The sequence below is a fragment of the Bos taurus genome, chromosome 11 (assembly GCF_002263795.3).
Source record: "Bos taurus isolate L1 Dominette 01449 registration number 42190680 breed Hereford chromosome 11, ARS-UCD2.0, whole genome shotgun sequence".
Taxonomy (NCBI): domain Eukaryota; kingdom Metazoa; phylum Chordata; class Mammalia; order Artiodactyla; family Bovidae; genus Bos; species Bos taurus.
The window spans coordinates 1,940,662-2,011,000 of record NC_037338.1 but is presented as its reverse complement, the minus strand read 5'-3'; the positions used below and the strand labels follow the sequence as shown (position 1 = coordinate 2,011,000).

At 45.3% G+C, this 70,339-nt stretch overlaps 4 protein-coding genes across 10 annotated transcripts in view; 2 read left to right on the top strand and 2 right to left on the bottom strand.

Moving 5' to 3' along the window:
- Nucleotides 1-9,798: 9,798 nt before the first annotated feature.
- On the bottom strand, nucleotides 9,799-23,864 carry ZNF892 (zinc finger protein 892). Of its 2 annotated transcripts, XM_010809746.4 has the most exons (5): nucleotides 21,998-23,863; nucleotides 21,104-21,192; nucleotides 16,673-16,775; nucleotides 15,828-15,914; nucleotides 9,799-13,669 (listed from the first exon to the last, which is right to left on the bottom strand). In XM_010809746.4, exons 1-5 carry the CDS (start codon nucleotides 22,014-22,016, stop codon nucleotides 12,399-12,401), a joined length of 1,569 nt encoding a protein of 522 aa, XP_010808048.1. In that variant the 5' UTR covers nucleotides 22,017-23,863; the 3' UTR covers nucleotides 9,799-12,398. The 2 variants fall into 2 exon arrangements, with proteins under 2 accessions (XP_010808048.1, XP_024854757.1); XM_024998989.2 differs by lacking the exon at nucleotides 15,828-15,914 and having other exon boundaries at nucleotides 21,998-23,864.
- Nucleotides 23,865-25,413: 1,549 nt separating this feature from the next.
- ZNF2 (zinc finger protein 2) lies at nucleotides 25,414-35,655 on the bottom strand. Of its 5 annotated transcripts, none has more exons than XM_010809748.4 (5): nucleotides 35,526-35,655; nucleotides 30,759-30,827; nucleotides 29,205-29,331; nucleotides 27,778-27,894; nucleotides 25,414-27,282 (listed from the first exon to the last, which is right to left on the bottom strand). In XM_010809748.4, the coding sequence occupies exons 2-5, from the start codon at nucleotides 30,786-30,788 to the stop codon at nucleotides 26,276-26,278; spliced, it is 1,281 nt and encodes a 426-aa protein (XP_010808050.2). In that variant the 5' UTR covers nucleotides 30,789-30,827; nucleotides 35,526-35,655; the 3' UTR covers nucleotides 25,414-26,275.
- A 102-nt stretch (nucleotides 35,656-35,757) lies between these two features.
- ZNF514 (zinc finger protein 514) lies at nucleotides 35,758-48,966 on the top strand. Of its 2 annotated transcripts, NM_001110091.1 has the most exons (5): nucleotides 40,613-41,202; nucleotides 41,977-42,065; nucleotides 44,763-44,889; nucleotides 45,192-45,287; nucleotides 47,607-48,966. In NM_001110091.1, the coding sequence occupies exons 1-5, from the start codon at nucleotides 41,184-41,186 to the stop codon at nucleotides 48,638-48,640; spliced, it is 1,365 nt and encodes a 454-aa protein (NP_001103561.2). In that variant the 5' UTR covers nucleotides 40,613-41,183; the 3' UTR covers nucleotides 48,641-48,966. The 2 variants fall into 2 exon arrangements, with proteins under 2 accessions (XP_015328830.1, NP_001103561.2); XM_015473344.3 differs by having other exon boundaries at nucleotides 35,758-42,065.
- Nucleotides 48,967-65,378: 16,412 nt separating this feature from the next.
- The window catches only part of MRPS5 (mitochondrial ribosomal protein S5), a 23,368-nt gene continuing 18,407 nt past the window's right edge, over nucleotides 65,379-70,339 (top strand). The window contains 2 exon segments of the mRNA NM_001046123.2: nucleotides 65,379-65,449; nucleotides 69,058-69,138. Of these exon segments, the coding sequence (NP_001039588.1) occupies nucleotides 65,392-65,449; nucleotides 69,058-69,138 (139 nt within the window). The 5' untranslated portion in view covers nucleotides 65,379-65,391.

Sequence of the window (70,339 nt, the reverse complement as noted above, 5' to 3'; positions counted from 1 at the left end):
CCAGTGAGGCCACAGTGAGCTCTTTGGGGTGCGCTGCTATGCAGGCAAGAAAGCAGACGAGTCAGTGATCAAAGCAGGGGGGTCCCTACCTTGCTCCAGCTGGTCCTTCAACATAGAAGGACTTTTAAATCAAGACGACAGTGGGGCAGGGACGATGGAAGCCTGTGTTTTCTAAATGCAGAAGACAGTGGGCCAGCGCCTCCTCTGAACACAGAGGTGGGTGACGGGGCCTTTCTCAAATGCAGAGGAGAGTAGACCAGCACAACGGGGATGAGAGAGCACAGGAGCAGCTCCTTCAGAAGCAAAGGACTGTGGAGCAGTGACTCCAGATGCAGACGCTAGCAGAACTAGCCAGGGAAGTGGCCCTCAGAGCTGTGCCTACGTGTTCCAGAAAATGGTGGGCAGTGCCCTCGAAACACAAAGGACATCGCAGCTGTCTTTAAAACACACTGGACAGTGGAGCAGGAACTGTCGACCAAAAAATATAGTCACAGCCTGAAAGCAGAGAGTCATTTTATTTGGTGGGAATGTTTAGGACTCCGAGCCCAGGAGAGTAGTTCTGAGAAAGCTGCTCCCAGGAAGCAGGAGGGGAAGATAGGCTATAGACAAGTTTGCAATAAGGGTAGCATGTAGTCTGAACATCAAAGATCAGGTATCAAGTTAAGGAATTTAGCATTCTATGTATGGGAAGATACCAGCCTCTGAGCTCAGTTAATTCATTCCTTTCACATGCACCTCAGCTATCTGGGGCCAACTCTGTTTCCTTGTTTACCTTGCTTCTTCTTCTTTTTTTATTTATTTTTTTTTTTACCTTGCTTCGTGTATTCCCCCGGCTCCTCAGCAATCACCATGCGGGAAGGTATGGGGAGTGGGAGCGTGGGGGGTGGGGAGTGGCAGCATCCTTTGGATCCCAGTTTTGGGAGCCCTCATTCACATTTGGAGGCCAGAAATTGCTGATAGCTGTGACATTTTTTTGTTCATTGACATGGCACGAGAGATTTTCACTTCACACCTCCTTAAGCCACGAGAGTGGCAGTGATGTCCTAATACAAGAGCCAGTGGAGCAGAGGCTCCAGATGCACAGGGTGGGGCTCAGTGCCTTCACGCATGGAGCAGACAGGAGGACCACCTCTGGATGCAGAGGGTGATGGAGCAGTGACATCCCAAACAGTCGACAAAGGAGCAGTCCCTCCCTTAATAAACATTTAGAGTCTGGGTGATTGGCACATATTGCCTTGGTTGCTGAAGGTGAAATATTTCAACATCCTATTATGTATTTTACAAATGTTTTCCCAGTTTATCATTAGCCTTTTGATTTTTCTATGGTGTTGTTTTGATGTAGCAGTGTTAAATTTTAATGTAATGAAAAAAAAAAAAAAGGAGCAGTCCCTTGGAAAGATAGTGGAGCGGTGCCTTTTCACCACACATTACAGGGGAGCATCAGCTTCTAAATGGAGAGGAGAGGGCAGCGGGGCCTCAATCTGGGGCCCCCGACTCCCAGCCAGCTGTCAGTCTTGGGCAGATTGTATTGGCTGCTCTTTGCTCCCCACAGGTGGGACCCTACATCCCTCAGCCAGCTGAGATGGTGGGATCCTTCCCATGCTGACTTCCTCATCTACCATATTTCTCCTGCCTCTTCCACCTCCTCTCACTGCTCAGCTCTTCTGCTTCCCAGTCTGTGATTAGGAACTCACACCTGAATGTTCCGGGACTGGCTTTCTATCTTCAAGCCAGATGATTAGTGACCTTAATTACATCGGCAAAGTCCTATCACAGCAGTGCCTAGAATAGAATTCAATTGACTAACCAAGGGACAGGACTTCCCTGGTGGCTCAGTGGTGAGGAATCTGCCTGCCAGTGCAGGGCACACATATCTGACCCCTGGTCCAGGAAGATCTCAGATGAGTTTCATATGAGATCTGTGCTCATGGGAGCTCTGGGGTCACAACCACTGAGCCTGCGTGCTGCAGCTGCTGAAGCCCGTGCTCTGCAACAAGGGAAGCCATTACAGTGAGAAGCCTGTGCATGCAACCAGAGAGGCCACCGCAGTGAGAAACCTACGCACTGCAGCAGAGAGTCGGCCCTGCTAGCTGCAACTAGAGAAAGTCCACAGAAAGCAAAGAAGACCAGCACAACCAGAAATAAATAAATAAATGAGTCCTTAAAAAAATTAACCAAGGGACAGGAATCTTCAAGGGACATCTCTAGAATTCTGTGTAAGATAGATTTCTTCATTGTGAAACTTCTCATTTGTCTTGAATTGGCTAATATGCACTCTGACTCTTACAGAAGGAAGTCTTCTATGCAAGCCATTTCTGTTATGATTACATTCAACTGACTACATCAGAAAATCCAAAATGACAATGGGTAAGCCAAAACAAAAATGGATTCTTATGTAAAGTGAGACTGGACGTTGGTCATCCAGAGCTAGGCTAGAAGTTGCATGAAGTAGCAGTACCCAGGCCCCTCCTCCCTTTGGTTTACTCTGGCAGTTTCTAACCTCATGACTGCATCATGGAACAAAATGAGAGGTGGAGGTGTGGTCATCACATTGACATCTCAAGCTGGCAGACCGCTGGAAGGGGCTGATATCCCTCCTGGCTAAGGCAACTTCCTTTAAAGCACCCTCTACCCCACCACTCTTAAACACCCACCCCAAGTCACTCCCAGACCCTGAATTTACATTTCATTGACCAGAGCTTAATTAGAAGGCCACACAGGGAGGCTGGGAAGTGCTATTTGGGCTGGGTGCTCTGTGCCTGGAATAAAGGCAGGGTCCTGTGACTCTGGGAAGATGTGGGGTGTGGACGCTGCTTAGATCCAGCTTTCACTACCACCCTGGGTTCTCCAAGAGTGTGTGACCACAGATGCCTTGTTTTCAGAGCACAGTGCATAAAGTGCATTTTCCTTTAACCTGCAGAAAAATGTGTTATGTCTAGTTGCCCAATACATTTATGTTGCATTCTCCTAATTCCTGAGTAGTGAAAGTATTTTAAGGCCAAACGAGGCAGCACTGAAGAAAATATGGGCTTCCCAAGTGGCTCAAATGATAAAGAATCTGCCTGCCAATGCAGGAGACACAGGAGATGTGGGTTTGATCCCTGGGTTGTGAAGATCCCCTGGAAGAAGAAATGGCAACTCACTCCAGCATGCTTGCCTGAAAAATCCCATGGACAGAGGAGCCTGGTGGGCTTCAGTCCCTAAGGTCGCAAAGACCTGGACACGACTGAGTGACTGAGTAGCATGCACAAAGAAAACACACAGTCATCCTGCTGCTGCCGCCAAGTCGCTGCAGTCGTGTCCAACTCTGTGCAACCCCATAGACAGCAGCCCACCAGGCTCCCCCGTCCCTGGGATTCTCCAGGCAAGAACACTAGAGTGGGTCGCCATTTCCTTCTCCAATGCATGAAAGTGAAAAGTGAAAGTGACGTCGCTCAGTCGTGTCGGACTCTTAGCGACCCCATGGACTGCAGCCCACCAGGCTCCTCCGTCCATGGGATTTTCCAGGCAAGAGTACTGGAGTGGGGAAACAATCATCCCTAAATTGTATCAAAAAGAACCCTGTGTTCGTCAAGCTCAAGCCATGTCATTCATGTCTCCCTTTTCCCCTTTCACTCATGTTTGATGTTCTTAGTCACTTGTTGTGTCTGACTCTTTGCGACACTTTGGACTGTAGCCACCAGGCTCCTCTGTCCATATTTGACTGTGCTGGTATTCAGATGTGGTACAGCATGTGTGGCCAGTACAACAGCTCCAGGCAAAACATTCAAGGCACAGGGGAGTTGCAGGGCCTGCCTTGGGGCCCATCTTGCCAGCTGCACCCCCAGGCCTGGACCTCTGAGAAGGAGGGTCCCCAACTCCTCCTCTCCACTTGTGTCCAACTCAGATAGCTCAATGCCCACCCCGCACCACCCACCTCCACTTCCTCTCAAGGTCACTTCTGCGGTGGAGGTCTTGGAGCAAAGGAAGCCTATCTCGGGTTCCCTGTTCACCTTGCAGCTGGCCACCACCTGGCATCTGGGATGTGGGTCCTTTTTCTTCATTCCTGACTCACCACTTAAACAATTATGTAAGGATCTCTGACAAATAGCTAGGGGGTAAAGGAAGGTGACTGCAGCAGAGGAAGGGAAAAAAACCAGACTTCAAATTGAAATGTCCGTCATTATATTCCCAGCAGCCAGCTCGGCTCTCTCCAGGGGATCTGTCCCAGGCTCTCTGCCCTCAGGACCCTCCCCCTCTGTGTCCCCTTATGTCTTCCTCCTGCCTCAGACCCTGGTATTGAAAACCCCCGCTTGTAACCTGAGGGTACTAACGTCAAGGTTTCGTTTGGGCTGGAATTCCAGCTCCCTCTGTGTGCACAGCAGGTGACACTTGATGGACACTTCACATCAGAGAGGCTGACTCTGGCCCTGGCCTCCCACTTCAGCCTCGTTAGCCTAAGGACCTCAAACGCAGAAGGGAGGTTTGGTCTTGCTTGATTGCTGAGGTTGGCCCTTCAGCCTTACAAAGTGACTGACGGCTGATGTCTGCTGATGGCCCGGAGGGTGAGTCGTGGCCCAGACAGCATCATTCCCAAAGAGGAGGCAGGCCTGGGACGAGAGGCAAGGACACTCATTTTCAGGGCTGAAGGGGACAGAGCCTGGGTCTTCCTAGGCCAGAGGGAGGAGGGGTGAAAGCCCAAGAGACAGAGGACATCAGGGCATCGAAAGAGGGGCAGCCGGCTGAATGCGGAAGCCCCGTGACCCGTGGGATAAGTGACTGCACCCCGGGACTGCTGCAGGGGCACCAGGTCAGGAGTGCACCTCAGTGATGGGGATGCTGTGCCCTAGAGCAGACTGGCCCTTCAAAGGAGGTGGGAGAAAGTGGGGGTGTGGGTGCAACGAGAGGAAGAGCTAAGGGAATGCTCTGGAACCAAGGATCTAGGCTAAACTGGGAGCCAGGCAGACGTATGGAGTCAGAGTCAGTGAGACAATGCGGTGGTCAACCAGCGAAGGGCAGAAGTTCGGCATCAAGAGATGGCGGTACGGAATTCTTGGGCGGCCCTGTGGCTGGGACTCTGCACTTTCATTGCCGAGGCCACAGGGTCAGTCCCTGGTCAGGGAACTAAGATCCCCTGCAGGCAGCAGGGTGCAGTCAAAAAAACAACAAAAAAACAAAAACAGAAGAAACACAGCAGCATCAGGCTAAGCACAGCAAGAGTTAGATACACAGGGGCACCCAGGTGAGCGCAGGCATCAAGGCTCTGGCCGCTGAACGCAAGTCTCAGCAGGCAGGTAGCAGGCATCCAGGGCAGGAAAGCTGACCCAGGGCAGCAGGGAGAAGGAGGCCCTGACTCTGGAGCCTGTGGAGAGCCCTCCAGGGTCAGCTCAAGAACCCAGGTTCCACCACACCCAAGTCCTCATGAGAAGCCTCGGGCCCAATGGGGCTCCTCTTGGGTAGATGTCGGGCAACCAGAAGCACCTGGACAGTTTCAGGGAGCCACGGCCTTTGATTCAGGTCAGAGAGGGGCTTCCCTGGTGGTGCAATTGGTAAAGAATCTGCCTGCCAATGCAGGAGATGCAAGAGACTTGAGCTCGATCCCTGGGTTGGGAAGATCCCCTAGAGTAGGAAATGGCTACCCATTCCGGTATTCTTGCCTGGAGAATCACGTGGACAGAAGAGCCTGGTGGGCGACAGTCCATGCGCATCAGCATGATTGCCCAGAGAAGGGGGAACAGCGGGAATCCCTCTCCTGCTTCTCTGGCCAGTGAACATCCTTGTGATTCAGCAGCACCTGCATGCCCTCTGCTCATCCCAGGGCCAAAGGCGGAGGAGGACCACCCAGACCCTGGCCGGGCCCAGCGGGGACCCCGTCTGGTCACAGCACTTCCCTCCTTGTGAAACTTCAGGGCTGCTCACGCCCCTAATAACATTCTGTCCCCAGCGCTGGTCAGATGCTGCGGCAAAGACAACTTCTGTGTTCACCAGCCCCATTCAGCCTCCTCTCCCAGAGGCCTCTGGGAAGACTGCATTTCCCAGCCTCCCCTGTAGCTGGGCTGAGGCCGTGTGATTGGTGGGCCATGGTGGACGGGCTGTGAGCAGAAGCAGAGGGAGTCACTTCCTGGCCACAGCACAGGAGGGCTGGTCCCAAGACTCTCTCGCTGGGTGGGGCCCCGCGGCCACATGCTGTTGAGAAGGAGGTGTGACACGCAGGTGGCCCCTCCATCAGTTTGGATACCACAGCTGACAAACACAACACCCCCCGACTCCTGCCCCAGATCACATACCCCCAACCTCAGCCACCAGCCTGAAAAACGCATCCTTGTCGGATTAAGCACTGAGATCTGGAGTTAATCTGTGACTGAAGCATAACCTAGAGGCTCCTTACTGAATACAGCCCCCAGTGGACCAAGCAGTCTCCCCCCTCTTCCTAGGCTGGTCAGACCTCTCCCAGGGGACTACTATCTCCAGTGACATCTGCTGTGCTCTTGCATCCCCAGACGGCCTCACTGAAGTTGCCCTGCCCCCAACCTGCCAGGGCTTCGTGCCTCTGTTTCTCTGCCGATGAACAGACTGTGTCCCAGAACTAGTGCCCTCCTGAAGTTCTCTGTGGCTAAGCCTCAGACTCGGGCTTCCCTGGTGGCTCAGTACTAAAGTATCCACCTGCCAAGGAAGGAGATACGGGTTCAATCCCTGGGTCAGGAAGATCCCCTGGAGAAGGAAATGGTGACCCACTCCAGTACTCTTGCCTGGAGAATCCCATGGACAGAGGAGACTAGAGGGCTACCGTCCACGGGGTCACAGAATCGGACACGACCGAGTGACTAAAAACAACCACCAAGCGTCGGATTGCATCGCCCAGCGAGGCCAGGGCCCGAGTGTCCATGGCCAGACCTCTCCTCTGAGAGCGGTAGTTTCTGCTCCTCCCTCCACTTGACTCATGTTCCTGAGACATGAGTCTACACCACCGGGAGGACTCAGGGCAGGCTCATGGGGATGCTGGGCTGGGTTTCCATGGGAAGGCTTTGCTGGGGGCAGAACCACGCAGGGGCCCGTTTCCAGGCAAAGGATCTTGGGCCTCCCTTCTACGCACAGTCAGAAGGAGCCTCAGCTCAAGGCACGGGGGCCTCATTCTTCCCCACTGAAGCGCCGGGGTCAGAGCCATCTCCCCACTGCAGGTTGTGTTCTGTCCCCTCTCCCGGGGCCTATGGTCAATTTCTATGGCAACAGCTTTACAGACCTGACTCCGTGGGAGCCTGGGTGATGAGTCATGAGCCACTGTTGGCCTGGAGGCCACAGGAGCAGAAAGCTGCAGCCCGCCCCGGCTGAACAAATGTGTGTACTGAATGGGAAAAGGACCATTTACAACCTCTGGGGGGGTGTGTGTGTGTGTGTGTGTGTGTGTGTGTGTAAAAAGCTGAAACAAAGAGCTAGAATTTAGAGTCCTTAACAGAAACCCTGGACAAAGCTGTGCTTCTAAAATCTAAAACCGTAAGTCCCGAATGTGACTTGAAGTCGTCCCAGGAGAAAAGTGCATCTTTCAAACCCAATTAGTCCAACAGAGAACAGGACATCCCACATAATGAGGCAAGCTAGAATTAGAGAGCTAAAAATAATTTCAGGTGTGTTTTGCCAAGAATTCAAAAGCCCTTTCAGTCCACCAACCTTCGCTGAGTGCCCGTGGTGTACCTGCCACTGTGCTGAGAGCCGGAAGCTCAGGTATGTGGAGGAATATTTCTGCAACTCTGTTCCCTGACTATACAGGGCGTGGAGGGAAGGGAGCAGGGTAGAGGTGTGCTCTGTGATCACAAGAGAGAATCAATTTTCTCGCTGCTGTTTCTCCATAGACAAGGCTTCTAAAGAGACACACCACTTTATTCCTCTTTGAAGCAGACACTGAAAATCCTGTTGGCAAGCCCACAGGAAGCACAAACCTTGACAAGCATTGAAGTGGGGAGGCCACCCCAGCGTTTAGAAGGGATGAAAAGGCAAGTCCTGTCATAGGAACGCCAACTAAAACCTTTCTCTTGTTGCTTTGGAGAGGCCCAGGACTTGACCAAGTGCTTGGAGCCCAACTGCTGGGGCCACGCCCAGCTCCCCTCTTCCCAACATTGGGACATCACAAGGACTCCTTTTCATCTGTTTTGTAACCTGAAAGTTTGGTCTATGAATAGTCCCTCCCTCTGAAAGCAGAAATGACTTCATGTATATTCAGCACTTCCACAGTCCCTGTTGTGTGGCAAGCACTCAACAAAGGTTGGTAATTACCAGTATAATGAGTCTGGGGCTCATTAATAAATTGAAAATCTCGGGGGCATGGCTCTGTGAAGGTAAATCATTTTCCAGACTCCTCCGCAGGCTGGAAAAAGATGAAAGGCATTTTCCGCTGAGGCTGGTAAGTTAAATAGGGATGAGTAATATCATCTGCCCCAAAGTGGACGATGATGATAACAAAACCTGTTCTTAGGGGCTCCGGAGACTACAGGTGTCTCCAGTGAGCTGACCTGTCCCAGCTCCAGACTGGTTGGTACAACACTGCCACCTGGTGAAGACAAAGGGAACTACAGGGAAGTTCTTTAAAGGACAGTGGTTTTCGTTTAGTAGCGGAGTGCTGTCTGACTGGTTTGCGACCCCATGGACTGCAGCCCACCAGGTTCCTCTGTCTATGGGATTTTCCAGGCAAGAATACTGGAGTGAGTTTCCACTTCCTCCTCTGGGGGATCTTCTTGACCCAGGGACTGAACCAGGTCTCTTCATTGCAGTTGATCTCCTGAATTACAGGTGGATTCTTTACCACTGAGCCACCTAGGAAGCCCGCACACATCTGTAGCTCATTCTTTGTATTGTTGAACAGTAGTCCATTGTGTGAATAAGCCTTAATTTAGTTTTCTATTGTACTGATAGTGACATTTGGGCTGTTTCCAGTTTTGAGTGCTAAAAATAGCACTACTAGGAACAATCTTGTGTCAGTGTTTTTGTGAACAAGTGTTTTCATTTCTCTTGGGTAAATATTCAGGAGTCAGATTTCCCGGTCAATGGGTAGGTACATGTTTAACTTTCTAAGAATCTGCTAAGCCATTTTTCCAAAGTGGTGGCAGCATTTTCACCTTCCCATCAATAGTATATGAGTTTCATTTCTAGTTTGGAGAAGTCCAGCTCTACTTGAGCAGCAAAACAAGGAGAATGAGTGTTCATGCCAACTATTACATCAAGGTTTGATAAGGCAGCTGTTCTTTCTAAAACTCCCTGCACAGAGACTTTCCCGGTGGTCCAGTGGTTAAGGATCTGCCTTCCAAAGCAGGGAACATGGGTTTGATCCCTGGCCAGGAAACTAAGATCCCACATGCCATGGGGCAAATAAGCCTGCATGTGGGAACTACAGAGCCCACAGGCCACACCTGGAGAGAAGCCTTCACTTCACAAGAAAGATCCCTTGTGCTGCAACCAAGACCCAACACAGCCAAAAATAGATAAGTAAACATTTTAGAAATAAAATCCCTACACAAATGGAAATGCTGGATTAAAACATCATAGGTCTGCTTATAAAAATATAAGAGCTACCTTCAGACATCAAAACCAAAAGAAGAAGGACGTCTTACTAAAAGAAACCAAGGATCTTTGGAGAAAGGCTGGTTTCTGATTTGGTACAAGGAAAGAAAAAAAGTAAGCCTGGAACCCCTTCCATGTCAGACTAAGGACGGAGCAGCCAGCAAGAAGGATTCTCACTTTCCACATTTTACTATAACAAAATGATGGGAGATAATATTCCTAATACAGATAACTAACAAAGAACTTATATCAAGAATACATATAAAGAACTTCCACAAATGAATCAGAATTTTTAATGAACAAATGACTTAAATAGTTGTAACAGGGAGGAAACTTTGTGTTCTATTATTAAATCAGTCACTAAAGGGATACTGCCTATAAATTAAATTATATATACTGGTCCATCTCTGAGAGGGGCTTCCCAGGTGGCTCAGTGGTAAAGAATCCACATGCCAATGCAGGAGATGCAGGTTCGATCCCTGTGTTGGGGAGACACCTTGGAGAACAATATGGCAACCTACTCCAGTATTCTTGCCTGGGGAATCCCATGGACAGAGGAACCTGGCAGGGCTACAGTCCGTGGGGTCAAAAAGGAGTTGGACTCGACTGAGTGACTAAACAACAATCTCTGAGAACCCTGCCTCCCGGGTAATGAGTTTTCAGTGAAAATACCTTTGTTTAGCTCACAGTAAACATCCTGACCATACCCACCTGTGAATGGCTGCAGGCAGGAAGAAATTAATAATCTGTGCTGGAGTCTGGCCAGAATCAGGACTTTACATACTCACCTATTAGTATAAAAGAAGCCTGAATTCTAACTCAGGGAAGATGGTTCTTTGGGATATTAGTCTACCATCTTCTTGGTCTGCTGGCTTTCTGAACAAGTCATTACTCCTTGCCCCAACAACTCGTCTCTCGATTTATCTGCCTGTCATTTTGGCAAGCCATAGTAGCTTGGACTTGGTAAGATAGTCACTTAAAAAAAAGATATCCAAATATTCAATTAGCATTTGAAAAAGTGATCAGTATCATTAGTTATCAGAAAAATGAAAATTAAAACCACCATGAGAGACCACTGCACATGAACCAGATTGTTAAAAAATTTAAAGACTAAAATTACAGTGTAGACAAACTGGAACGCCCATGCTTTAATGACAGAGGTGTTTTAAATTGGTAAAAGTTGTCTGGAAACCATTTGACATTATCTTCTAAAGCTAAATATATGTCTGCTCCGTGACTCAGGAATTTTCCTCCTAGGTATATGCTCAACAGAAAAGCACAGGCCTAACAGGAATGTTCATAGCAGTTATGTTTATAATAGCCCCAAACTAGAAACAACTTGACTATGTGTCAACAGTAGAACGGACTGTCGTATATTCATACAACGGAACACCATACCGTCAGTGGAAAAGAACAAATTACTGATGCATACAAGATAGTTGGGCTTCCCAGGGGGCACCAGTGGTAAAGAACCCGCCTGCCAGTGCAGAAGACATAAGAGAAGCAGGTTCAATCCCTGGGTTGGCAAGATCCCCTAGAAGAGGGCACGGCAACCCACTCGAGTATTCTTGCCTGGAGAATCCCATGGACAGAGGAGCCTGGCAGGCTACAGTCCATGGGGTCACTAAGAGTCCGACATGACTGAAGGGACTTAGCACTAATGCACAATGTAATAACTGATTCGGGCAAGCGTCTTCAATGGAGTCCAAAAACATGAGGGGAACTTTTGTTGGGAAGTAATACATTCAGATGACTTATTAAGTTGAAAAGGAGAGATGATTAATTATAATGAGAGAATTTTGACAAACATGTGAACAAAGTAATCAAACTTGGCATTAGGAACAGCAGGACAAACTGGCATTTTGAGTTTCTTGATATGATTTGAGGATTACACAACAGGTAGCTTTCTTGTTAAAAATGCTTAATCTGGTTCTAATCATGAGAAAATAATCAGAAAATACAGATTGTGGGACATTCCACAAAATGACTGGCTTTGACTCCTCAAAATGTTAATGTCATGAAAGACAAAAAGAAGTTGAAAGATCATTCTAGACTGAAGCAGCCTACAGAGGTAGGGCAAAGAAAATGCAATGTGTTATCACTGATTGAAAACGGATGGTGGAGCTGTAAATGACATTTTGGGATAACTGTGGATGAAATAAAACTGACTATATATTAGATAGGGCTTCCCAGGTGGCTGGTGGTAAAGAATATGCCTCCCAATGCAGGAGATGCAGGCTTGATCCCTGGGTTGGGAAGATTCCCTGGAGAAGGAAATGGCAACCCACTCCAGTCTTCTTGCCTGGGAAATCCCACGGGCAGAGGAGCCTGGCGGGCTACAGTCCATGGGGTTGCAAAGAGTTAGACACAACTTAGCAACTGAGCACACACTTAATTCTTGTATTTAAGATCAAGGACAACATCTCTTCCACCACCACTCTCAACTCTGGACAGACAATGCAAATTGCCAACCTCTGATTTCTACCCCTTCAATTTGCCTAAAGGGACCATTTATCCCTTTAAAATATCATCCCCTTAGCATTATGAGACCATCTAGCCCAGTCAAGATGTCCTCTTTCCATCATGGCACACCCTGTTTCTTGTGCAAGGATTTGGTAGCTTACATACACATCAGGGTGTTGGAAACAATTTTCCTCTCTCCCTAGGGAAATTCACAGTGTCCTCTGACAGGATATTTAAAAAAAATGCAAAACCCTTTTCTCACATTCTGAGTAAGCTATGTCCCATATCACCAATGACTTCTCAAATAAATCTCTTTTGTAACATATTCTTAATTCCTTTGTAGCCCTCACAGCATTATAGTAATTGTTCAGTAAGGATGTTCTGAATGTATTGCATTTACATTGCTTTTATCCTGTATCAATTCTCTTTTGCTGGTTGAAGGCTGAATGCTCACTAAAGGCTTTTCCATATTCCCTGATTTTCCCTCCAGAATGAGTTTTCTGATGTTGAGAAAGGGATGAACTCTGGCTGAAAGCCTTTCCACATTCCTTACACTTATAGGGTTTTTCTCCAGTGTGAGTTTTCTGATGCTTTGTAAGAGATGAGCTCTGGCTGAAGGCTTTTCCACAGTCCTTACACTTGTAAGGTTTCTCTCCAGTGTGTGTTCTCTGATGACGGATAAGGGCTGAACGGTCACTGAAGGCTTTGGCACAATCGTTGCACTTGTAGGGTTTCTCCCCAGTGTGAGTTCTCTGGTGTTGAGTCAGGGCTGAGCAGTAGCCAAAGGCCTTCCCACATTCATTACACTCATAAGGCCTCTCCCCGGTATGAGTTCTCTGGTGCTGAATGAGGCCTGAGCGATCACTGAAAGCTTTTCCACACTCATTACACTTATAGGGTTTCTCTCCAGTGTGGATGACCTGATGCTGGGTAAGGAATGTGCTTTGGCTGAAGGCCTTCCCACATTCATTACACTCGTAAGGTTTCTCTCCAGTATGAATTCGTTGATGTTGAGTGAGGTATGAACTCTGATTGAAGGCCTTCCCGCATTCATTGCATTCATAAGGTTTCTCTCCAGTATGAATTATATGATGCCTAATAAGGGCTGAGCGGTGACTGAAGGCTTTCCCACATTCGTGACATCTGTAAGGTTTCTCTCCTGTGTGAATCCTCTGGTGCAGAGTCAGGTGTATGCTCTGACTGAAGGCTTTACCACATTCATTACATTCATAGGGTTTTTCTCCTGTGTGAATTCGCTGATGCAAGACAAAAGCTGAGTAATAACTAAAGGCCTTCTCACACTCGTTACACTTCCAAGGTTTCTTTCCTGCACAGATTTTCTCATGTTTCATTAGATCTGAATTTTGCTTCAAGTTCTTTTTAAATGAATCACGACTATGTCGTCTCTCTCCTTGCTGTTGGACAAGTAATGACCTCCGACTAAAATTTCTTCCAAATTCATCACACTGGTAGCTTCTCTCCCCAGAAGGTTTCGTCTGAGGACCAACCTCTTGTATTAAATGTTTCTCATGGTTTTCCTGCTGATTCTTTAAAGAATCTTCACATTCACTGGAACTTTCCTTTGGAAATCTCTCTACTAACACCCCAGGGGTTGATTCTTCTTCAGGAATGTCCTGCTCTGGGGTTACCTCCTTGCTCTGTGGTCCTGTACCCCAGTCTGAAATAAACAAAACTACAATGTTATCATTTCTTACACTGGGAGAAAAATAATTGCTGTGAAAGGAAAATAATGAAACAAACAAAAAATGCTTATGGGGAACAGAGGAGCTTGGAAGTTCTCACAAATAGCCTTGCAACCTTGAGAGAGTATGAGAAAAGAAAGATGACTGGGCAAAGGGGTGCAGAGGCATAAAGGGAGACGCTACTGTGTCTAGCAGGGGAGGAAATGAGAAAGAGTAATAGAACAAGACGAAACAGAGGTGACGGGGAAAACAGCAGATAACAAACATGGTCTGGTGGAGACTGGGCTGGGATCAGAGAGGGATGGTCTGCCAGGGGCTGCCCACTGTCACAGCCTTATCAGAGCATCATGTTCTGAGAAAGTCCATTGTCAGCTGACCTCACCACCAATCTTTTCTTGTTCTAGTATGTCCCAATCACTGCTAGCAGACTGAACTTCTAAAACCATACCACTTAACACAAAACTCTTTGTTGGTTCCACTGTCTCAGAGTGTGACACAAAATCCTAGAAGCTAGCATTCAAGGTAGTCCAGATCTACAAATTAAATTAGTAATTGAAAGGCAACTTAGCAGCTCTGATCATTCCACACTGAAAACACTGGAAAGAGTAAGCCAGAACCAAGTTTTTTCAAAAAATGAGCAGTGTGTGGGGAGTAGAAGTTCAAACCCCTCACAGACTCAGATTAGTCCAGACTGGGCCTCAAATTCTAGACTTCTTAGTAAGAGTTTGGGGGAGGGGATGGGGAAAGCTGCACTGCTAGCAATGTTTAAATATTCCAGGCTTAAATGGTCATCAGTATCCATTCCAACCAAGACTTTACATGACATAAATCAATACAATACAATGTTCTCAATGACATATAATCAGGGAAGTGCTGGGATTTTTAAGGACAAGTAGGTAGAAACAGGTTAAAGGCAAATGGACTTTCGGCTAAGGGGAGTGGAAGAACTGAAGCTCCAAACATTCATAGAGAACACATGGTTAGTGCAGGGTAGTCAGAGACTTGCCTGTCTGGTGTTAAGGGTTCAAGCTGAAGAGAGAAGGTACAATGACTAGGCAGGTAGATTAGCAAAGGTCTTGAGGGCAGGAAGAGGAATACGGAACTGGAAGAGTTAAGTAGCTCACAGTGGGGAATCTGGCAGTAATATGCTGCCTAAGTAGACAAGGATAAGAAAATATAATTAAAAATTAAAGAAAGTATAATTAGCTGGTGGTCTATTACAGCATCCAGTTTGACAGAAGTGACAGGCTCAAATCTTTCAAAGAGTTAGCAGGACTTAATCCTTAGTTATCATTTGCTTAGCATATAGCCAGGTACTGTTCTAAGCATTTCTCTTAGACTATTTCATTTGATCCTCATAACTACCCTATGAGTTAAGAGCTATTGTTATCTGCATTACATATTCCCCATTTTACTGTTGGGAAATTTGAGTCACAGAATGGATAATTCCAAGATGGCTCAGATGGCAAAGAATCTACCTGCCAATGCAGGAGACATGGGTTCAGCCCCTGGGTTGAAAGATCCCCTGCAGAAGGAAATGGCAACCCACTCCAGTATTCTTGTCCAGAAATCCCCCATGGACAGAGAAGCCTGGCAGGCTATAGTCCATGGGTGGCAAAAGAGCTTGATACAACCTATTGACTAAACAAATGGATAATTCACCTGTTAGCGGTTAGAGCTGATGAGTAGTTCAAATTGGCTTTGAACCCAGGAAAAGTGGTTCCAAAGTGTGCACTCTTAACCACTGTGCTATGCTGCCCCCGTTTAGATAGACAGTAAGGCAAGGGCACACTCAGAGACCAATTTACGGTCACTGGTCTGAGACAAAAAGTCAACTTATCCTGAAGAGATATTAACAAAATAGCATATATTAAAAAGCCTGGTTTAGAGCCTTGAACCCAAATTACTAATAAATATTTAAGAGCTGATTTCACTTCACCTTATTTGGAGAAGAGAAGTAATTTCAAAGGATGCAAAGTATTTGTTCACCAAAAAATAAACCTATGACTTTACAACAGATCATCATCCACAGAGATACAATGAGGCCCAGGAGAACGGCACTTTAAAGTCAAGCATTTCTAAGATGCTGTTCCCATCTGGGTTTCCTGTTCATGGTTTCTGACAGTCACTCACCTGGATTAGCTGCTTTTGAGACTTTTCTTTCCAGCACCTCCCCACTCTCCAACTGAGAGATTACATCAGGCTTGGAAATTGGAAGCCCTGTTTACAGGGAAAGAAAAAGGAGTCTCACTGTATATGTTCAGTGTTAGCGAGTTGCTTGTCAGAGAGAACAGGATAAGACAGGATTTCTCTGAAGAAGTTAGGAAGATCGATATGGGGTCTACTTGAGTTCAGAACCTCTCCCTATTAAAAGAATAAGCACCCATTTCCTTTTTTTCCTCCCTTTAGCCACAGATTTATTATTTGAATATCTGCAACTGTTATTCTATACACATTTCTTATAAAACTTTACATTCCATATTGCTAGGTCACTTCACTCTCCATTTTATGCACCATTTTCATGAAGACATACTTCCCAAATCACAATCTGCTTGATAGTGTTTGCTGTTGTTTAGTTGCCAAGTGTCCAACTCTTTGCAACCCCATAGACTGTAGCCCACTAGGCTCCTATGTCAATGGGATTTCCCAGGCAAGAATACTGGAGTGGGTTCCCATTCCTTCTCCACACCCATTTCTTAAGAGGTGTTTCTCCTAGAGCTTTGTCTCAGCATCCTCAGTCAGGAAATAGGGAAGAAGGATGGCTATTGCCTTGGCAAATACAATTTTTAAAAGGTGTTCATTTCTGATTCTAGAAGTGTTAAGCCTGTGTTTAGAAACAAAGAGTAGAAGGTACCTGCCTTACACCAGGATTAGGAATCATTTCATCTAAGAACCTCAGAGCTCCTAGGAACTGAGGAAGCCAAGGTACCACACTGGGTAATTTCACAGGGTGGGGGTGGGGTGGGAGTGCTGCTTACCGAGCAAGACCAGATTCCTAGGCTTCTTAGGCTCACCTCCCTGCGGAGGGTTCAGCTGTTCCCACTGGGTGAGAGCCTCGGCCATGTCCCTCATCATCGATCCCTGAAAACCAACCACATCAGTGCTCACCAAGGGACCTCCTACCAGAAGCCTCTGGGCAGGACTCAAGAAGATGGCATAGGAGAAGGAAGACAGGGAGAATAGGAAGGTTAGGCAAAATGACCTCTACCATTCCAACACTGATGTATTTACAACCACAGACTCGCTCCTGACCTCCATGCACCAGAATCGAATAAACCTGCAGCTGGGAAGGAACATCTTCAGGGTAAAATCAGAGGATACCAACTCCCCAAGTTTACGTATCGACAAGTTAAATGATAGAACTATAGAAATCCTTACTATTTAGACATGGGAGAGTAGAGGAAATGTAATTATAAATTAAGCACTTTCTTTATGGTAGGGTTTAAAAATACAAGAAATTCAATAAATAGGAATTACTTTTCCCTCTAGTTTTCCTTTGACAATATAATCAGTCCAATATATTTTTTTTAAAAATTAGGATGCTTGCTACACATATCACAGTATATAGATTTATTTATATAACAGCATTTTAAGCCCCAATTATTATGAGTTCCTAAAGTGTTTTCGCCATTTTCCCCCAATCAGTCTGACTACTCTGCCACCCACCCCCACCATCTACTCTCTATCCCATCTCACTCCATTGCTCCTGTATTCTCTGTGCTCCAGCTGGTGGCTGCCTGAAATGTGGACAACAACTACTTCTGCCCCTTTATACACATTGCTTCCTGTTCCTGAAAGTTCCCCCTTTGCCCCATCCTTTCAGGTGTTTTTTAAAAAAAAGTGTATTTATTTAAAAATTTTTTTGGCTATGCCATGTGGCATGGGGGATCTTAGTTTCCATACCAGGGATCGAACCTGTGCCCCTTGCATTGGAAGCAGGGAGTCTTAACCACTGGATCACCAGGGAAGTCCCCCTTTCAGCTATTTTGATCTTACTCACACTTTGGCTCTCAGCTCAGGGAAGCCTTCCCTGACTCTCTAGGTTGTAGCACCATGGGTTTTCCCTTTTCCTGGGTTAGGCACATGGTGAGAGGACTCTGTGATGAACGCCTGTCTGTCCCATTAGACGCTAATCTCCACAGGAGCGGAGACCAGGTTTAATTTGGCTCAATGAAGCAGCCCTAGTCTCTGGCACAGAGCAGGAACACTGTAAATATATGTCAACGAGTTGAAAGGAGGAACGTTCGAACAAGAATGAATAGAAACAAGTTTAAACGGGGTATTCTATGAAAGTGTGCATGGGGACAGAGGTGGGAGGGGAACGGAAGTTTACCAAATGCTGAAACCACTGCAGAAGTGTTTACTTTACCTTCCCTTGACCTAGACGACAGGCAAAAGGTTTAGATTGTTCACTCAAATGTAGGGAGAGTGAGCAGGGTGGGTAATGTTCCTTTGAATCTATAGCTGAATCTGTTCATGAATGATAAATGTCTCATAATTTTTTCAATTCTATTAAAACTTTTTTCTATACAACTTCAAGTTAAAGGAGACATATTGAAACAGATCAGTCCTTGGGATGCTAGCAAATGGACCACTTATGGCTTTCTTTGAAACACCACTTTTGCCACAGCCCCTTGAATATAAATGCATTAGACTGGCTAAAAAGTTTGTTCAGTGTGTATATATTAAAAAAAATTAAGATGTTTGCTACACATATAGATTTATTTATAAAACAGCATTTTAAGCCCCAATTATGACTACACATACACACATATGTATTTATATCCTCCAAAAACAACCGGTAAAGTAATTCACATAATGAAATAAAGTTAAAAGAACTACCTACTTGAATATTCTCTGCTCAAAATAAGTTAACTATTTTTCTATACCTGAACTATGAAATCACTTCCCATTTTAAGTTAGGGTCCCTTAAGGTCATATGCCTCAGGAGTGTTCAGCACAGGCAATATAATTTGTACACTGTCTTTTCTTTACAAGCAAGGTAGCAGGAACAGACTATCTAGCACTTCCTTTCAGGCTTTAGTTCTGAGAAAACCTCAGCAATCAAACTCATTCATGGAGGGAACTGCTGCTCAGTGTGCCTGTGTGGGGCCTGGAGGGTGAGTAAACCAATCACGAACTGCCCAGTAGACAGTAGATTTCCCCTCTTTCCTCTGAAAGCTGTTGTTGTTCAGTTTCTCAATTGTGTCCGACTTTTTGCAATCCCATGGGCTGCAGCACACCAGGCTTCCCTGTGCTTCACAGTCTCCTGGAGTTTGCTCAAACTCATGCCCATTGAGTTGGTGATGCCACCCAACCATCTCATCCTCTGTCACCTACTTCTCCTCCTCTGAAAGACATCTAGCCATTCAGGTCAGAATCAGTACTGGTGTTTCCTCCCAGAGGTTTGCATAAATTGTCAGCATCTGGATGCTGTGAGGCGGGTATGAGGATGACGGGCTATTCTCCCAGGGTCCTGGACCAGATCCTACAGGGCACCTTGACTCAGCTTCTCTCTTTAATCAGTCATGGCATGTTTTGTCTTGCTGGGACTCTAAAAACTTTCATGGGGCCTTATCTATCTTTGGAATAAGATCCTGTGTGGGACTTCCCTGGTGGTTAGGAAGAGTGGTTAACCCTTCCCAGTGGTTAAGAATCTGCCTGCCGACGCAGGGGACACGGATTCGATACCTGATTCAGGAAAAGTCCACACACCAAGGAGCAACTAAGCCCGTGGACCACCACTACCGAGCCCCTCTGCCATAACTACTGAAGCCCACACACCTAGAGCCCGTGCTCTGCAACAAGGGCAGCCGCCACAGTGAGAAGCCCGTGCACCACAACAAACAGTAGCCCCCTCTGTGGCAACCAGAGAAGGCCTGAGCGCAGCAAAAAGACCCAGCACAGCTAAGCATAAATTTCAAAAAATAAATAAAAAGTTAAAAAAAGATCCTGTGTAGACTTTCCTGTGGTCTGGCTACAACAGGCATATGCTTCTCTCAACACACTCCATCCAGCTCACTCCACAGTGACACACCTTCTGAAAATCTCTGACTCTCTCATCACTTGGAGACTTTTATCCAAAGCTGTTCTCTCTCTTGGAATATTCCTATATCCTATTTTCCAACTATGTACTTGCTCTTGTCTTTCAAAATGCAGCTTTTATGCCAGCACTTCCCCCCCTAAATACTGTAGAGGATGGAAAACCTCTTCAAGGCCTATGATGACTTGTCTGTACTAGTAATTTCTTTCTATTCTTTTTTTGATTTTGAAAAGTTTCTTTATTTAAAAATCTTACTATGTTACAGTCAAGAATTAAACCCTTATACACAACTAATGAAAGGAAATGATGTTCATTTGGTGGCCACCACTCTTACAAGGCAACTGTATAGTCTGTGGTCAGAAGTGAAATTTTTTGTAATTGATTAAATTTTTTTTTTAACTGGAGCATAATGCTTTGTTGTGGAGTTCCCTGGTGGCTCAGATGGTAAAGCGTCTGTCTACAATGCGGGAGACCTGGGTTCAATCCCTGGGTTGGGAAGATTCCCTGGAGAAGGAAATGGCAACCCACTCCAGTACTCTTGCCTAGAAAATCCCATGGACGGAGGAGCCTGGTGCAGGCTACTGTCCATGGGTTCGCAAAGAGTTGGACACGACTGAGTGACTTCACTTACTTACTTACTTAATGCTTCATTGTACTAGTAATTTCCGTATTTAAAAATTTTCTGCATTTAGAAAAATATATATTTCTTCTTGCTGTTTAATTATTTTAAAAAAAATATTTATTTGTTTTTTTGGTTGTGCTAGGTTTTCGTTGCTGCATGCAGGCTTTCTCTAATCGTGTTAAGCGAGGGGTACTCTCTAGCTGCAGTGCGAGGGCTTCTCATTGCAGTCATTTCTCTTGCTGCAGAGCACAGGCTCCAGGGTGTGCAGGCTTCGGTAGTTGTGGCACATGGGCTCATTAATTGCCGTGCAAGGGCTTAGTTGCCTCAAGGCACGTGGGATCTTCCCTGACCACAGATTCAACTAGTGTCCCTTGTATCGCAAGGTGGATTCTTAACCATTGGGCCACCAGGGAAGCCCCTGTTTAACTATCTTCCTTATCTAAACCTTGTTTCCTCAGTAAACTTCAGGAGGCAGAGGCAACTGGCTTTTATTCCTTTGCATCTCACTAGCAGGCCAATTACAGACAGAAGAGCTTGTGCACATCTAGCACTAAGCAGACAGAGAAGTTGTGCCAGGAGGGAAAGTTCTGCATAAGACAGGAGTAATTACTATCAGGTTCATCACTCATCAGTTTAACACGATGAAGCCAGTGGGCTAGGAATCAGGGCTGAGCAAATCCATAACAATGCAGGAAATCATATTCATGTCCCGAGAACAGAAAAAAATAAGAAATTTAAATCCACCTGGGATGCACAGGTCAGCAGCACAGTGGTCAGGCCATTTTCTTTTGGGTTTCCAGCCTGAGGAAGGTCTGAATCCTCAGAAAGTGACCCTATAAATAGAAACAGGAACCAGGGTGACTACTCTTGTTTGCAGTAAACTCCCAGAAACTGCCAGATACAACTACTTGTTACCTAGGAAGAATCAACACAGGGAACCAACGGACAATTCCACAATATCTCTGAAGCAAGACAGCCATGACCATGGCTGCCTCAGGAATCTCCTACCGATACCCTGCCTTTAAATTCCAACAGAACACTGCTGTAAGATCCTGGACACTTAAAGACATATTCATTTATATCTCTTATCTGCTGAGTGACAGTCAAAAGAAACGCGAAGCCCCGCTTATGTCAATCCCTGCCTCACTTAATGAGTCATTCCTGTGCTATTCCAGGTTCACAGGATGAAAGAATTTAACTAGATGAAAGAATTTAAATTCTTTTTGAATACTGGCTTTCTCAGAAAAGCAATGGGCCATGTGGGGAAAAAATCCAGGGCACTAAACAAATCCTGTGACTTCTCAAATCCTCACTGTCCCCATCTGCCAAATGGGTCCATTTGGATATTCTCTTTCCTCTACAACAGCCTTACAGGGCTCCTGTGAGAACAACTGTCATTATCAAAAAGCCAAATGTTCAGATCTGTCGATTTCGTGGGCAAAGAAGGCATACATCAACTTAGAGATGGCAGGGCACCCGAAAGACCAGCAGGGCAATGCAGGTCGGGGGCTCCCCTTAAACCCCAAAGTGAGATCAACTAGTAGGAGAATTGTGTGTTCTTCCTGAGCCTGCCCCAGCCAGAGGGCAGCCTTTCTCCTTTTTTCTCTCCAGCAGGCGGCATCCCTCTGAAATCCTCACCTCTGCCCTTCGGCTCCATGGTGACTCTCTCCACGCTAGCGCTGGTGACGACTGCAGGAAAAGGGAGCGGCGAACCCGCGAGGGGCCTGGGGTCCACCGCGCCAGTCCACCTAGAGGCCCGCGAACGCTCGCGCGACCCTCGCCGGGCAGCTCGGCGCCCTCCACCCGGGGGCCCTCCCCGGCCCTCCTTCCGGGCACTCAGACTCAAGAGAACACGCACTCAGCCCTCCTGGACCCCAGGCTCGACCTCATGAACAACACTGAGTAGGCTCGGCGGGCGACAAAGGCATCTAGGAGCCTGCGGGGCTGAGTCGCGCCGGCCCGAACTCGTTGCTGAACTACAATTCCCAGAATCCTCCGCAAGGCGCGACGGGCATCACCGGATGCTGCTTTCCTGAGGACCCCGCGGGCGGCTGGCCAGGCTACATTCTGCGCTGGGGGCTGTGCATCCGTGGAGCCTCGCGGCTGTGCTGGGTCTCTAGAGGTGCTCAGTCCCTCGGAGAGCTCCTTCCCGGACGCCACAGGGGCCGCCGCTTCCTCAGTGTCTACTCTGGGCTCTGACCCCAGAGGACGTGTTCTGCCGAACCAAAAGCCGCCTCGAGAGGGACATTCACTCTCCGCAACTGTAACTGGCAGAGGGCGCCACCCACCCACCAGGATTTCTCTCTGGCCACTGTGCTCCCTCGGAGGGTAGGCGCCCGCGTCCCAACGGCTGTTCACTCCGTCGCTTCCCCTCTACAGCGCCTCCACACCATTGCGGCTCGGGGTGGGGGTGGGGTGGAGACAGAGATTACCTCAAGTAACCAGGCAGCACCTTGGTATAAGGAAAAGTAGAATCTCAAAAATTAGATCTTGGTCTCACAAAACAGCAGAGTGGAGTTGGAATCCCTTGGTATAAAAACCCATTGGTCCCCAGTGAGTCCCCATTGTCTTAAGGGTGGATTGACCTTGAGTTCTCCTAAATTTATTAGATTTCCTAAATTTAAATTTGAGGGTCACTGTTGCCTTCTAGTCTGTCGTTGTGTTTAGCACATCCTTCCAGTAAAGCATTCCTGTCTTCGTTAAGAAGCTCCGGTGCCATCAAAGGCCAGTAACTTTGACGTGACAGTTGATATTAAGAGAGGTAAACAGGGAACCAGTGAATCACCATGGAAGAGGGAAAAACTGGAAAGGATCACCTCAGCTCAACATGGGCCACTTCAACTACTTTCTGCTTTTTTACCATAGAAGTCCCGTCTCAGTAGCAGAGACCACTTAGGAATTTAACATCCACAGCAGTTTTTCTCTTCGACTTCTTGAGGAATCAGAATTCTGGCTTTATCAACATGTTACCTAGTGACTGACACGCGGTAACCTTGCTCCCCAACTCCTCCTCACTTCTGGTTATTCATATGAGTTGTAGGGGTTAATGTATTCTTAGTAGCACAGGCCTGGGGATGAGTGAGGGAGTGAGTGCTGCAGAGCTCCGAAGCTGGCCAACCTGGCATCCCAGATAAATTTCTGGGATTAGTAGTCCCACTAGTTATCTGCCCCAGGCTTTGCTGCACGGGTTTGCTCTACCATACTCACTTCATCTCAGAGTTCTTCTCATCTCAGAGTTCATCCTTTTCTTTGACGAGTTGATTCCTGGAGTGCTTCTGGTAATCTGCATGGTAAGTTTTCAGTTCTCTCTTAAAAGTTAGGGCTTATTTAAGCACCAGATAAATTATTTCATTTCTTCAAAACCACTTTTAAAATCTTAGGCTAAAACCCTACAAACGCTACCAAGTCTTTTGCCTTATTATATGCTAAGAATGCCAATTTCTGATTCCAACATTTGATCTTATTAGTGGCCATCCGGTGAAGCTAAAACCTCAAAATGGGAAGCCTCCACTACTCCATGTCCTACTGGGAGGTATCAGTTAAGAGTTAAATGGCCCTTTCCTCAGAATTGTTGGCAGGAGATGGAAAGGTACTTCACCTTTTAAAAATGCTCTGCACATCTCTAAGTTTTAAAAGGTAACAAAAGGAGAACTGCTGAATTTATGTTCCCACTCTGTTTCAATTATCACTTTACCCAAATGTCGATTAGAATCTGAATTCATTCTTGTCTAATCTTGCTGACAATGGCAGAGCATCTTAGGGAAATACTGGACCTTCAGCTTACTTTTAACAAGCCAATAAAGATTCAGAACTCTCAGAGACAGTCATCAGCCAAAAGTTTGGCAGTAGTTCCTTTTATTTTCTACTTGACATTATTAAATAATAGCACATATTATCCACTCCAACAGATTCTGCACTCTGGTTTTAACTCAAGTTGCTTTGAAAGTCCGCATGTGAAAAGTCTTCCCTGCTGCTCAACTGCTTTAAGACAGGTAGACCAGTAGGGTTGAGTAGATTAGGAAAGGGTCTGTTTGGCAATCCAGTTTCTTGAACTAGATTTCAACTCCCAGGGAGAAATGGATCTTGGTCCATTAGGGTTCATGCAGGGTAGCTACATTCCAGACAGTCTTTCAGAATCAGGTCTTCTGGGCTTCATCTTAAGTAAACAGAAAGGGAATTCAGATGCCTGGAGTCAAAGTTGCCTGGTGCCTCACCTTCAAGAAAATAAAAATATAGGGCAGGGCCCAGGAAATAGAGCTTACCTGGTGGCTCAGTGGTAAAGACTCCCTCTGCAGTGCGAGAGACATGGGTTCTATATCTGGGTTGGGAAGATCCCCTGGAGAAGGAAATGGCAACCCAGTGCAGTATTCTTGCCTAGGAAATCCCATGGATAGAGGAGCCTGGTGGGCTACAGTACATGGGGTCAAAAAAGTCAGACATGACTTAGTGACTAAACAACAGGGAACAGAAGGATCTGGGGAGTCAGGGCTTCAAGTTGAGTAATGCAGGGTCATGTCAGGGCAGACTTTAAATATTCAGAGACACCTTCATTAAATAGGGAGCTATTTTAGGTCTTGAATAAGGCAATGGTGGGCAGGAAGGGGATCACTTGGAAAGGCTGACCTAACAGTGATATGGAAAAATGTAACTTGTGAGAGGAGCTGTTGATATTAACCAATGAGGTGCCTGTTGACTTTCTAGCCTTTTGATGCTGGGTTCTAATTTATGAGATATAAGTTATGGCCATTAAAAGTATCCCAGAATACCCCCCATGATGACATTGGAGGCAACATATTCTAAATGATGAGGGTGAGGAGGACTGACTCACATCCGATTTTATGTGAGAAATGAATCTTTGTTTATTTGGGGTTTGCCTGTTATTGGGCCATAGCTGGATATCCCCCTCCTCAATAAAGAGGAGGAAATAATTCAGATCAGGGAGTGACTACTACAGTAATAGAAGCCCAAGATGACAAAAGTACAGGTGAGACTGAAATTCAGAGAAAGGCTGTGACTCTAAGAGGTGTTTTAAATAGAACTTGGTAGTCAAAAAGTTATTAATTCAGATAAATATTTATTGAGCACCTATTATTTGCAAGGCACTGTGTGAGATACAAAGACATATAAGTCATGTCTCTGCTTACAATCTAGTTGAGGAGATAATACACATACATAAATTATAAAGCAAACCTTATAGCCTTATGGTAAAGAGATTTTGAAGGAAGACCTGTATTCAAGACCTGACTTTCCTTGTACTAGCCATTATGTTGGACAAGTTATTTAATCTCTGTAAACTTCAGTTTGCTCATCTGTAAATTGTGGGGAATAACAGTACCTACTTCAGAGGGTTGTTGAAAGGACCAAATAATTTCCTTCTTGCAAAACTCTCAGCTGAGTGCTTAATCCATAATAAGCGCTCAATAAGTGCTGGCTACTAGTAGTGGTATTAAGAGATCTAGATGCTGGGACACAACAGGACAAGGTCAGTGCACAAAGTCCTCCAAGAGAGAGGGACTAACGGCTATAAAAAAAGAACTTCTGGAAACAACAGTGCTGCCCTGACATAAAGGGTGCTTTTCCTGTCCAGCTGTGGCCTCCAGTTATATAAAGTGCAGTGATGCCTGGGGCTTCGGACAAGAGGTTTGTCTGAGGACTGCCTCCTAACCTTTGTCCCTAGTGTCTGACAAATGTCTTCAGAATGCTGACTCTTTAAAGTCACATCCTAATTTCTGGCATCCCACATCAGCTCTGTAACACAGTGGGTGGACAGTGTTTCTTCAAACACTGTGGGTGCAGAGAGGCAGAAAAAGGAGAGGGGTAGCCAGCATAGGTGTGATGACCAGGTGATGGATTTAAGAGGGGGAAGACCTATCTTGAGTTTTCGTGGAGATCCTTGGACTAAAGCTTTCACCCAACTCAGTCTATTCCCTGTTTGGCGTAACGCCGTTGATGCTGAATAACTGATGATTTAGAACTGAAGACTTTGCCACACACGCTGCATTCAAACGGCTTCTCTCCTGTGTGAACTCTCTGGTGTCGTGTGAGCCGGCACCTCTGGCTGAAGGCTTTCCCACATTCGCTGCATTCGTATGGCTTGTCTCCAGTGTGAATCTTCTGGTGCTGAGTCAGGGAGGAGCGGTCAAAGAAAGCCTTCCCACACTCGCTGCACTGGTAGCGAGGTTCTCCAGCATGGGCTTTCTGATGTCTGTTCAGTGACGAGACCCCATAGAAGGCTTTCCCACACTCATTACATTCATATGGCTTCCGGCCTGTGTGGATTAGCTGGTGTCGCGTAAGAATACTTTTCTGGCTAAAGGCTTTCCCGCACTGGTTACATTCATAAGGACTTTCTCCAGTATGGATTCTCTGGTGGCGGGTAAGGGACGAGCGGTCAAAGAAGGCTTTTCCACACTCGCTGCACTTGAAGGGTTTCTCTCCAGTATGAATTCGCTGATGTACAGTCAGAGACGAACGGTCGAAGAAAGCTTTCCCACAGGCGTTGCACTCATAGGGGCTCTCTCCTGTGTGTGACATCAGGTGTCTGCTGAGACTGCTCCTGTGGCTGAAGGCTTTCCCACATTCGGGACAGTCATAGGGCTTCTCACCAGTGTGAGTTCTCTGATGACGGATGAGGGAGGAGTGGTCAAAAAAGGTCTTCCCACAGTTACTGCATTCCTGGTCTCTCTCTTTAGTGAGAAATTTCTTGGGAGGCGTTGCCCTGTGCCGCAAGCTTTCCTCCAGAGAAGGGGGTTTCTTGCAGGCCTCAACTGTAGGGCTTTCCTTCTCTGTTCCCAACCTGCCATCCAGTACATAAACTTCAACTTTAGGAGATGGAGGACCTTTTCTTCCAAGATTTTCCTTCAATGATCCTTCTGATTTTTCTTCTTCTGAAGCACCTTGAATCTCAGGCTTAGTCTCCCAATCTGGAATGGATAGAAAATACAGATGCCTGTTTCTTTCCTGGGTTAGGAAATGTTAGCACAGAAAGGAGGGATACTGTGATAAATCTGAAAAGTAATGACAGTCACTTTGCTTCCTCCCACAAATAGTATTGCACTCTAGGGAGAAACCAAGACCTGGGACTGAAACAGGGAATAGAACTGGTAGTGAAAAATCTCAGAAAAGAGGAGAATTTCCATTGGGAAATAGCCAGATTAATTAGGAGTGTCAGCTAAGTGGGGGGGTTTGAATGGACAACATGACAGGTCTATAAAGGAAACATTTGGTGAACGAAGGTGAACAATACTTTAAGGTGTAGAGGGGGAAAAAAGAAAACTTGTGGGTGACAGAGAATAAACAATATAGGAGAAGACTTGAATTTGAAGAAAAATATGATACTCAGTACTCCCTCCCACATGCACCCAAATACCAACCACAAGGCAAAACAGAACTCTCCTGCCCAGTTCATACTCAATTACCTAGAGAGACATTCTCTGCACCTTCTTTCCCCTCAAATCCATGAAACTCCACTAGCCAAGGCTCGTCCCCTCTCTTCAACTGAAAAATCACATCAGGTCCGGGTACTGGAAGTCCTGCTTGTGGAGAAAGAAACAAGCCAGGTGGTCATATGTGATGAAAATACACAACAATTCCAAAGTGAATTCCAGCCTCTTAAGTATTTCAGAGAGAAAATGCAAAAGGCAGGACGTGCACACCAGGTATGCAGAAGTGCAGGAACCTCTGAATGGAGGTCAGGACTAAGGTTCTAAAAGGGAACAAGTGGCATCTAGTCAGAGTGGATAGACTCTATTTGAATTAATGTGTTTATTCTTCACCCATGAAGTCAATGGGATGCTCCTAGCTCTAGCACTGGTAGGATGGCAGGAAGAGTCCTTACCTCAGGGAAGATGAGAATGAAAAAAGATTACCTTGAATAAGAATGTGTAATGTAGGTGCCCATTTTTGCTTATTGTTTATGCTTTAGTACAATTATTTTTGGACACAACTGTACAACTAACATACACATATTAAGTATGATTTTACTTAAACAAGTGGATTGTGTTCATTGTAGGAAAACTAGAGACACAGACAATAAGAAAAATCACCTTTCGTATTTTGTATTCATTTCTTTCTTTCTATTCACTTTAATACAGAAAAATACCTATAGATACACTTTGTTAAAAACTGGATAATGACAATTATATCTCAATTTTTTTGGGGAAAAAAAAAACTATTGGAGAGCATTATTTGGAAAATAAGGCTACCCCATCTAAAATCATTTCTATTTGATTTATTTTGATATCTACAAGTTGATAATTTCTAAATCCATCATGACTTATTGTATGTAATATATGCCAGACCCTTTTATAAGTAAAAGATCATTTTAGGCAGAAGGGTCCCAATTAAAAACAAACGAACAAAAAAGTTAAAACTGGAGGCCTTCCCTGGTGGCTCAGATGGTTTAAAAAAATTGGATAATGAAATAATGCTGAATTGTAAATTTGATTTTCACATAATAATAAATTTAAACTGTTATTTTAATTAGCACAGCTCTGCCTCACCATTAAAAATTTTTTTAAATTTATTTGCGGCTGTGCTGGGTCTGCATTGCTGTGCGGGCTTTTCTCTAGTTGTGGCGAGCCCTCTGTGGTGCAGGGCTAGGCTGCTCAGTGAGGGGGCCTGTGGTTGTCCAGTCTGCTTACAGCTCAAGGACCCCTCCCAGGCTGGGGTTCAGGATTAAGAAAGCCACTGTTATTGTAACCGCTAAGTCACATCCCTTTGCTCTTTCATCTTGTCTCTCAGGGGTTCCAACTCAGGTGGGAGAAGAAGAGGTGTCAATATATTAGCCTCTTAACTCCACATTAACTCAATACAGGGTCTACTCCTGGTGGAAAGTTCTCCTTACCCAATGAGACGATGCTCTTGTAGTTCTCCAGCATCACCTCCTTGTAGAGGTCCCTCTGAGTAGGGACCAGACGCCTCCACTCTTCATCTGTGAAAACTACGGCCACATCCTCGAATGTCACTGGGTCCTGGAAACACAATCATGTTCTCCCTTATTCATAATCCTTCTCTTATATGGACCAGACAAAACTGTCATATATGACAACAGTTTGGAGGATGCTGCGGGAGTGGAAAGAAAATGGTTCTGACAAAGAACAGTTTTGAAGCATTTGGGGAAAGTGCAAAAAAGCCCTGAGGCATGACTTCTTGGTCATAACCCCATACTACCTTTCTAGCTGAGCCTTGGAGTATCAGGGGCTCTTTTATCAGACTTACAGAAAACTTGGAAGAATAGAACAAAGACCCTTCATCCAGCATCCCCAAATGTTAACATTTTCCACATTGGTTTTATCTTTGTCTCAGAATATACACATTTGCCTATCTTTTCTCCAAAGTAACTTGTAAACATGATGCCTTTTTACTCATTAATGTTTCAGTGTATATTTTGTAAAGACAAGGATATTCTCTTGTATAGTGACAGTATAATTGTAAAAATCAGGAGAGGAGTGACATTATTATCTAATCTATAAACTTAGTCCAATTGCACCAATTGTCTTTATGTGAGTATGTGTACATGCATGCTCAGTCATGTCCAACTCTTTGTGACCCCATGGAATGTAGCCTGCCATGTTCTTCTGTCCATGGAATTTTCCAGGGAAGAATACTGGAGTGAGTGGCCATTTCCTCCTCCAGGGAATCTTCCTGACCCAAGGATCGAACCCAAATCTCCAGCATCTAGCATTGGCAGGTGGATTCTTTACCACTGAGCAATCTGGGAAGCCCTTATGTATGTGATTGTGTGGACAAATCCTTAAAATAGTGGTGTTGATTAGATCATCTCTAGGCTTTCTCTCAATTCACTCTGATGTTCTTTGATTCTGTAAGTTCCATCTTTATCCCCAAGTCTAAAACCCAGATGAGTCTCCAGAGTGTCTGCAGAGGTTCTAAGCAGAGCTCAGAAGTAAAAACTCTCTGCCCTGGGGCATAAAGTGGGTAAGCTGTGTGTCCCTACCCTCACAAAAACTCTCTCTCCAGGACTCTTTCGACCTCACTGGGGTGCTTTATAGGATGTGTCACATTCTCTGCCTAACCCAACACTCCCTGGAATATGGGGGCCTACTTTCAGTCCATTTGTGGATGTACTAAAGGGAAATCAGAACTAGAAACTGCCTGCTTCTCCCCAGACCTTCTCATCAGACCCCTACCATCAGTTTTAAGGCAAAATCAGAGTGAAGGCAATGGAGGCTGTGTCCCTGGTGACAGGCTAGCAGGCACATATTCAAGCCAAGAAGACATCACTGAAAGATACCAACACAAGTCAAATGGGAAAGAGACACTCTTTATGGAGTCCTTTCTCCACCTGGTTGGGTTTGAGCAAAGAAGCCCCAAGATGGAAAGAAAAGTGGTTACATTCTGGAGCCTAACAGTATTTCAGAAACACAAGAGTCTACCTCACCTGGCATCTGGTTGGAGACACAGCAGCCATTCCCTCCAGGGTGCTCTCCTTGCAGAGAAGAGCCGAGTCCTAATGAGGTAGAGAGGTGGGATGAGAAACAGGCTGTGAGAAAGACCAGTCTCGTTTAGTAGTTTTGTGACCCATGAAGCAAGAAATCTCCACACACCAGTGAGTTATGTACCCACCCTCATCCTCAACACCCTACACAAAGGGAAAGCAAAGAAAAGCAAGGCCAAGAGCAAGCCCACCCCATCCCAGAATTGGACTGCAAGGCTATGCAGAAGACAGTGTGGTGCTTGTTTTTACCATGATCTTAGAGGTAAAGTTCTATTCCTGGTAGTTGAGACTATATTAAGGCTCATATTGTCTTTATAAATTCACATTAAATATTGTTCATCGTGGGGCTTCCCAGGTGATGCTAGTGGTAAAGAAGACCCTTGTCAGTGCAGGAGATGTAAGAGATGCGGGTTTGACCCCTGGGTAGGGAAGATCCCCTGAAAGAGGAGGAAATGGCACCCAACTCTAGTATTCTTTCCTGGAGAATCCCATGGACAGAGGAGCCTGGCAGGCTATAGTCCATGAGGTTGCAAAGAGTCAGACATGACTGAGCATCTGAGATCAGATCAGATTGTTCATCATGATTACCAGACAAAAAGTATAAGAAGTTTTATGAATGGCTATATGGGCAAGTCCTGTCAAGGAAACACCCACAGCCTCTTCAAAAGAAAAATACCCCACTCACAGCAACACCTGGTGCTAATGGAGCAACCCTGGGGCAGCCACAGCTTGTTCCACATGACCCTGAGTCTCAATCCTGGGGCCATGCTGATTAGGCCACAGGTGGGCAGTGCAGAGGCTGACCCGTGGACTGATTTGTGGTCTGGTTTCAAAAGATGACATCCATCCTCAGGATAGTGAACTAAGAAATGCCAGGACCACAAGTTAGATGGGTGAATGAATAACAAGGATCAATGAATACACTGCCTTGACTGCAGGACAGTACTCGGCAAGCCTCAGACACACCTTTCCCTCTTCCTTCTCAGGACTACACAATCCCCACGCCCCACTCATGAATCCCTCAAATGCTTGATTTGACTATGTCTTAATTAGACTCTTTATGTGAGAAACTGAGATATACTCAGTTAACTCAAGTAAAGTTTAATGACAAAGATTCGCATAAAGCCTAAGAGGCTTTCACAAAATAAAAGGAACCTAGTTCCACCAGTGGGCAATGAGCTGAAAGTATATCATGAGGGACAGAAGTAGCCATGAGAGTCAGAGGAGCCAAAGGTACCAGGAGGCAGAATCCATGAGTATGTGGGGGGCATGGGGTAGAGAACAGGCTGTAATAGACTAACACAGGCAGGTATGTTGGTGGTGAAGCATTGAAAGCAAAGCCCCAAGAATCCCTGGCCCCTGAAACCCTACTTCACCCCAGCATCAGCCCGGACCACAGTTTGCATATAGACTAGCTGTATTTATTCTTAGATTTCCATAAGGCTCTGACCCCACCAGAAGGGCTTCCCTGGTGGCTCAGCTGGTAAAGAATCTGCCTGCAATGTGGGAGACCTGGGTTCGATCCCTGGATTGGGAAGATCCCCTGGAGAAGGGAAAGCCTACCCACTCCAGTATTCTGGCCTGGAGAATTTGTAATTTCTATCAGGGGCCCTAAAACACATACTTTTGACCCAGCAATTTCCTCTTTGGAGTTTTTCCTAAGGAAAAACATACGCAAAGCTTTTTATTAACTATCATTAACGCTAACCTTTACTGAGTGCCATGTGAGGCAACCTCTTAAGCACTCTATATGTCATCTCATTTAATCTACAGAAGATCAAAAAAAATTTTTTTTACCTACTTATTTTTGGCTGCGCTGGGTCTTGGTTGCAGTACACGAGCCTTCTCTAGCTGTGGCAAGTGGGGGCTACTCTTATTGTGGAGTATGGGCTCTAGAGCTTGGGCTCAGTAGTTGTGCACAGGCTTAGCTGCCCCATGGCATGTGAAATCTTCCTGAAGCAGGAGTTGAGAACTGGTGTCCCCTGCATTGCAAGGTGGATTCTTAACTAGGGGACCACCAGGGAAGTCCCAGAAGAGCAAACATTTGAAACATCTTAAGTTTCTAAAATACAGGATTTGCTGCCATTGTGTATATGGTCCAGTCCACCCACACAATGGAATACCACTGATATTATCATATTAATATGGCAATGTTATCATATTACAATTTTATTTTATGATATATTAGTAATAGCTAGCATGTACTGAACTTTTGCTACTTACCAGGCACTATGCTAAGTACTCTTTACAAGAACACTTGAATTCTATGTTCGTACATTAGTAAGGTAGGTACTGTTCTACAGACTAGAAAATTTAGGCTTTGTAAGAGGGTGAGGCAGAATTTGAACCCAGGAACAGCTAGCACTTTTAAATCTCTATGCTATAATGATTTATTTTCATAAAAAGATAGCCATGTAAATAACAGACTGATAAACTAGAAAATCCCCAAACACATCCAAGTAGGCAGGAAACCTTGATATATGACTGCAGTGGCAACACAAATCTGAATTGGGGAAAAGATCACTACGGTAAACTACAAACAACTTGCATGTTCATTGATAGGATAAATTGCAATTTTATATGTGTGTGTTTCGAGTATTACACATTGATTAAGATACATGGCAAACAGAAGATGAAAAAAGTAGAAGTAATAACAGATTTTCTTTTCTTGGGCTCCAAAATCACTCTGGGTGGTGACTGCAGCCATGAAATTAAAATATGCTTGCTCCTTGCAAGAAAAGTGATGACAAACCGAGACAGCATATTTAAAAAGCAAAATATCACTTTGCCGACAAAGGTCTGTATAGTCAAAGCTATGCTTTTTCCAGTAGTCATGTATGGGTGTGACAGTTGGACCATAAAGAAGGCTGAGCACTGAAGAACTGATGCTTTCAAATTGTGATGCTGGAGAAGACTCTTGAGAGTCCTTTGGACTGCAAGGAGATCAAATCTGTCAATCCTAAAGGAAATCACTCCTGAATATTCATTGGAAGGACTGATGCTGAACCTCCAATACCTTAGCCACCTGGTTCGAAGAACTGTCTCACTGGAAAAAAACCCTGATGCTGAGAAAGATAGAGGGCAGGAGGAGAAGGGAGGTGACTGAGGGTGAGATGGTGGGATGACATCACTGACTCAGTGGACATGAGTTTGAGCGAACTTCGGGAGACAGTGAAGAACAGGAAAGCCTGGTGTGCTGCAGTCCATGGCGTCACAGAGTATCGGACACATCCCACACACACCTGAAACTATGCTTGAAAACTGCCAAGCCATTTATGAGCTCTGATTCCAACAGTCCTCTTCTCTTTATTTCTCTGAAACTTTTTGACTGTTTCGGCAAGTTTCTCACGCTGCCCAGCACTCAGACTGTGTACAGTGTTCTTGCTGTCTTGCAGAAAGTCCATCCACACCTGGTGCTCCATTTTCCACCTCTACAGAAATGCTTCATGAATCTAGTCCCAATCCCTCTTCCAAACTCATCCTACATTTCCAAATGACTAAGTATTTTGAGTTAGGCATTCTGTCAGCATCTTAAAACCCTCTGTCCCTATGCAGTTCCCCACATCAATTCCTTTCTCTGCCCTTACAGTTCTCCTTATTGTTTAGTCAGTAAGTTGTGTCTGATTCTTTGTGACCCCATGGATTATAGTCTGCCAGACTCCTCTGTCCATGGGATTCTGCAGGCAAGAATACTGGAGTGGGCTGCCATTTCTTCCTCCAGGGGATCTTCCCAACCCAGGGATTGAACCTGTCTTCTGTGTTGGCAGGCAGATTCTTTACTGCTGAGCCACAAGGAAGCCCTTACACTTACAGCAGATGTTTTATTATTTTCCCAGGTGCCTCAAATTCAAACTCTCTCCTGGCTCTCTTACCTCCCAAATCTAGTTCGTTACCAGGTCCTTCGGACTCTTCTTTTGCAATGTTATTTGTATCTTTCCCTACCACTGACACCATCACAATTCAGGCTCATGACAGCTTGATTCAGGACTATGATCACTACCAGCATTCCTGACTGGCTCCCTACACAGAGTCCCTTCCCCTCTCTAATTATGAATGTGACCTCTAGAATAAAAGCACCAAAATTAGCTTTATTCCTGTCAATCCCCAATCAGCCCCATACAATCCATCCTGCTGACCGTGTCTTGTCCTGACCCTCTATGCCCTGACCAGTGTGCTTTTTCCCATCCTTGTCTCCCACAATTCCTCGACCCTTCACTCTTATAAAAAGCATTTACTTCTCAAATCTGCCTATCACTTCGCTACTTCTTTCGTATGTTTTTTTTTTTCCCACATCACATCCTACCTCCCCCACGAAGGCCCCGTATCACTCGTACGGAGGTCTAGGGAGGGGAGCTAAACGAGAAAATCTGAGGCGCTTTTTGGAAAAGAGAGGTACTGGAGTGGGCGGAACCCTACATTTAGTGTCAATTACACCCACGTTTATTAAGCAATTGTTATGAGAAGAAGGTACCGGAGGGGCGAAGGAAGCCTCCAAACTTCCAACCGCAGAGCCGGGATCTGACATATAGTGGGGGCACGCCGAAAGGCCACTGCTAACAGTGCCCACACGAAACACGCACACACTGGGATGCGGGTACAACTTTCCCAGTCCGCACTTGTCCGAGCAGGGACGTCGCTGCACGCACAACAAACACACACACATTCTGCAGGCTGGCTCCGCCCGCTTCACCTCTTCTACCCCTACTGCACCTTTCCCAAGTTCTCAGTATCCCGTTCTCTCTGCCGCTGCACTCTCTCGGCGGCTCAATAGCACACACCCGCAGCTCTCACCTCCGGCACAGATTGCTCAGGACCCAGGAAGACGGCGCCTCTTCGGGTCGGGAGACCAGTGCGCCTGCGCAGAGAGTTCTGACGCCCGCGCTCCCAACCATAGCTTGGCCTTGGGAGACTCCATTTCCCAGAAGTCTCAGCGGTGGGAGCGCTTTAATATGACGTATAAAGATCTGCGCGAGCGTACACTTCTGAAACGAGTTGGCGGCGCTGGACCCAATCCTACGTGCTAGTGCGGCAGCTTGATCATGAAAAAGCAACCGGTCTTGGATGCTTGTGAGGCTTGTGTTCCCCCTGGAAGTGCTGCTTATGTGTGATGTCACGTCCCTCTGGTCCTCGGATGGGAGGGCCGTCCTAAGGAAATATGTCTCTCTCAGCCTTGGGACTCGTCCCTACTGAGAAGGATTTCTAGTCTTCTGACCCTCCGAAGGGCCTTGTTTCTGCTTCAGGTTGTTTGTTAACTGTCGGTTATAAAGTTTGGGCAGGAGAGACGCAGAGTTTGGGTCTGAGGATGGGGCTGCGCAGTGCACATTTTTCTGCTTAAGAGAGAAGAACCCAGGATATACGTGTATTTAATTGGGCAGCAGTGCGGACTCCCTACATTTTGAGCATACAGGAGCCAGCCTTCCATGGTACTACTGGAAGGACCCTCGTTGGAGACATCGTAGGGATTCTTAACCGTAGCTGCATGCCAGAATCACCTGAAGAGCTTTAACATATTGATGCCTGGGCCTCCCTCTGAAGAGTGAGAGTTTGAAAAGATCTGCAAGTGATCCTCAGTTCAGTTCAGTTGCCCAGTCAAGTCCGACTCTTTGCGACCCCATAGACTGCAGCACACCAGGCTTCCCTGTCCATCATCAGCTCCCAGAGTTTACTCAGACTCATGTCCATCCAGTCGGTGATGCCATCCAACCATCTCATCCTCTCTCGTCCCCTTCTCCTCCTGCTTTCAATCTTTCCCAGCATCAGGGTCTTTTCCAATAAGTCAGTTCTTTGCATGAGATGGCCAAAGTATTGGAGTTTCAGTTTCAGCATCAGTTCAGTTCAGTTCAGTCGCTCAGTCGTGTCTGACTCTTTGCGACCCCATGAAGTCCTTCCTGAATGAATATTCAGGACTGATTTCCTTTAAGATTGCCTGGTTGGATTTCCTTGCTGTCCAAGGTACTCTCAAGAGTCTTTTCCAACACAGCAATTCAAAAGGATCAATTCTTCAGCGCTCAGTTTTCTTTATAGTCCAACTGTCACATCCATACATGATTACTGGAAAAACCATAGCTTTAACTAGACAGACCTTTGTTGGTAAAGTAATGTCTCTGCTTTTTAATATGCTGCCTAGGTTGGTCATAACTTTTCTTCCAAGGAGTAAGCGTCTTTTAATTTCATGGCTGCAGTCACCATCTGCAGTGATTTTGGAGCCCCCCAAAATAGAGTCTTCCACTGTTTCCATTGTTTCCCCATCTATTTGCCATGAAGTGATGGGACCAGATGCCATGATCTTAGTTTTCTGAATGTTAATTTTAAGCCAACTTTTTTGCTCTCCTCTTTCACTTTCATCAAGAGGCTCTTTAGTTCTTCGCTTTCTGCCATAAGGGTGGTATCATCTGGATATCTGAGGTATCATCTGGATATCTGGATATCTGCAATCTTGATTCCAGCTTGTGCTTCATCCAGCTCAGCGTTTCTCATGACGTACTCTGCATGTAAGTTAAATAAGCAGGGTGACAATATACAGCCTTGATGTACTCCTTTTCCTATTTGGAATCAGTCTGTTCCATGTCCAGTTCTAACTGTTGCTTCTTGACCTGCATACAGATTTCTCTGAATGCAAGTGATCCTAATGTGCAGCTAAAGCTAAGACTCACTGATCTATAGCTCCAGGGAAGACTTGAAATTATACCAGAAAAATGTGATAAAGTCTACAGTCAGGAACAAGTCTACACTTAAACTAAAAAAACCCTAAATTGCCTACAATAGTCAAGGCATTGTTACAAATAAAACACAGTTACTGCCCCCAAGGAACTCATGGTCCAATGGACAAATCAGAATGTGAAATTATTACAACACAGCAGTGTGTGCTACAATTATGTCATGTCCAAGATACTATGGGAGTAGAATGGAAGAAGCAATAAATTATGGCTGGGAAAGTTGGAAAAAGGCTTCCTCTAACTGGTACACTTGATGATTAATTACCTTCTTAACATTAGTTCAGTTCAGTTCAGTTGCTCATTCATGTCTGATTCTTTGCGATCCCATGAATCGCAGCAAGCCAGGCCTCCCTGTCCATCACCAACTCCCAGAGTCCACCCAAACCCATGTCCATTAAGTCGGTGATGCCATCCAACCTCATCCAATCTCATCCTCTCTCGTTCCCTTCTCCTCCTGCCCTCAATCCTTCCCAGCATCAGGGTCTTTTCAAATGAGTCAGCTCTTTGCATCAGGTGGCCAAAGTATTGGAGTTTCAGCTTCAACATCAGTCCTTCCAATGAACACCCAGGACTGATCTCCTTTAGGATGGACTGGTTGGATCTTCTTGCAGTCCAAGGGACTCTCAAGAGTCTTCTCCAACACCACAGTTCAAAAGCTCAATTCTTCGGTGCTCAGCTTTCTTTACAGTCCAACTCTCACATCCATACATGACCACTGGAAAAACCATAGCTTTGACTAGATGGACCTTTGTTGACAAAGTAATATCTCTGCTTTCGAATATGCTATCTAGGAACTTTCCTTCCAAGGAGTAAGCGTCTTTTAATTTCATGGCTGCAATCACCATCTCCAGTGATTTTGGAGCCCAGAAAAATAAAGTCAGCCACTGTTTCCACTGTTTCCCCATCTATTTGCCATGAAGTGATGCGACTGGATGCCACAATCTTAGTTTTCTGAATGTTGAGCTTTAAGCCAACTTTTTCACTCTCCACTTTCACTTTCATCAAGAGGCTCTTTAGTTCTTCTTCACTTTCTGCCATAAGGGTGGTGTCATCTGCATATCTGAGGTTATTGATATTTCTCCTGGCAATCTTGATTCCAGCTTGTGCTTCATCCAGCTCAGCGTTTCTCATGATGTACTCTGCATGTAAGTTAAATAAGCAGGGTGACAATATACAGCCTTGACGTGGATGTACTCCTTTTCCTATTTGGAACCAGTCTGCTGTTCCATGTCCAGTTCTAACTGTTGCTTCCTGACTTGCATATAGGTTTCTCAAGAGGCAGGTCAGGTGGTCTGGTATTCCCATCTCTTTCAGAATTTTCCACAGTTTATTGTCATCCACACAGTCAAAGGCTTTGGCATAGTCAATAAAGCAGAAATAGATGTTTTTCCAGAACTCTTGCTTTTTTGATGATACAATGGATGTTGGCGATTTGATCTCTGGTTCCTCTGCCTTTTCTAAAACCAGCTTGAACATCTGCAAGTTCACGGTTCATGTATTGCTGAAGCCTGGCTTGGAGAATTTTGAGCATTACTTTACTAGTGTGTGAGATGAGTGCAATTGTGCAGTAGTTTGAGCATTCTTTGGCATTGCCTTTCTTTGAGATTGGAATTAAAACTGACCTTTTCCAGTCCTGTGGCCACTGCTGAGTTTTCCAAAGTAATTACCTTTTTACTTTTCTTTAAGAAAAAAGCAACTTAGGCAGAGAGTATAGGACCAGCAAAGATACAGGCTAGAGGATAAAAGTGCAAAGAATCAGTAACATCTGAAGCAGTTCAATTTCTGGTTATGTCAGCCACCAATGAGATGACACTCTTCATGTGTTCATACCCTCACCTTTTTTGGTTCCAGAGCACAGAAGAGAACAGAGACTCCTGTGCCAGCCATGGTTCCCAGGCAGCCCTGCCCCTCTTTCCTCACTCTGGCTCCAGAGAAGGAGGGCTTACTTGCTGGGCACTTGCTGAACCATCTTGGCCATCTGTGTCACCAGAAGTGCTGGCAGAAGGGTGAAACATTAAAAGAGCAAGAAAGGAGAAAAGGCCTTTTGCCCTGATAAATTATTTGTCTCAACTGTAAGGTATAGTTAGAGAAGAGGCAATGAAGAAAGGAAGACGACCTCAACGGAGACAGGTTCAGGCAAGGAGGGGCGACAGTCGTCTAACAACCAGGCTGAGCGCGTGCAGGATCAGGGAAGCTTCATATTTAAGGGGAGGTTTTGCAGAAGCGATACGGGAAGATTTAGGCGGATGAACAGGGGTGGAGGGTCCCCGGATGACGCAATCTGCCCAGAGTATCGGGGTGGGACTTAAAGTTCAGTTTTGTCTTCCTGGAAGTCAGGTGGTTCAGCAAGGGCCCTTGAGGTCTTTATCTTCTTTTCTAAGCCGAAAAACTCCTTCACCAACCTCTCAGTCCTCAAAAGTCTCCTCTCTGGTCGAAAAGTGCCTCGGGAGAACTATCGTTTTAATATCCAGATCATTTTTCTATTTCTTTTAGGTCCGAAATGATCCCGCTTCTAGAGGAGGAATGTGTCCAAAGTTCTCTTTGAGTTCACCCTTCGCTGAACGTAAACTTGGGGGGAGGCGGGCGGGGAGCAGTGGGAGAAAGACGGAGAGGTAGGGAACAGCCTGTCAGGATCTCCTGGACATTTTATAAGAAATTCACATTTCTGGAGAGCCTCCTAGAAATTCTTATTTGGCAGGCTCGGGGTTTAGGCCAAGATTTTTTTGTTGTTGTTTGTTTAACTCCAGTGGCTTCTGTTGAACTGCCCCAAACCCGGCTCTTGGGCCCAGTTACTAAAGGCACTTCCAATACGGGGATTGCTTCCGGTTCCCAGCCCGTGGCGGAGGGGTGGGGCTGGGGGGGCGGTGCAGAGTGAAACCTCTGTCCAGGTAGCTGGTGCGCACTTGCCCAGCCTTCAATTGCCAGAGCAGAGGACCGAAGGTTCCCAAGCTGCCAGTGCGCAGGCGCGGCTCGTTCGACCTCCCCCCCCCTACAGACCCGCCCCCGACGCTTGTTCTGGGGACCCTGGCGTGGTGGCCTTCCTCTCGCGCAGGCTCAGGACGGGTCTCGGGAGGCGGGGCTGGAACCCGGGTGTTGCTTGGATCTTTGTGGGTTCAGCTACACCTGGTGCGCAGGCCAGCCATGGGGGTTGCGCCCTGAGCCAGTGACAGAGTGCGAAGTGTCCCTCCGTCTGCCCGCCTGCGAGGGGCTGAGGAGGCCTGGAACTGGGCGCAGAGTTGCAGGGCCGATCGGTTCCCTGTGAGCTCTCCAGAAGCAATTCTGGAGGAGCGCGGGGCACCGAGATCTCAGGTGTGGCTGTGGCCATTTCCTAGTGGTCTCCGTGGGAGCTGGGTCCCAGAGTTCGGTCTCCAGAAGGAGGGCGGCGGCCGGGCTTCTGAGGCGTCTGGGAGTGCGAGAGGAGAAAGAGCATCGCCTCCCGCAGTCACAGCCGCAGCCGCACTGCGCTCAGCTGGGACGCCAGTCTGGGTTTGACAGCCCTGCTGTGGGTCCTGCGGGTCGGCTGGGCGTGGCTGCACGAAGTGGGGATGCCCGGTGTCATCCGGTTCGCTCCCCGCTCCCTGATCCCCGGGAGGATCGCAGGGCCGCCGCCAATGACAAAGATTTGGACTTAGTGAAAGGACTAGCCCCAGCTATGGACTCCAGAGTTTCAGGTTTGGATATCGAGGGTGCCGCGGGCCGGAACCCTCCTGGGGAGTCAGTCTGGGTCTAGGAGGAGAAGGAAGACCATAGGATGAGGGCAGGGAGTCCCACTGGCGGGGCAGAGTCTGTCCTTGGGATTTCCCAGGCAAGAACATTGTAGTGCGTTGCCATTTCCTTCTCCGGACCCAGGGTTTGAACCCGAGTCTCCTGCATTGGCAGGCGGATTCTTTAGCACTGAACCACCTGGGAAGCCCTGACCTTATAATAAAGGGGCTCTTAAAATACGCTTTAGAGACCTAATGATGCTTTAGAACACTCAAGAAAGCGTCTCAGGAAGACCTGGCCTCTGCACTACTTCCCAAGGAGAAGGGGAGAGGTGTGACTTCCGCAAAGTCCCATATCTTTATGTGGTCTTGTCCTAGGCCTTATTTTGTCTTGTTAACCTGTCTTATACCCTCAGGTGACATTTAAAGTTCCTTGAAGTACTTCTCCATGTTTATATTTTCAAAAGGCCTAATATAGGACCTGCATATTGGAGGTCCAGTGACTACAAAGGAGTGGCCAGACTGTGGTCACCCCCCAGCTACCTACAGCTTGCTGTGGCCTATGGACACGGGGGGGCCTCATGCAGCAGTGTGCACAGGCAGCCTGTAGCTTGTCCCTCAGCTCCCTTAGGTCCAGCCTTATCCCGGGAAACCATGCGGGTGACACACTGACTTGGGGAGTCTGGGAGCTGTAAATCTCATGAGGGTTAGCCTTCCTTATGGCTCCTTTTACCTTCCTAGTTCTCCCTTCTCAGGACCCTGCTCTTCCTCCAGAGAGAGGCCTAGGAGAAAAGGGAACAGCCAGTTTATTCCTGAAAGCCAGACCTCAGGTAAGTTGGGGTTCTCTTTAAGTTTTTCTCAAATGCCTGTTTTGCCTCCTTTTCTCTGTTTTGCCCCTTTTCCCTTGTTTGCCAAAGGGAACTGGACCCAATTCCTGCTCTGCAGGAGGCAGAGCCCATCAAGGCTTTTGCTGGTCTCCTTTCCCCAGGGCCCTCTGCTCAGTGAGACTGGGCCCCTGTGCACGTGTTATCTTCCTGGATTAGTGTGGTGACACACTGAGGACCCTGGCCTTGGGATTGGCGGGGGGAGGATCTTTTATGTGTCCTGGTTCTGCTGTCTGGTTATAGCTCCCAGTCCAGTGTTCTCCTTGGCTCTTGGCTCTGCCCTCCAGAAGTTCCTTCCTTTTGCAGTATCTCCCTTGGTTGCATATGAAGATGATATTAAACTTTTTTTGAGGGCTAAGCAGCTTTTTTATCCTGAGTAGTTTGATGGCCCAAGGATTGTTTCAAGTCTTGCACCTTCAGTGTGACTCTCAAAAACCTGACCAGCTTTTTGTGCATTTGCTTCCATTAGCTCCGTATATCAATAGCTTTTCCCACAGTTGTTATTGAAATATGCCCCTCTCTTTAGACTAAATTGTGGAGCTTTGGGGGTTTGCTTGGCAAAACCTTACTTTTAGTCACTCTGAGCAATTTGGTCCCACTGAGAGGATTTACTGGGAGCCATAACTGAACTGAAACAAAAGGTCTGACAATCACACTCATGACTTAGTCCTTGCCATTAGGCTGGGTTTTAATCATCTTTTGTCATGCAAAAGCTATATCTATTTTGTCTTTGACCAGTTGGAAATGAGAATTCATTAAATCTCCAACCTTGCAAGTCCTGGAATTTCTGGGACACTTTCTTCTTCTTTTAAAATATTAAAAAAAAATTTTTTTTTTTTGCTATGCCATGTGGCATGTGGGATCTTAGTTCCCCAACCAGGGATTGAACCCACTTCCCCTGAATTGGAAGCCCAGAGTCTTAACCACTGGACAGCCAGGGAAGTCCCTCTGGACACTTTCTCTTTGCCTTACATTTTTATTTTGCAAATCAGCAAACTCTTAGACTAATTTTTGTGTGTGTGTGTCATACTTTTGTCAAATGTAGCCAGTGACAACCAGCTCCTACCACTGATGTTATATTTCCCTCCTTGTCTCATCACATCACCAGCTCATGCTTGCATTGTTCCTCTTTCAAGTTATTGCATCAAGTTTTACCACACAGTTCACCACTAAATTACATGGGTTGCCGTCTTGCCAGTTGCTGCCTGGCCCTGAAGCCACTATCACGTATTTTAGGCTTTTGTATTATGGCAGAACTCCACCTGGAGACCAGCTTTTTTAATGAGTCAGTTGAGGCTAGTTATACTGTGATAACACAGCAAATCCTGAGGCGCTTACACCAACAACAGTTTATTTCTTGTCCACATTACATGCAAGCTATGGTTTTGCCCCACATCTTCACTCTGGGATCATTTGCCATTCTTAGAGCAGCAATTGTAGAAGCTGACTGTGAAAGCTTTTGCTCATAAGTAGCTCATGTCACTTGCTTCACATTCCAAATGTGAAAGTGAATGACTTGACTACACCTGAGTCAGTGGGGTAGGAAAATCAATTCTATAGGGAGGGCCAATGAATATTTTGCACAAATAGTACAATCTATCATTTGGCTCACTAAGGTAGTGAGTTTTCCACATTTGATTATTTTGGACTGCCTTTAATATAAAATTGTTAGTTTGGCTTATTCTGTGCAATCAGTATCTAAATGGGATTTGACTTTTAAACATTTTGAGGGGAAAGTAAAAGGAGTTTATACTACCTTCACTTACTTGCTTTTTAGTTCATAGTTTATGGCTTATTGTACAATGTAAGTCAATTGAAAGTATTGTCGTTATAGAGGCTGACAGGATAGTTCTGGCTGGGACCCACAGAATGGTTGTACCTTGTGAAGAACTGAGATCTGGGGTTCTCACTCTTAACTTTGCACATTTAGGAACTGAAAAATGATTAGGCTTTTTGGGGAGATGATTTATATTAATCAGACTCACAAAAGACTTACTCATTCACTGTCAGTCCATTTGACATACTTTCACTGAACTGTGTGCTGGCAGCTCTTATGGGATAAGTTATTCTAAGCCCCAAATGATTTTATTTGGCCTTAGTAAGAATTGTAATCGAAATCCTAGGCCACAACTTTCAAAAATACTTAGTTAGAAGACTATTGACACTATGATACACTCAGAATGCAGAGTTTGTTATTTTTATTTTATTTTGTTTTTTATTATTTTATTTTGTTTTTCAGTTTGTTATTTTTATTTTAATCAGTTTGTTATTTTTAATTGATTCTATTTAAATGTCACTAAATTGTGAGACATTCTGAAAATTGAGGAAATGGATTGTATTTATTTCTCCCACATAAGTGGAGTGTCTCTAAAGGTTTGATTCTCCTGAGGCCCTGATTATATTCCTAAGCAGTTTGATGTTGAGATCTGTGGGCATTGCGTGGGATACTGAGTAGTAAGGATGACACAGTCCCTGGAGCAGCTTAAAATGTTTTTCAGATGGTAAAACCTGGCATTGCGATAGCCAGGAACTTTTGGAATCCCTTCTTGTACACCCTAAGGTTCTATTCAGACACCCGTCTCCCCTTCTCCCAGGGCCATGAGTGTGCTCTCCGAGGGTGCAAGGTTGTCTTCTGTGTTTCAGGACCTGATGACATTTGAGGATGTGGCTGTGGAATTCACCTGGTGGGAGTGGGGGCAGTTGGACCCTACTCAGAAGGACCTGTACTGGGAGGTGATGCTGGAGAATTTCAAGAACCTGGCCTCCCTGGGTGAGCTCAGCTCCTCCAAAGCCCAGAGCCTGCCCATCAGGCCATCTTTAGTTCCTTGGTGTTTAAAAGCTAGGGGTGTCTGGGCCTGTTGGCTGACTTTTGCCCTGAAATTCCAGAATTAGACATTTATTTTCTCTTGGGGGCCAGGAGATTCAGTATTTTTTCTCCTTGTAGGAAAGTCCCGGTGTATGTGAGATCAGAGTAAGACGCTTTATGACTTCACCATGCTTAGTTGCAGGCTGTCCACAAGCCTTGGCCTCTTACATACCCATACCATGATCCTTTTCCTTCTCTACCACCAGGGTTTCCAGTGTCCAAACCATATATGATCTGCCAGTTGGAGGAAGGGGAAGAGCCCTGTATTTTAGAGAGAGAAATCTCAACAGGTGTCCACTCAGGTGAGAGTCAGGCTAAAACAACAGTATACATCATAAGGGCCAACTGTGACTGGAAAGTTTTTTAAACCCTTGGTCAGGGGCCTCTTCTTTGAGAAGGTGCGGTCACTTGCTAGGAGCCCTTTTCTTTGAAAAGGTGAAGTTGCTTGCCAAGAGCCCTCCACTCCAGTATTTTGAATACTTGTAGGCTTCCATAATGTTTTCTGGTATGAAAAGATGTTCATTTTCTTCTCTAGTGTTTATCTTTCCTTTGTTTCTTGTGAGTAATGTAGATAAGAAATAAACATCTGCCCATCTCTGCCTACCCTTCAGGGTCCTTGGGACTATGTGTCATCACTAGATGTCACATGGTCAGTGTTAGATGGAGTCTAAGGACCAACAGTTGTTAAGTCCTATTCCAGCAGGGATAATAAAGAGTTATCAGCAGATCAAACAGAACAGTTAAGTAGCCCAGAAATTAAAGGGCTACCAGCAAGGACATCCTGACGGATGACATCAGGAAGATCAAGGTGAGGACACTTCAGGCTTGATTAAGTTGGACTACAACAGAGGTGGTTCTAAGAACAAAGACCACTTCTTACCAGCTCTTGATGGCATCTCTTTGAATTCCTAGGTGACTTGAGACGTCGGGGTGGTAGGCTCCACCCCTTGGGACAGAATTCCAGACACAAAGCTCTCCTGCCTGGCATGCGCCGCTCAGGCATACTGCAGGAGATGACAGTCTGTGTCTGTGTCCATCTTTGAAACAGAATCAGCCTCAGGCCAGAGCTGAAGCTCCCCAAAGCAGGGCTCAAATCCTGAGAGCGCAGGCTGGGCCTCCGCACTCCAGAAGAGGACAGACAGGGGAGATGCTGATCTCTGTATTGGCACTCTCTTGATCATATTTCCCTCCAGAATGAGGGCAAGGGTCTGGCCTCTGGATCTAGTCTCACCATCAGTATCTGTCTGTTTACAGTGTTCTACAAATATGGTGTGTTTCAGAATCTCTAGGGGAGCTTGTGAGACACTCAGATCCTCAGGATCCCCACAAGACCTACTGGCTCAAAATCTGGCCTGTGGGAGCCCTGCTTAGGCATTGCCAGTCATTTCTCTCTTCAGAAGGGTCACTATTATTGTATTAGCTTTCTACTGTTGCTGAAACAAATTGTCATAAACTTAGTGGCTTTAATCAACACAAGTTTATTATCTCATAGTTCAAAACTCAGAATCAAGTATGGGTCTCACAGTGTTAAAATCAAGGTATCAGCATGGCTGAGTTCCTTTCTGGAGTGTCTAGGGGACAGTCTGTTTCCTGTTCATCTGTGTTGTTGGCAGAACCAATTCCTTACAATGGTCAGACTGAGTTTCTCGTTTTCTTGCTGGCTATAAGCTGAGGAGCATTCCCAGCTTCTAAAGATTGCTACATTTCTTGGCCCGTGGGTCCCTTCCTCCACCTTCAGAGCCAGAAGTGATGGGTCGAATCTTTCTCACACCACATCTGACTCAGCCAGGAACTGTCTCTGATTTTGAGAACTCATGTGATTAGACTGGGCCCACCTGAATGACTCATGATAATCTCCCAGCCTCAGGGTCTGTGCCCTTAATCACATCTTCAAAGTCTCTTCTGCCATGTAAAGTAACATGTTTATATGTTCCTGGGATTTGAATACATAAATATGTTCAGATGGACTTGGACATCTTTGGGGGATAATTATTCTGCCATCACAGTTACATGCAGTAATAGATGTTAAAGGTATACAGTATGTATATTATACTATGTATATAGTACATGATAATGTGTGGTGTGGACTGAGGTGTTGAGGGAAGATTTTGTGGAGGGCATCTTCCTACCCTCTTCTCATCTTTACAGTCTTTGGATTTACCTTGTGTTACTGTTGTTCAGTAGCTAAGTTGTGTCCAACTGCAACTCCATGGACTATAGCCCTCAAGGCCCCTCTCTGTCCATGGACTTTCCCAGGCAAGAATACTGGAGTGAGTTGCCATTTCCTTCCCAGAGGACCTTCCTTATCCAGGGATTGAACCTGCATCTCCTTCACTGCAGGCTGATTCTTTACCACTGAGCCACCAGGGAAGCCCTTACCTTGTGTACTGGAGTCCCAACACTGTTCTCTCAGGCTTTTCTAATCTCCAGTTACCTGCTTATCTTATTCTTGGCACTTACAAAATGTTCTTTAGACACACACCATTCTTGGAAGAGACTGTACACCTCTTTTAGGTATTATTTTAAAGGTTAATTATCTTATGTCTATCATAGGACTTTACTTCCTCTTGGCGTATAGAACAGGTAATACCAGCCTGTCTTTTTTTTTTTTTTTTTTCCAGACTGGGAGAGAAGGCCTCAAGCCAAGAAACCTATGCTAAGTCAGGGACTTTCCAAAGAAGAATTATTTCAGAGAGCATCAGTGGAGAAACACATTAGAGATGAATTCAGGTCCTCCAAACTGAAAGCAACCTGTGGTTGGGATGACCAGGTAGAGATATATCCAAAAAAACAGGAGAGACATCTGAAAGAAACGTCACTCACTCAGAAATCTCCTCCCACCCCTAAGAGAGGTCATGAATCGAGTGAATCTGGGACCAGTTCAGGTTTAAGATCAGTCCCTATTAACCAACACCATGTTCCCACAGGAGAAGGATACTATAATTGTGATACAGAATTCAGACAGATTTCAGGGAGAAGTGACTCTCGGAGAACCCAACCAGGGAAGAAATCTTGCAAATGCAATGAATGTGGGAAGTTGTTCCATTTCCAGTCAGAACTTCAGCGCCATCAGAGACGTCACACTGGAGAAAAGCCCTATGAGTGCGGTGAATGTGGAAGAGCCTTTGGTCATATTTCATCCCTTATTAAACATCAGAGAACTCATACTGGAGAGAAGCCCTATGAATGCAGTGAATGCAGGAGAGCCTTCAGCCAGAGTTCCTCTCTTGTTCTACATTATAGATTTCATACAGGAGAGAAACCCTACAAATGTAATGAATGTGGAAGGGCCTTTGGTCATACTTCGTCCCTTATTAAACATCAGAGAACTCACACTGGAGAAAAGCCCTATGAATGCAGAGAATGTGGGAGAACCTTCAGCCAGAGTTCCTCTCTCATTGTACACTACAGATTTCATACAGGAGAGAAACCTTACAAATGTAATAGGTGTGGGAGAGCCTTCAGCCAGAGTTCATCTCTCACTCAGCATTATAGACACCATACTGGAGAGAAACCCTACAAATGTAATGAGTGTGGAAGAGCCTTTGCTCACACTGCCTCCCTTATTAAACATCAGAAAAGTCATGCTGGGAAAAAAACCCTACGAATTCAGCCAATGCAGGAAGGCTTTCAGCTGGAAAACACACACCACTAAACCTCAGAGGATATACTGAATTATATATTAGAAAGCAATCCTAGGAGTGCAACGAATGTGGGAAGATTTTTGGTCAGAGGACACATTTTGCTCAACATCAGACAGGACACACCAAACCGAAGCTCTATTAAGAGGGGGTGGGCTTTCATCATACCTCCTCCCTTATCAAACACAAGAGAATTCAAACCAGTAAGAAACTATGTGAATATAATGGATTTGGAAAGGCTTTAGTTAGTGGGCCACACATTCAACATCAGAGAGTTTATTATTTAAAAAAAATTTTTTGATATGAACCATTTTTAAAGTCTTTATTGAATTTGTTACAATATTGTTTCTGTTTTATGTTTTGGTTTTCTGGCCATGAGGCATGTGGGATCTTAAATCCCTGACCAGGAATTGAACCCACACCCCCTGCTTTGGAAGGTGAAGTCTTAACCACTGGACCACCAGGGAAGTCTCCATACATGGGAGAATTTATACTGGGGGAAAGCCTCATCAGTGTAATCAGTATAGCACAGGCTTCAGTCACATAGTGTTTCAAAAGCACACAAAAATCCCTGAAACAACTCCAGATAACTCATACATATTTTACATTAGTAACAGGTTAAGTTTTCTTTCAAAGGGCAAAGTGAAGTGAAAGTCGCTCAGTCGTGTCTGACTCTTTGTGACCCCACGGACTCTACAGTCCATGGAATTCTCCAGGCCAGAATACTGGAGTGGGTAAGCCTTTCCCTTCTTCAGGGGATGTTCCCAAACCAGGGATTGAACCCAGGTCTCCTGCACTGCAGGCAGATTCTTCACCAACTGAGCCACAAAGGAAGCCCCATATATATATCCTTTCCCCCCGCAAGTGTCCTTCTCTAACCCTCACTCAGGTCACTTTATATGCCTGGATGCCTGCAACTTTGTAGCTGGTTTTTGCCTAACATAGTCCCTTTCTCTTATGTATCTCTGGCCATGTTAATCATTCTCATCAGTGGGCACCTATCCTGCCACCCTGTCCTGCCCCCCAAAGCCTCTGTTTTGCCTATAGGATAAAGGCTCACCTCTCAGTTTGACATTCAATGCCCTCCTCAGTCTGCCCTAACCTCTTGCTGTTCCTGATAAGAACCTCCATTTCAGACAAACTAGCTTGCTTGCCATACCTCAAACATGCGTCCACACTTTCCAGCCTGGGCTGTTCTGCCTAAGCTGTTCCACCAGCCAGGCATACCCTCTCCACTATCTAAAGCCTGGTGATCAGTCAGAACCCTATTCAAATGTCCCCTCATCTGGGAAGAAATCTCTTGAATACTGATGGGAAATCAGATCTTACTCAATTGCAATTGTAAAAGCATCTGTTTTTCCATAAGTATTATTTTTAATTACTGATTTCTGATTGTGCTGGATCTTCATTGCTGCACACAGGCTTTCTCTAGTTCTAGAGAGGGGGCTACGCTCTAGTTGTGGTGCACGGGCTTCACACTGTGGTGGCTTCTTATTGTGGAGCACGGGGTCTAGGGGTATGGGCTTCAGGAGCTGTAGCATGAAGGCTCAGTAGTTGTGCTATGAGGGCTCTAGGGCGTGTAGGCTTTAGTAGTTGAAGCACAGGGGCTCATTAGTTGTGGCTCTCAAACCTTAGAGCATGCATGCTTCAGTAGTTACAGCGCTTGGGCTCAATAGTTGTTGAATCTAGAGCATGGGCTTAGTAGTTGTGGCGCACGGGCTTAGTTGGCATGTGGAATCTTCTCATTCCAGTCCCCTATAATGAAAAGGACATCTTTTTTAGGTGTTAGTTCTAGAAGGTCTTGTAGGTCTTCATAGAACCATTCAACTTCAGCCTCTTCAGCATTACTGGTTGGGGCATAGACTTGGATTACCATGATATTGAATAGTTTGCCTTGGAAACGAACAGATATCATTCTATCATTTTTGAGAATGCATCCAAGTACTGCATTTTGGACTCTTTTGTTGACTATGACGGCTACTCCATTTCTTCTAAGGGATGGTTGCCCACAGTAGTGAAAATAATGGTCATCTGAGTTAAATTCACCCATTCCAGTCCATTTTAGTTCACTGATTCCTAAAATGTCAACGTTCACTCTTGCCATCTCCTGTTTCAATAATTGAAAAATCAAGAGTTCCAGAAAAACATCTATTTCTGCTTTATTGTCTATGCCAAAGCCTTTGACTGTGTGGATCACAATAAACTGTGGAAAATTCTGAAAGAGATGGGAATACCAGGCCACCTGACCTGCCTCTTGAGAAATCTGTATGCAGGTCAGGAAGCAACAGTTAGAACTGGACATGGAACAGCAGACTGGTTCCAAATAGGAAAAGGAGTATGTCAAGGCTGTATATTGTCACCCTGCTTATTTAACTTATATGCAGAGTACATCATGAGAAACACTGGGCTGGAAGAAGCACAAGCTGGAATCAAGATTGCAGGGAGAAATATCAATAACCTCAGATATGCAGATGACACCACCCTTATGGCAGAAAGTGAAGAACTAAAGAGCCTCTTGATGAAAGTGAAAGAGGAGAGTGAAAAAGTTGGCTTAAAGCTCAACATTCAGAAAACTAAGATCATGGCATCTGGTCCCATCACTTCACGGCAAATAGATGGGGAAACAGTGTCAGACTTTATTTTGGGGGGCTCCAAAATCACTGCAGATGGTGACTGCAGCCATGAAGTTAAAAGACGCTTATTCCTTGGAAGAAAATTTATGACCAACCTAGCAGCATATTAAAAAGCAGAGACATTACTTTGCCAACAAAGGTCTGTCTAGCCAAAGCTGAGTTGGACTATAAAGAAAGCTGAGCACCGAAGAATTGATGCTTTTGAACTGTGGTGTTGCAGAAGACTCTTGAGAGTCCCTTGGATAGCAAGGAGATCCACCAGTCCATCCTAAAGGAAATCAGTCCTGAATATTCATCAGAAGGACTGATGTTGAAGCTGAAACTACAATACTTTGGCTACCTGAGCGAAGAACTGAGTCATTTGAAAAGACCTTGATGCTGGAAAGACTGAAGGCAGAAGGAGAAGGGGATGACAAAGGATGAGATGGTTGGATGGCATCACTGACTCGATGGACATGAGTTTGAGTAAACTCTGGGAGTTGGTGATGGACAGGGAGGTCTGGCATGCTGCAGTCCATGGGGTCATAGAGTTGGACACGGCTGAGCAACTGAACTGGAATCTTCTTGGACCAGGGATCAAACCTGTGTGCCCTGTACTGGCAGGCAGATTCCTATCCACTGTGTTACCAGGGAAGTCCTCCATAATATTTGAAAGTGAAAGATATCTCGACTTGGAGTAGTTCTTATCAGTGTCTTAATCTATTTAAATCATTGGTTGTTTATTATCTTGCCATTTTCTTGTCTCCTGAATCAGATTATCAGATGCTTCAGCTCATTTCTCATACTTCCTCTCAGAAATGAGCACCCAATAGATACATTACTTTGCCAACAAAGGTCCATCTAGTCAAGGCTATGGTTTTTCCAGAGTGTTGGACTGTGAAGAAAGCTGAGTGCCGAAGAAGTGATGCTTTTGAACTGTGGTGTTGGAGAAGACTCTTGAGAGTCCATTGGACTGCAAGGAGATCCAACCAGTCCATTCTAAAGATCCGCCCTGGGATTTCTTTGGAAGGAATGATGCTAAAGCTGAAACTCCAATACTTTGGCCACCTCATGCGAAGAGTTGGCTCATTAGAAAAGACTCTGATGCTGGGAGGGATTGGGGGCAGGAGGAGAAGGGGACGACAGAGGATGAGATGGCTGGATGGCATCACTGACTCGATGGACATGAGTCTGAGTGAACTCCGGGAGTTGGTGATGGACAGGGAGGTCTGGCGTGCTGCGATTCATGGGGTAGCAAAGAGTCTGACACGACTGAGCGACTGAACTGAACTGAATCATCTGTTAACTTGAAAAACAACTTCTATTGCCCACGTTTTCTTGGTACTCTGACTACAAATTTTCATACTAGATAAAAATCTTTCCTTCTAGAAAACTATCAATTAAATATTTTCTTAAAAAATACAATATTGCTTCCTGTAATTATTTTTCAAATTCAAGTATAGGTTAGTATTGTTCTGCATTCTGTGGGTAGCTTGTTCGATTTGTCCATGAAAATTTATTGCAATTTTATTTATAAATTCTCATTCCAACTACCCAGTGTTGGGTTAAACTCCACAGGTTAAGGATATAGTCCCTCTCAAGACTGGGAGAGAGGGACACTAGTAAAGTCACACGTTGATTTGTTTAAGATATTTGTCCCTGTAGATGATAATGGAAAAGCCACTGGCTTTAATTCTCCATAGTGTCATTTGGTGAGACTAGAACTGTTCATATATATTTATCATGGTGATCTGCCAATGGATGGCATACCCAGAAGTTGGTAAGATTTAGAGCAGTGGCAATTATTTAGGATAATCTAAGAATGGGGAAGATACCCTGGAGGAGGAAATGGCACCCCACTCTAGTATTCTTGCCTGGAGAACCCTATGGACAGAGGAGCCATCAATGGAGTTGCAAAGAGTCAGAATGACTGAGCGTGTGAGCACGATATAAGCATGAAAAATGGTATTTGAATGAGTATGCTCTGACCTAACAAAGAGGAAAGAAAAGAGAAAACAGGTCATTATGGATGGATAACAACTAGGGATCAATAGAGATGAGAAGAATAACTATGGGCAAGCAGATGAAAAATAAAATCGGGCTTTTTGGGGTTCTTTTTTTTTTTGGAAGTAAAATTGATTTATTCATGGTAGACAAAACAGGGCTTTGACACAGTTGTTGGTCTGACATATTGGGCAGAAGCTATCCCTTATCTGAAGTCATTGATTTATTCCAAAGGTCTTCAGTCAGCTGGTCTGGAGACCAGCTGCTTTAGAGCATCTTGGAAAATCCTCAGTCTGAAGTCCTCTGCTGGAATAGGCTTCCAGTTGTGTCAATTCTGAGACTCTTCTTTAATTGTGAAATATGTATGGAAGAATTGACATCCTGGAGTTTCACTGCTGCATTAGTTAACAGTATCTGATAAGGTTCCATACAGTAATGCTCAAGAGCAGTTTTTCTCTGATGTCTTACAAAAAAACCTCATGGTTGAGGATCACAGTCTATTTAGGAAGAAGCTGTGGGAAGCTGTCCTTAACCTATTGATGACAGGACCGGTATATATGAATCCCCTGTAATCCCCTGCCATGTCTGCATGCAGCAGGGTAGCTTAGTACTGGATGTGGAATTTCCAAATAACTGTTTATTTCTTAGACAACTGATGTATTCCCAAGGGAGTGAACCATATGGCCATAAGGTGCTTGTGAGAGTACCCTTGGCCAGGCAGCAAAGGAGTTCTGAGATTTCTGGTAATGTTAATAATGTCACTGATTTCTGTAAAGTGTGTGCCTTGACCACTTGATATAAAAAAATGGGATGTCCTAGGTTGGAAACACAAAACCAAGCAGTTTTTACGAGGGACTAAAGCTTTTCATGGCAATTACATGCTTCAGTCCATCATTAAAACAGACATATTAAAAAGTAAAACACTCGTGGGACCTACCCAGGAGAAGACTGGCAGAGGGGACTTCACCCAGATGCCAGTTTCTCAAGGGTATAAATACCTATTAGTCATGATAGATACATTCACATGATGGATTGAAGGCTTTCCCACTCGGAGAAGGCTGAGGAGGTGGTAAAAAAACTGCTCCATGAAATGAGTCCGAGATTTGGTCTTCCCAGGTCATTACAAAGGGACAATGGGACATCACTTACTTCTAAGGTCACCCAGTTCAGTTCAGTCGCTAGTCATGTCCGACTCTTTGTGACCTCATGAATCGCAGCACGCCAGGCCTCCCTGTCCATCACCAACTCCCGGAGTTCACTCAAACTCATGTCCATCAAGTCGGTGATGCTATCCAGCCATCTCATCCTCTGTTGTCCCCTTCTCCTCCTGCCCCCAATCCCGCCCAGCATCAGAGTCTTTTCCAATGAGTCAACTCTTCGCATGAGGTGGCCAAAGTACTGGAGTTTCAGCTTTAGCATCAGTCCTTCCAGTGAACACCCAGGACTGATCTCCTTTAGGATGGACTGGTTGGACCTCCTTGCAGTCCAAGGGACTCTCAAGAGTCTTCTCCAACACCACAGTTCAAAAGCATCAATTCTTCGGCGCTCAGCTTTCTTCACAGCCCAACTCTCACATCCATACATGACCACAGGAAAAACCTTAGCCTTGACTAGACAGACTTTTGTTGGCAAAGTAATGTCTCTGCTTTTTAACGTGCTATCTAGGTTGGTCATAACTTTCCTTCCAAGGAGTAAGTGTCTTTTAATTTCATGGCTGCAGTCACCATCTGCAGTGATTTTGGAGCCCCAAAAAATAAAGTCTGACACTGTTTCCCCATCTATTTCCCATGAAGTGATGGGACCAGATGCCATGATCTTAGTTTTCTGAATGTTGACCTTTAAGCCAACTTTTTCACTCTCCTCTTTCACTTTCATCAAGAGGCTCTTTAGTTCCTCTTTACTTTGTGTCATAAGGGTAGTATCATCTGCATATCTGAGGTTATTGATATTTCTCCCTGCAATCTTGATTCCAGCTTGTGCTTCATCCAGCCCAGGGTTTCTCATGATGTACTCTGCATAGAAGTTAAATAAGCAGGGTGACAATATACAGCCTTGACATACTTCTTTTCCTATTTGGAACCAGCCTGCTGTTCCATGTCCAGTTCTAACTGTTGCTTCCTGACTTGCATATAGGTTTCTCAAGAGGCAGGTAAGGTGGTCTGGTCCTCCCATCTCTTTCAGAATTTTCCACAGTTTATTGTGGTCCACACAGTCAAAGGCTTTGGCATAGTCAATAAAGCAGAACTAGATGTTTTTCTGGAACTCTCTTTCTTTTTCCATGATCCAGTGGATGTTGGCAATTTGATCTCTGGTTCCTCTGCCTTTTCTAAAACCAGCTTAAACATCTGGAAGTTCACGTTTCACGTATTGCTGAAGCCTGGCTTGGAGAATTTTGAGCATTACTTTACTAGCGTGTGAGATGAGTGCAATTGTGCGGTAGTTTGAGCATTCTTTGGCATTGCCTTTCTCTGGGATTGGAATGAAAACTGACCTTTTCCAGTCCTGTGGCCACTGCTGAGTTTTCCAAATTTGCTGGCATATTGAGTGCAGCACTTTCACAGCATCATCTTTCAGGATTTGAAATAGCTCAACTGGAATTCCATCACCTCCACTAGCTTTGTTCGTAGTGATGCTGTCTAAGGCCCACTTGACTTCACATTCCAGGATGTCTGGCTCTAGGTGAGTGATCACACCATCATGATTATCTTGGTTGTGAAGATCTTTTTTGTACAGTTCTTCTTATCTCCATTATGCCTGGAGGCCTCAGTCTTCAGGAAAAGTAGAAAGAGTCAACCAATTCTTAAAATCAGCAATAAAAAAGATAACCCAGGAGACCTCCCTGAGATGGAAGGAGGTTTTACCAATAGCTCTCCTCTGTACCCATATTGCCCCTAAGGAACAGGTTGGTCTTAGTCCTTATGAGATGCTAAATGGCAGACCTTTTGTTTATGTTAATGACCTCTTCCTAGATCAGAGGCTCAGACACTCCGGTCTTATGCCATGGCCATTGGGCAATTCCAACAGGATATATGCTTGTAGGATGTCAACCAGGACCCAAAAGATTCTAAAGAGCCACCACTATATGCTCCAGGGACTCAAGTCCTAATTAAAGTCTGGAAAGATGGGTCCCCAAAGGCCCAACTCCAGCCCTCATGGAAGGGCCTCTACCCTATAATACTTTCTACCCCCACAGCAGTCAAGGTACCAGGACATGACTCCTGGATTCACCACTCATGAGTCAAGCCATGGAAGAAAACTGAAGAGGACACTCAATACACCTGTGAGCCCCTGGGAGCTCTCAGATAGCTATTCAGGACTACAAATGAGTGCCATCCCCAAAATCAAGTGATTGGGGATAGGATTTTTCAGGATAGCTCTAAAGAGCCAACATAGCTTGGCAGGGGTTGTACCCCAAAATAGACAGGAGATGGCAGGTGTTGTACCCCCAAATAGACAGGAGATGCCTGAACAAGGAGGGACTTGATCCATCTTGAATGAGATGTGTTGTTTCTGGGTAAATACCTCCAGCTAAGTTAAATTAAGTCTCACAATCTCGAGAAAAACATGCAGGTCTACAGGATCTCAAAGAACAAGCTGGAGAGTCCTTAGGGTGGCTACAGTCTCTCTTTGGGGGATCCTTCTCCTGGCGATGGGGAATTTCACATTGGAGGTGGCCAAGAGGAGCAACCCCACATCCAAGGAGTGGTGGCTGCTCGGGTGCAGGAGGGCCGAGAGGAGCTACTCCACGTTCAAGGTCAGGAGGGGCGGCCGTGAGGAGATAGCCCTCGTCCAAGGTAAGGAGCAGTGGCTGCGTTTTGCTGAAGCAGCCGTGAAGAGATACCCTACGTCCAAGGCGAGAGACACCCCAGTAAGATGGTAGGTGTTGTGAGAGGGCATCAGAAGGCAGACATACCGAAACCATAGTCACAGAAAACTAGCCAATCTGATCACATGGACCACAGCCTTGTCTAACTCAGTGAAACTAAGCCATGCTGTGTGGGGCCACCCAGGATGGGCGGGTCATGGTGGAGAGGTCTGACAGAATGTGGTCCACTGCAGAAGGGAATGGCAAACCACTTCAGTATTCTTGCCTTGAGAACCCCATGAACAGTATGAAAAGGCAAAATGATAGGATACTGAAAGAGGAACTCCCCAGGTCAGTAGGTGCCCAATATGCTCCTGGAGATCAGTGGAGAAATAACTCCAGTAAGAATGAAGGGATGGAGCCAAAGCAAAAACAATACCCAGCTGCGGATGTGACTGGTGATAGAAGCAAGGTCTGATGCTGTAAAGAGCAATATTGCATTGGAACCTGGAATGTCAGGTTCATGAATCAAGGCAAATTGGAAGTGGTCAAAAAGGAGATGGCAAGAATGAATGTCGACATTCTAGGAATCAGCAAACTAAAATGGACTGGAATGGGTGAATTTAACTCAGATGACCATTATATTTATCTACTATTGTGGGCAGGAATCCCTTAGAAGAAATGGAGTAGCCATCAGAGTCAACAAAAGAGTCCGAAACGCAGTACTTGGATGCAATCTCAAAAATGACAGAATGATCTCTGTTCGTTTCCAAGACAAACCATTCAATATCACAGTAATCTAAGTCTATGCCCTGACCAATAATGCTGAAGAAGCTGAAGTTTAAATGGCTCTATGAAGACCTACAAGACCTTCTAGAGCTAACACCCAAAAAAGATGTGCTTTTCATCATAGGGGACTAGAATGCAAAAGCAGAGAGTCAGAAATACCTGGAGTAAAAGGCAAATTTGGCCTTGGAGTACAGAATGAAGCAGGGCAAAGGCTAATAGAGTTTTGCCAAAAGAATGCACTGGTCAGCAAACACCCTCTTCCAACAACACAAGAGAAGACTCGACTCTACACATGGACATTACCAGATGGTCAATACAGAAATCAGATTGATTATATTCTTTGCAGCTGAAGATGGAGAAGCTCTATACAGTCAGCAAAAACAAGACTGGGAGCTGAACTCCTTATTGCCAAATTCAGACTTAAATTGAAGAAAGTAGGGAAAACCACTAGACCATTCAGTTATGACCTAAATCAAATCCCTTATGATTATACAGCAGAAGTGAGAAATAGATTTAAGGGACTAGATCTGATAGACAGAGTGCCTGATGAACTATGGACGGAGGTTTGTGACACTGTACAGGAGACAGGGATCAAGACCATCCCCATGGAAAAGAAATGCAAAAAAGCAAAATGGTTGTCTGGGGAGGCCTTACAAATGGCTGTGAAAAGAAGAGAAGCGAAAAGCAAAGGAGAAAAGGAAAGATATAAGCATCTGAATGCAGAGTTCCAAAGAATAGCAAGGAGAGATAAGAAAGCCTTCCTCAGTGATCAATGCAAAGAAATAGAGGAAAACAACAGAATGGGAAAGACTAGAGAACTCTTCAAGAAAATTATAGATACCAAGGGAACATTTCATGCAAAGATGGGCTCGATAAAGGACAGAAATGGTATGGACCTAACAGAAGCAGAAGATATTAAGAAGAGGTGGCAAGAATACACAGGAGAACTGTACAAAAAAGAGCTTCACGACCAAGATAATCACGATGGTGTGATCACTCACCTAGAGCCAGATATCCCGGAATGTGAAGTCAAGTGGGCCTTAGAAAGCATTACTTCAAACAAAGCTAGTGAAGGTGATGGAATTTCAGTTGAGCTATTTCAAATCTTGAAAGATGATGCTGTGAAAGTGCTGCACTCAATATGCCAGCAAATTTGGAAAACTCAGCAGTGGCCACAGGACTGGAAAAGGTCAGTTTTCATTCCAATCTCAAAGAAAGGCAATGCCAAAGAATGCTCAAACTACTGCACAATTATACTCAACTCACACGCTAGTAAAGTAATGCTCAAAATTCTCCAAGCCAGGCTTCAGCAATACGTGAAACGTGAACTTCCAGATGTTTAAGCTGGTTTTAGAAAAGGCAGAGGAACCAGAGATCAAATTGCCAACATCCACTGGATCATGGAAAAAGAAAGAGAGTTCCAGAAAAACATCTAGTTCTGCTTTATTGACTATGCCAAAGCCTTTGACTGTATGGATCACAATAAACTGTGGAAAATTCTTCAAGAGATGGGAATACCAGACCACCTGACATGCCTCTTGAGAAATCTGTATGCAGGTCAGGAAGCAACAGTTAGAACTGGACATGGAACAACAAACTGGTTCCAAATAGGAAAAGGAGTACGTCAAGGCTGTATATCGTCACCCTGCTTATTTAACTTATATGCAAAGTACATCATGAGAAACCCTGGGCTGGAAGAAGCACAAGCTGGAATTAAGATTGCTGGGAGAAATATCAATAACCTCAGATATGCAGATGACACCACCCTTATGGCAGAAAGTGAAGAGGAACTAAAAAGCCTCTTGATGAAAGTGAAAGAGGAAAGTGAAAAAGTTGGCTTAAAGCTCAACATTCAGAAAACTAAGATCATGGCATCTGGTCCCATCACTTCATGGGAAATAGATAGGGAAACAGTGGAAACAGTGTCAGACTTTATTTTTTTGGGCTCCAAAATCACTGCAGATGGTGACTGCAGCCATGAAATGAAAAGACGCTTACTCCTTGGAAGGAAAGTTATGACCAACCTAGATAGCACATTAAAAAGCAGAGACATTACTTTGCCAACAAAAGTCCGTCTAGTCAAGGCTAAGGTTTTTCCTGTGGTCATGTATGGATGTGAGAGTTGGGCTGTGAAGAAAGCTGAGCGCCGAAGAATTGATGCTTTTGAACTGTGGTGTTGGAGAAGACTCTTGAGAGTCCCTTGGACTGCAAGGAGGTCCAACCAGTCCATCCTAAAGGAGATCAGTCCTGGGTGTTCACTGGAAGGACTGATGCTAAAGCTGAAACTCCAGTACTTTGGCCACCTCATGCGAAGAGTTGACTCATTGGAAAAGACTCTAATGCTGGGCGGGATTGGGGGCAGGAGGAGAAGGGGACGACAGAGGATGAGATGGCTGGATGGCATCACCGACTCGATGGACATGAGTTTGAGTGAACTCCGGGAGTTGGTGATGGACAGGGAGGCCTGGCGTGCCACGATTCATGGGGTCGCGAAGAGTCAGACACGACTGAGTGACTGAACTGAACTGAATGCCCCTACTATTCCCTGTTATCACCATACTGATGCAGCTTATGATTGCTCCATGTATTATCAACTGTCTAACCTGTTTTTTCTCTGCCCAGGTCAACAAGCTACAACATGCAGTACCAGTTCAACAAGAATATATAAAACAGTTGACCATGGAAAATGTTAGTCACCTTTAGATGAACACCGCTATAAGGACTCTGAGGCTTGAGATTAGCAAGAGGTGGAGGCCCAAAGGCCCTCTCTGTCCCAGCTCAGCAGGAAGTAGCCAGAGAGACCTCAACACCCCTACTCCCAAAGAATTGGTCCTCCCCTCTGTTAAGCGGGGAATGTTAGGTAGGTAAAATAGGAAAAAGGAGTCCAAAATAGCAGTGGCTAGAAGACAAAGAGGAAAAAGCCCACGAAAGTAGAACAAGGAAGGTCCAAGGAGCGGAGTGAGAACTTCAGGTGAAGCAAAGAGCCCTCCAGGCTAGCCCAATTTACAAAGGGCAGGCTCAAGGGAAGGAGAAAAACATAGAAAAAGAGGAGCCAAAATTGAGCCGTACTTCTTTTGGGTTGGCCTGCCCTCATGCCTTGAGGATGTATTTTCCTTTGCTTGCCAAATAAAACTGAGCTGTAACCAAAAAAAAAAAAGTAAAACTCATTCTAATTTCATGAAAGGTAGAAGCTGGATAAAATCCATCTGAAAGTGTTCAGGGATTTTTGAGGCCTTGGTTACTGGCCATGTTCCACCTTTAGTTCTTCAAAGATTATATTTACAGGTGACACATGACCTAAAAATAACTTGTTAAAAGTTCATTTTTTAAAGTTTATTTATCAACGTTAATTTAAGATAGTAACCAATTTGTCTTTATCATGATGTATAGTTTTATGGGGGAAAAATTTTTTTAGCTTGTATCCATCTGAAATCGTCTGGCGCCTCCAAGTGGCCATCTTGGGAGCACCAGTAATGACCTGAGTGAAAGTTGCCTGCATGCTCAGTAATGTTTGACTCTTTCTCCGTTCCATGGAGTGTAGCCCACCAGGCTCCTCTGTCCATGAAATTCTCCAGGCAAGAATACTGGAGTGGGTTTCCATTTCCTCTTCCAGGGCATCTTCCTGATCCAGGGATCGAACCCGCATCTCCTGTGTCCCTGCATTGGCAGGTGGATTCTTTCCCATTGTGCCTTCTGGGAAGCCCATGAGTGAAGGTTACATTTTTTAAAAACATTCTTCTTTTTTAGAATCAGAGGATAAATGCTGATATTTCATAATGGTCTCTCTGAATTCCTCCAGAGATTTACCCTTTGAGGGTTCAGTTAGGAATCTCACCTAAGTTAAGGCAGTTTGTTTGGCATCATGATCTGCTAGAGCACTTCCTTTGACCTCCATATTATCTTTTTCACATGAACTGAGGCCCTTCTAAGAGCTACTTCTCTAGGCGACAGGAGCGACTCAAGTTCTTTAGCTTGTAGTTCATTTTAAAATTATTTATTTATTTGGCTGTGCTGGGTCTTAGTTGTGGCATGTGGGATCCCTCGCCCAGGTCAAACCCATGTCTCCTGCACTGGCAGGCATTCTTTACCACTGAGGCACCAGGGAAGCCCACATGATGGGTGGATGAATTCGCTCAGTCGTGTCCAACTCTTTGCAACCTCATGGACTGTAGCTTACTAGGCTCCTCCGTTCGTGGGATTTTCCAGGCAAGAATACCGGAGTGGGTTGTCATTTCCTTCTCCGGGGGAACTTCCCGACCCAGGGATCGAACCCGGGTCTCCCTCATTGTAGGCAGACGCTTTACCGTCTGAGCCACAAGGGAAGCCCATGATGGGTATATACCTCTAAGTATTGAAAGCAGGGACTAGAAAAGCTATTTTCGAGTATTTACATGACTCAACACACACTCCATGTTCACAGTAATATTATTCACAAGAGCAAAAAGGTAGAAGCAACCCAACTGTCCATCGGCAGATGAATAAACAATACAGTATACAGTGGAATATTATGCTGTGCTGTGCTCAATCACTTCAGTCATGTCTGATTCTTTGTGACCTCATGGACTGTAGCCCACCAGGCTCCTCTGTCCATGGAGTTCACCAGGCAAGAATACTGGAGTGGGTTGCTGTGCCCTCTTCCAGGGGATCTTCCCAACCCAGGAATCAAACCCGTATCTCCAGCATCTCCTGCATTGTACACAGGTTCTTTACCCACTGAGCCACCTGAGAAGCCCCACAGTGGAACATTATCTGGCCTTAAAAAAGGAAGATTCTAACACATGCTACACATGGATGAACCTTGAGGACATAATGCTAAATGAAATAAACCAGTCACAAGAGGACAAACACTGTATGATTCCACTTATATGAGACAATTGATCCAATTCATAGAGACAAAGAATAGAATGGTGTTTGACAGAGACTGGAGAGAGAAAGGAATGGTGAATTACTGCTTAATAGGTACAGAGTTTCTGTTTTTCAAGATGAAAAGAGTTCTGGAGATGAATCATAGGGATGGCCACACAACAATATGAATGGACTCAATGCCTCTGAAGTGTTCACTTAAAAATGGTTATGACAGTAAATTTTATGTTATGCATATTTTATAACAAATTTTTTTAAATGTCAAAAATGTACATGAATGTTCATAGCAGCTTTGTTTGAAATAGCCAAAAACTGAAGATAAACTATATACATATTCTACAATGATGAATGGTTAAACAAAAAGGAAGAAACTATTGAGGCATTCAACAACTTGGAAAGACATCAAGAGTATTATGCTGTGATCTCCAAAGGACATGTAACTAACTCCATTTACATAACATTCCCAAAATGACAAAATTTTAAACATGGAGAACATATTAGTGGTTGCCAAGGGTTAGGGATGGTGGAGGAAGACAGAAAAGGGAGAAAGTGACTCTTAAGAGAAAGCATGAGGGATCTTTGTGATGACAGTTCTACCATGATTGTGGTGGTTACAGAAATCCACACATGATAAAAACTGTATAGAGCTACACACACCCCCACATGCATGTAAACCCCACGATTGCATGTAAACTGATAGAATCCAAACGAATTCTGTGAATTTTATCAATATGCACAAGGGTTTTGATACTGTATTATAGGTGACCCTTGAACAACATGGGTTTGGACTGCATCGGTCCACTTATACGCACAATTTTTCAATAAATATTGTTGTACTACACGATATGCTTCCTTGGTGGCTCAGTGGTAAAGAATCTGCCTGCCAATACAGGAGATGTGGGTTTTATCCCTGGGTCGGGAAGATCCCATGAAGAAGGAAATGACAACCTGCTTCAGTATTCTTGCCTGGGAAATCACATGGACAGAGGAGCCTGGCAGGCTACAGTCCATGGGATCACAAAAGAATGGGGCATGACTTAGCGACTAAACAACAACAACATGATAGGCAATTAGCTAAATCCATGGATATGGAACCATGAATTCAGAATACCGACTATGGGATCTGAGCACCTATGGATCTTGGTATCCATGGAAGGTCCTAAAACCCATCCTCTGTGGCTGAGGGATGACTGTAGAAGATGCTACCATTGGAAATAACTGGGTAAAAGATGCAGGAGCTCTTTCTGTACTATTTCTGCAGCTCCCCATAAATCTATCACTATTTTAAAATAAAAGAAAAAACAAACAAAGCAGAACCTGAATGCTTGGCTATGGGCCAAATTCCCTTGTAATCTGAGCTGTCCATCATGAACTGGGTGCCCTCTACTCTTGAGTGCCATGACCATGGCCTCTACTCTTGCTGTATTATCTTCTCCCTTCAACCTCCACCTACAGCTTCACGGTAACTTCCATGCGACCAGGTGCCTGAAGAACAAAACTCTTAGGTTCTGCAAGGTATGTAGGCACGGCCTACAAGGACACAGCTGCACAACATCCCACTTTGGGAACGCTCTGAGGAACAGAGGTGGAGGAAAATCCTCTCAGTGGACAGAACTTTGAGCAGTGCACTTGGTTGTTCATTTTGCCCGATCAGGTGTACAGATCTATACTTTTTCAGGGACCATAGCTAATGGCTTGGCTGGCTGATCAGGTACTTGAAAGGAATGGGATTAGAAAATTCAAGGAGGTGTGGGGAAGAGGGTGTGGACAGACTTCTCTAATTTGGCACAGAATGTGAACTTAATTATGCTCCATATGAATGCTTACCAAATAGGAGGGTTTTAATGAGGTGGACAGAATAACCAACCTGAGAATGTCAGTCTGCTTCCTCCCCCAGCCAAATGGACTCAAGGGCAATGCACTAGGGATGGAAGTTATGTTTGAGCTCAACAACACAGACTTTCACTTACTAGGGCCAATATAGCCACTGCCGAGCGTTCACTATTCTAACAGCAGAGACCGACACTGGCCCTCAATATGACAGAACACGCCGAAGGATCAGTCAGCTAACCTGTTGCAGATTGACCACATCGGGCCAGTTCTACTAAGGAAGAAGCAGCCCCTTGTTCTGACACTCTGGATATGGATTCTTCTTCATCGCCCGCAGAGCTTCTCCCAAATCCAGAGCGTTACTGGAGTTGGCTATGAACGGCTTTTTTATTCTTCCGTGTGCACCATTCCCCGCTTCGATCTTCACTTAGACCCCGCTCCGTGCTCGTCCGTACCTCTCATTTCTGTTTGGGGAGAGTCCACAGCATCAGCTTCATTCAGTGAGAGGATTCTGTCAGCGGTACACGCGCTCGCGGCTCTTTAGATCCCGAGCGTCCCGCCGGGGAAGACAGCGCGCCAGCCCCGCCCACCCCGGCGGCAAGCCCCGCCCACCCCGGCGGCCGGCCCAAGCCCCGCCCCTGGGTCCTAACGCGAGGACCCCGCGGGGGCTGTCCGCGGCGAGGCTGGATTCATCCCACCCCGCTGCCTGTCCGTACACCCCCTCAGTCGGGCCTGCGCTGCGGCGCGGCCCCCGGACCTTGGGGATTCAGTCTCGGGCCGAGGTCCGCGGCCGGTGGATGGAGAGCAGTCACGACAGGCGGTAGGAAGGCTGCTCGGCCGGAGGCGCTCGTGGGCCTCCACCATGGCGGCGGCAGTACGCGCTGCGGGCTTCCTCCCTGCTCTGTGTGGCGCTTCGGCGGGTGAGAGCTGGGACGCTGGGACCCGGAGCTTTGAGCCGAGCGGGAGCGGGGGTGGGGGCGGCTCTCCCGGGGCCTGCATTCGCCTGGGCGGGAAAAAGCAAGAAGCCGCAGCTCCGGGCCCCTCGCGTCGGTTTACCGGCTCACTGGGGTCTGCTGTGTGACCTTGCGTGCCTTCGCACAGAGCATGGGTGTGTAAAGTGAGGATGGACTGGACGCGGTCCAGGGTCCCTTCCAGTTCACCAGGCGGCTCGTGCATGCTTGGCTAAGTGAGGAGGATAGTTGCAAGCCAGCATCGCCTTCCCCGCGGGCGCGAGTTGTGGGTAGATCGAGGCCGGAGAAGCTCGAAAGGGAAATAGGCTGTCCTCCAGCTTGAGTCGGATAGGATTAGTGTCAGTTATTTTAGATTTCGGGCTGATCAATACTCTTTATTAAAAAGAAGGATGTTGGTATTGTCCCGCACCCCATGTTCGTTTTTGCAGCCCGAGGAGAAGCAGCCTACTATCCTCCCGCGCAACGTTTATCTCTAGGAACCAGTATACGATTGACCTGACCTCTGATCGCTCTATTTTATTTTATTATAAACCTGCAATCCAGGATTCGTAATTCTGAAATCTAAAGATCTGTGAAAATAGGAAAGTTCTTTTTTGTAACTTGTTTTGTTAGGAAACTTGACCTGAAATCCTTTGTCGGAAAATCTGACCTGAGAAATATTTTTACTTTTGTTCATGTTTGTGACCACCTCCTCTTTTTTCAAAGCCCTGTTCAAATAGCACCTAGCATCTGCAGCTTTCTTCCGTGAGTTCTTATGTGTAGCAGGGTCTGTCTTAAGTTCTTTATGCTTTTTCCCTTCATCTTAACAATGTCTTTATGAGATAGATACCTTTACATTCCCATTTTACACGTTAGGGAATTAGGACACACAGGTTGAGAAACTTGTTCAAGGTTAGACTGGAAGGACGTCAGGTTTTTGCAGCCATACCACCTGGTTCCAGAGCCTTTTTCTTTCTTTTTCTAGTGTATAAATTTTTTTTTGATAGTGATTTTATTGGGATGTAACTTACACACCATATGATTCACCTTCTTAAACTATACAGTTCAGTGGTTTTTAGTATATTTACAGAGCTGTGCAAAAAAGATCTTCACGACTCCGATAATCACGATGGTGTGATCACTCATTTAGAGCCGGACATCCTGGAATGTGAAGTCAAGTGGGCCTTAGAAAGCGTTACTATGAACAAAGTTAATGGATGTGATGGAATTCCACTTGAGCTATTTCAAATCCTAAAAGGTGATGCTATGAAAGTGCTGCACTCAATATGTCAGCAAATTTGGAAAACTCAGCAGTGGCCACAGGATTGGAAAAGGTCGGTTTTCATGCCAATCCCAAAGAAAGGCAATGCCAAAGAATGCTCAAATTACTGCACAATTGCACTCATCTCACATGCTAGTAAAGTAATGCTCAAAATTCTCCAAGCCAGGCTTCAGCAATACGTGAACCGTGAACTTCCAGATGTTCAATCTGGTTTTAGAAAAGGTAGAGGAACCAGAGATCAAATTGCCAACATTTGCTAGATCATCAAAAAAGCAAGAGAGTTCCAGAAAAACATCTATTTCTGCTTTATTGACTATGCCAAAGCCTTTGACTGTGTGGATCACAATAAACTGTGGAAAATTCTTCAAGAGATGGGAGGACCAGACCACCTGACCTGCCTCTTGAGAAATCTGTATGCAGGTCAGGAAGCAACAGTTAGAACTGGACATGGAACAACAGACTGGTTCCAAATTGGAAAAGGAGTATGTCAAGGCTGTATATTGTCACCCTGCTTATTTAACTTCTATGCAGAGTACATCATGAGAAACCTGGGCTGGAAGAAGCATAAGCTGGAATCAAGATTGCCAGGAGAAATATCAATAACCTCAGATATGCAGATGACACCACCCTTATGGCAGAAAATGAAGAGGAACTAAAGAGCCTCTTGATGAAAGTGAAAGAAGAGTGAAAAAGTTGGCCTAAAACTCAATAGTCAGCAAACTAAGATCATGGCGTCCAGTCCCATCACTTCATGGGAAACAGATGGGGAAACAGTGGAAACAGTGTCAGACTTTATTTTTCTGGGCTCCAAAATCACTGCAGATGGTGATTGCAGCCATGAAATTAAAAGACACTCCTTGGAAGGAAGGTTATGACCAACCTAGATAGCATGTTTAAAAGCAGAGACATTACTTTGTCAACAAAGGTCCGTCTAGTCAAGGCTATGGTTTTTCCAGTGGTCATGTATGGATATGAGAGTTAGACTATAAAGAAAGCTGAGTGCCGAAGAATTGATGCTTTTGAACTATGGTTTTGGAGAACGCTCTTGAGAGTCCCTTGGACTGCAAGGAGATCCAACCAGTCCATCCTGAGGGAAATCAGTCCTGGGTGTTCATTGGAAGGACGGATGTTGAAGCTGAAACTCCAATACTTTGGCCACCTGATGCGAAGAGTTGACTCATTTAACTTTTCATTGACTTTTCATTCCCTGATGCTGGGAAAGATTGAGGGCAAGAGGAGAAGGGGATGACAGAGGATAAGATGGTTGGATGACATCACGGACTCAGTGGACATGAGTTTGGGTGGACTCCAGGAGTTGGTGATGGACAGGGAGGCCTGTGTGCTGACGTCTATGGGATCACAAAGAGTCTGACATGACTGAGCGACTGAACTGACTGAGTGACAAAGCTGTGTAACCATCCCCATAATCAATTTTGAAACATTTTAATCACCTCAAAAAGAACCTTACCTATCATGTCCCACAGTTCCCTGTTCCCCCAGCCCCCAGAAGCCACTAATTTACCTTTTTTCTCTATTGTTTGCATGTTCTGGATGTTTCGTATAAATGAAATCATGTAATACATGATCTTTTTTGACTGTCTTGTTTCATTTAACATAGTGTTTTTCAGATTTGTCCATATTGTAGCATAAATCAGTACTTCCTTCTTATGGCAGAATAATACTCTATTTTGTGTATGTACCACGTTTTTGTTTATCCATCATCACTTGAGCATGTGGGTTGTTTCTGCCTTTTGGCTATTACGTGTAGTGTTGCTGTAGGTATTTGTGTGCAGTGTCCTTGTGTCTATTTTCATTTCTCATGTGTATGTACCTGGGAGTGGAATTGCTTGATTGAGTGGAGACTCCATGTTTCCCTTTTTGAGGAACCGCTAGACTGCGTTGTAAAGTAGCCGCGCCTTTTACGTTCCCAGCAGCATGAGGATCTTTATTTCTCTACATCCTTGTCAACACTTATTTTCTGTATTTTTAACCACAGTGATCCTAGTGGATGTGACGTGGTATAAATTTGTAGTTTTGATTTGCACTTGCCTGATGGTTAACGAATGCCTTTTTTTGAGGAGAAGGTGTGAGGCTTGGTAACAGGTCCGGTGTGAGTGTGAAGCAGCCAGTGTGATGTGATGTCGTCTACTTGGGCAAGTGGTCATGGTGCCCAGAAACTCTTCATTTACTTGTTTTGGTTCTTTTATACTATAGATGTTGCTATTCCTTAGGTGTTAAAAATGTTCCTTTTAATGTAGAAATACATCTTAACCTTTGTTTTTGTTTTAATTTACAGGTCGTTTATGGTCCAGGCAGCTTTACCTAAACACCTTTCCAACAGCTTCCATTTGGGCGTTGAAAGCTGTTCCCAGCAATGGTGAGATTATTTATCTAACAACCTTTTCTTCTAAGATCTGATACTTAAGAGTACTTTGTGTAGTTTCTAAAATGTAAATGAAGTACATTCTTTATAATAGAAATGGGTAAGGTCTAAAGAGTATTTTTCAAATTTTTAATGATAATGGCAGTTATAATTCAAGGTCTAAGATGTAATAGCCACAATTTATTGAACAATGATTTGTGTGTCAGGTTAATAGTATGTTATTTTGGTTAATCCTCACACCAGTTTTTAGTGACGGAGTTGTTATTCCCATTTTACAGATGCTAAAATGAGTCTCTTAGAGGCTAAGTGACTTGCTTAAGGTCACACAGCCAGTAATGGCAGGACTGGGTTCTGAGGTATTTTGAATATTGTGACACCTCCTTGAAACACAGTGTTTGCAGAAGGTTTTTGTTCTTTCCTGATGGTGCCAGGCCCTCTCTTGACTCACTTTCCAAAAGGAAGAGGCCAGTGCTTGCCAAGCCCACGTTATGCTTTGTTGTTGTTGTTCAGTCACCAAGTTGTGTCTGACTCTGAGCACTGACCATAAGCATACCATGATATTCCCGGGTGGCTTGCTCAGTTGTAAGGGACCCGCCTGCCAGTGCAGGGGATGGGAGGTCAATCCCTGAGTCGGAAGATCCCCTGGAGAAGGAATGGCAACCCACTCCAGTATTCTTGCCTGGGAAATCCCATGGACAGAGGAGCCTGGCAGGCTACAGTCCATGGGGTGGCAAAGAGTTGGACAGGACTGAGGCGACTTAGCGTGCACACACTAGGTATTACATTATACCTACATCACTTACTGGTGTTGACTTTGTACTAGTTTGAGTGACGTATACGAACCTTACCTCTTTGTGACCCTATGAAGCGTAGCCTGCCAGGCTCCTCTGTCCATGGGATTTCCCAGGCAAGAATACTGCAGTGGGTTGCCATTCCTTCTCCAGGGGATCGTCCCGACTCAGGGATTGACCTCCCGTCTCCTGCATTGGCAGGCGGGTTCTTGACAGCTGAGCAAGCCACCTGGGAATGTCATGTCATGCTTATGGCCAGTTAAATCCTGCCTCCTCCGCATGGTCTCTGGTTAGGGCAGAGTTGAAAGCTCACTGTGTCCGCTCCGTGCTGGACTTGCCGTTAGTCTTCTTCCTTTCGTCTTGTCAGCCCTGCAGTTGGGATGCCTCTGCGCTTGTTCAGGTGG

Bases quoted from the DNA above. Each gene is read 5' to 3' on its own strand.
- ZNF514 (XM_015473344.3), top strand. From the start codon at position 41,955: ATGGCTCCTTTTACCTTCCTAGTTCTCCCTTCTCAGGACCCTGCTCTT. The intron at 44,890-45,191 runs GTGAGCTCAGCT...CTCTACCACCAG, and splicing joins CAAGAACCTGGCCTCCCTGG to GGTTTCCAGTGTCCAAACCA. The intron at 45,288-47,606 runs GTGAGAGTCAGG...TTTTTTTTCCAG, and splicing joins CTCAACAGGTGTCCACTCAG to ACTGGGAGAGAAGGCCTCAA.
- ZNF892 (XM_010809746.4), bottom strand. The intron at 16,776-21,103 runs GTGGATTTAAAT...GTTGGTTTTCAG, and splicing joins TGCTGACCTGTGCATCCCAG to GGATCGATGATGAGGGACAT. The intron at 13,670-15,827 runs GTGAGTGACTGT...TGTTTATTTCAG, and splicing joins CTCAAAAGCAGCTAATCCAG to ACTGGGGTACAGGACCACAG.
- ZNF2 (XM_010809748.4), bottom strand. From the start codon at position 30,788: ATGGCTGCTGTGTCTCCAACCAGATGCCAG. The intron at 29,332-30,758 runs GTGAGGTAGACT...TTGTGTTTCCAG, and splicing joins TGTCTCCAACCAGATGCCAG to GACCCAGTGACATTCGAGGA. The intron at 27,283-27,777 runs GTAATTGAGTAT...TATCCATTCCAG, and splicing joins TGCAGAGAATGTCTCTCTAG to ATTGGGAGACTAAGCCTGAG.